Below are 60948 nucleotides of genomic sequence, written 5' to 3' on the forward strand. Positions count from 1 at the left end.
TCATTCCCTGCTCCCCATCAGCAGGCAGGTGTTCAGCCATCTCCAGGAAAGCAGGGATCCATCACGCCTAACGGTTACTTGGGAAAACAAACGGCATCACTCCAAACGTCCCTCCTTTCCTTCTTCTTCCCCCAGCTTTATATTGCTGAGCATGACATCATATGGTATGGAATATCCCTGTGGTCAGTTGGGGTCAGCTGTCCTGGCTGTGTCCCCTCCCAGCTTCTTGTGCACCCCCAGCCTGCTCGCTGGTGGGGTGGGGTGAGGAGCAGACAAGGCCTTGATTCTGTGTAAGCACTGCTCAGCAGGAACAAAACCATCCCTGTGTTATCAACACCGCTCCCAGCATAAATCCAAAACACCCCGTACTAGCTACTATGAAGAAAACTACCTGAGCCAAAACCAGCACATTCTCTTACAGAACTATGTAGCATATACCATTCTTATTGCACAGCAGTGATTCTCCAAGAATCCTCCAGTATGATCCCCATTTTCTGTTCAGTTCTAAGGGTTTCTCAATGAAAAAAGAAGTCAGTCCAAGTATTTTGCACATTAATATAACCATATTTTATCAGGTTTGTATTACCTATATAGATTTTTGTCATTTTTGGCAGCTGAGTCTTGAATAACTTATCCATGTAAGGATATTAGTAAAACTAGTTAAATTTGAATCTAGTTTAAATTCACAAGGTTCCAGGTATAAAAAAATGTATAAGAGTTTGTAATAGGTGAATTGATTACATATAAAATATATTCAGAAGAATATGAGAAGCAGCAATATGATATATTTATGAAGATCATGAAGATATATTTATCATGAAGATTTATTTAAATATATCTTCAGCTGAATGCACTCATAAAGATCTATTTAAAGAAAAAGGTAGTTCTGGCCACAATAATTAATTCAGCACCAGGGAAAAGACTTCAATGAAATTTCTGGGCCTGGCACTGTCTCACAATTACCATCAAAAGTGGTTAAAGCATCTCAAAGAACCAGTTTTGTCTCCTGAACCACAGTGTTCCTTATGTATATAATGAAGGTGAAATATTACATACTAAAAATTGCTAGGTCAGCTCAAATGAGGGTGTGACATATTTCAAACTTCTGTCACCTGGGGTGTATCAGGAATATGGCAATTTGTGGGTATGGAGAGATGAGCAGTGGGCAGTCTGCTCTTGCAGCCCACGCAGGTGATAGCCTACCCAGTGTAGGTGGTCTGCCTTCCCATCCACTAGCCTCCACTGGTGTATTACCAAGCCCTACATGTACCATTAGTATTTATAATAGACTGTCAGGAGAAAAAAAAAAAAAGTCCCACCCTTTTTTGGTGTCATACCTACTGCTACCAATAAATGAGCTAATCCATCTTTGATTCTGCACTTTTAAGAAGTACTAGAATCACCATCTTTTGACTACAAAAAGTAGCTTGAATAACATAACACTCAGAATGTATTGGTCTGTTCTTCAGGTAAGTTTAGTAATGGAGGGTTTTGTTTTTTTAAGAACCTCTGTTCAAATGCAGAAAAATATCCCCCTCTGCTGGACTTTATAAAGATGTGACTGCTAATTTCATGAATACAAATGAGAGGTGAGGTTATAACAGTTATAATAAAACTACAGCTTGTACAGCATCCTCCACAGATATGCTCCACAAAAAGTTATAATCTATTTGCCTTTATGCTTTCCATTATACTCTTACTTTTAATTGCATTTTGTTTCATACATCAGCCCATTGTCATCATTAGTCTCATTTCAGTGATCTTTATTGGGCAAGGATGTACCCATTGGTCTGAAGTGTCACCTGTTTTATAAATAAATGCAAGCAGACAACAACTGCCAATGTCGTCTCCCAAATTCACAACCAGAATTCAATTACAGTTTAAGGAACCCTGTAGATCAATGAAGGCTTTATCTTGGCCCGGGAGATACTGAAGCAGACCTCTTAATGCTTAGTTATGGCATTTCTCAATCGACTCTGTGAGCTGGTTTCTTTAATTCCTTCTAGACGTTATGAAAAGACGACAAAAAGAAAAAAGTGGCAAACCTGGAAAGGAGAGTTTGAAAATCTTGCTGCAAATATTCCTAAACTCACTGACTATTCTGAAGGTAAAAAAAAAGCAAGCTGAACAAATACATAATTGCTCTACAGATGTTTTTGGGTACAACATGGAAGAGTGTACCAGAAAATCATGTGCCATTAACTCTAAATACTCTGGAAATTCAGTCAGGGAAAATGTACTTTGACCAGATCAGTGCAGCCATGCCAGAATTCCAGCTCCAGACGGGGGAAAATTAGTGTATCTAGAGCGACCTCTAGTGCGAGTAAGACCTCTGTGGTGAAGAATGGTAGGGTATAATGTATTTTCATAGAATCGTAGAATCACTCATTTGGGTTGGAAGGGACCTTTAAAGGCCATCTAGTCCAAGCCCCCTGGAATAAGCAGGGACATCTTCAACAAGATCAAGTTGCTCAAAGCCCCATCCAACCTGACCTTGAATGACCCCAGGGATGGGACATCTACCACCTGTCTGGGCAACCTGTTCCAGTGTTTCACCTCCCCCACCATAAAACATTTCTTCCTTATATCTAGTCTGAATCAATCCTCTTTTAGTTTAAAACCATTATCCCTTGTCCTATCACTACAGACCCTACTAATAAGTTTGTCCCCATCTTTCTTAGAAGCCTCCTTTCAGTACTGAAAGGTCCCAACAAGGTCTCCCCAGAGCCTTCTCTTCTCCAGACCCAACTCTCTCAGCCTGTCCTCATAGGAGAGGTGCTCTAACCCTCTGACCATTTTTGTGGCCCACTCTGGACCTGCTCCGAAGGTCCATATCCTTCCTGTGCTGAGGGCTCCAGAGCTGGACGCCGTACTCCAAGTGGGGGGTCTCACTCAAGCAGAGGGGCAGAATAACCTCCCTCAACCTGCTGGCCACAGTTCTTTTGATGCAGCCCAGGATGCGGTTGACTTTCTAGGCTGTAAGTACACATTGCTGGCTCATGCTGAGCTTCTCATCCACCAACACCCCAAGTCCTCCTCAGCAGGGCTGCTCTCAGTCCCTTTATCCCCCAGCCTGTATTGATACTGAGGGTTGCCCTGACCGAGGTGCAGGACCCTGCACTTGGCCTTGTTGAACCTCATGAGGTTCACATGCGCCCACCTCTATAGCTTGTCCAGGTCCCTCTGGATGGCATCCTGTCCTTCAGGCATGCCATGTCAACCACTCCACTCAGCTTGGTGTCATCTGCAAACTTGCTGAGGGTGCACTCAATCCCGCTGTCTATGTCATTGATGAAGACATTAAGCAGTACTTTGTCCCAGTATGTACCCCTGAGGGACACCACTTGTCAGCAATCCCAACCTTGACATTGATGACTACTCTCTGGATGCCAACATCCAACCAATTCTTAATCTATCGAATAGTCCATCCATCAAATACGCATCTCTCCAGTTTAGAGGGGAAGATGTTGTGGGGGACCATGTCAAAGGCTTTACTGAAGTCCAGACAGAAGACATTCATGGCTCTTCCCTTTCCACTGATGTAGTCACTTCTCCATAGGTAGCCACTAGGTTGCTCAGGCAGGACTTGCCTTTGGTGAAGCCATGCTGGCTGTCTCGAATCACCTCCCTGTCCCCATGCACCTTAGCATAGTTTCTAGGAGGATCTGTTCCATGATCTTCCCAGGCAAAGAGGTGAGGCTGACAGGCCAGTAGTTCCCAGGGTCCTCCTTTCTAACCTTTTTAAACATGGGTGCAATGTTTCCCTTGTTCCAGTCTCTGGGGATGTCACCGCACTGCCATGACTTTTCAAATATCATGGAGAGTGACTTGGCAACTACATCAGCCAATTCCCTCAGGACTCTGGGATACATCTCATCAGGTCTCATTTTGCTAGACCGCAGGTTTGTTTGTCTACTCCAGACCTTACTGAAGTCTGGTTTACTTTCTTAATCTGGAGATCAAGAGAGCTGATGACAGTTCAAGAAAAAATACTCCTCAAAGCTCCTAAAACATCATTTTTTTTGCCATTAAACCAAGCCATGGCCAAAAATCGAACCAAAGAATCTTTAAAGAACCTAAGCCAACATAAACTTAGAGGAACTAAGTGGATCTCTAATAAATTTGCAACACCTAGGATTTTTTCCACAGAAGTTCTTAGCTCTACTTTATATAGCTGAAAGCAAGTTTTGTGTGTCACATCTAAGTGCCACAGTCTCTTGTTTAAAGGCAGTGAGACTATTTTTTTTTTTACTGACATGGAAAAAATATGCTTGGCTATATTAACTACACGAGAAAAAAACACCTTCTTCACTCCTTCAAGTTAATCTGTAATTAGGAGATGTCTTCCAAAGTATCAGCTTTAGTCCTCTGTTATTTAGCATCATAAATTTTGCTTTTGTATGTCAAAAAGCAGTACAGGAAAAAAACACAACTGGTATATTGTAACATAAACTGAGTAATCAAAGGATACATTCATAATGCTGTATCTTTAGAAAGGTAGTCTAAAGAACTAAAGTAAAGAAAATGACTTTTGAGGGCAACAGGTGCAATCTAACAAGGAGAAGAAGGGCTCTTTGCCAGGAAGCTTGCAGAGGGATGCCTGTCAACACCTAGCTTTGCCCAGACCCAGGAGGCCAGGATTCACAGAAACCAGCATGAGAAGAAACTGCTCCATTTCCTTGGCAAACCCCTCACCCAGAGAAAAATAGTCGCTGCATGCAGGAGGCCCTATTGTGCTCTGAAGTAGAGACTGGAGATACTTTCTTTCCTTGTGAGAAGTCGACCTTACACATTTTGGCCTCAGTTTTGCATCGGGACACTCCTCCATACGTGACACACTTCACTGCAGTGTTTGTGGACCTGATGTACGTGTTCTTTTTCCATTTCCATGACCACCATATCTGCCCCTGAGTTGGGGGAAAAGTAAGAGCAGAGAGGGTGGCCTATCCAGAAATGTACCTCTTGGACAGTCTGTATCTGCCTCTATTTTGTGGTCACTACATTCTTTTGAACACAGCTCTAGAAAGCAAAAGCATGTGCAGTGAAGTGACTTCTCAGAAGTAATAAAACCACAAACAAACCCCACCTTAAACCCTACACCAGTTTTCTTCTAGGCCTTGTTCTGATGTGATGTTCTCATGATGTCTGCTGCACTAATGGAAAATGCTTTGGAAAAATACATTTCATTCAGTGTATTTCAGAAGTCAGAGTGTAGACCATCAGGTTTCAGCTCACCTTGAAGAGTAAACAGTTCTGGATTGAGCAAACTGTGATAACACAAGCGCAAAACAGGACACTGACAGCATTACCACTATCAGGTGTTACCAAAAAGCATTTTTCTTCATTGTATGTTTGTTCTGAGAGGCCATGGCAAAACACAGACTGCGGGACGAGCTGGGTTGAGCGATGTTCTGTTTCCAGATGTTGCTCCTGGCAGATCACACTGGGAGAAGCCTCATCTTCTGCCGCCATAGAAATGATTTTGTTCTGGTGAACTCCCATCACTGCCATGAACACAGTCTCACTCCTTTCCTAGAGGAAACAGGGCACAGGTCAAGTCTTCATGTCTGAATCTCTCCCTGTCCCTTCCCACTCAACCAAGCCAGGATGTGTCCCCTGCAGAGACTGCTTAAAAGGGGTAAAAAGCCTGTCTTTTGGAAAAACATCCTGTGGGGAAACTGTCCAAGAACTTGTTAGGCTAAAGACAGTGTTTAGATATGGTCAGTACTAACCCATTGCTGACTTTTTTTTTCTGGAAACGCAGAAACCCCTGGAGGTTTCTGATGCTGAGAACAGTTCTTTGAAGGATTTCTGTGAGACCACAAAGATTCATGCAAAAGATCAGATATACTTCTCTTATTCACAGCTCTGAGTTTTCTCCCCTAGAGCTTTATTCCAACAGAAGTGGTCTGGGTGAGACCAGCCCCCAGACACAGCTCCTGACATGTTTAGGCTATGACCTGACCTGCAGGCCACAGCTGTGAGAAGTGTGTGCTGGGAGGAAAACACCCAGATCACTCCTGAAGTCCATGGTACCTTTCCTAAGAATGCTGCTTCTCAGGAGAAGCCCAAGGGACGGGTATTCCCTTGCCAGGCTTGCTAGCCTGATCAGCTGGGACAATGTGTCATCTTCACCATAGCCACCAGAGGATGCCCTTCTGCAGCCAGATCCCAACTGCCCTGGCACATCTGCAGCAGCAGAGGTCTATCACAGTGCAGGTAGCACCTTCCTTCTCGCTGTGGCTTCACCTGCTGCAAATAAAAACAAAAATCAGTTTAGAAAAAAAAAGTGAGTGCAATCCTGCCCTCTCCTGTGTGCCACACAGCCCTAAGCTGTGCAGCAGGAAAAGCAGGGGGCAAACAATTGAAACTGCAGCTGACTCAATGGTGTCTGGGGCTCCTCAAATGGAGTGTGCCATGGCAGAGTATCCCAAATGTCACCCCACCCTGCTGATGCTCTTCTCTGATGTCTTGACAGCATCCCGGGCTGTGTGTGCTCAGAGAAACAAGTTCAGCCACTGCTGCCAAGAAGGTTTCCTTGCTTTTGCAGGAAACGTCCTCACTTAGGGTACCAGACCTCTGTTGCAGCACTCCTGGGAGAAGTAAGCACAGCTCCTTCTGATGAGGAACACGGACCCACCTGGCTCTGAGGCCCAGAGCTGAGGGAGACACCCCTTGTATCTGCCAGCACTGAGAGCAAGGGAGAAAGGTGGTTTGGATGGGAGGGACCCTCTGAGGACTCAGCTCTGTCTCTCTCAGCTGCCAGGACCAGCCACCCTTTCCAGCTTCCCCAGTGGTACCTCAGAACTGAAAGACCCCTCCCGCCCCCCGCCTCTCTACACAAGGACCCACCATTTTGTCCTAGTCACCATTTTATGGCAGGGCGATGCCAGTGCCTCGCCCTGCGATTGGCTGGTTGCCCTTCTACCCACGTGATCCCCTATCTCCCTCTGATTGGCTGCCTGCTGTCTTTGGGCCAGGAAGTGCTGAAGTTGGGGAATGCAGCCTCTCATTTACAGTACTTGTAATGGGGAAGTGGGTGTAAGGGGGTGTACAAACGTGTAGAAGTAGGTATAAAGGCGTGTACTAATGTGTAGAAGCAGATATTTTATTTATTTACACATAGATACACTAGTTTATATAATGCCTACATCTGTATACTTACGCATTGGGGTATGCACGTATGCATGTGCGTTTATAAAGGTACAGAAATTAAATACATATACATCTGTAAAAAACGTAGGCATGAAGTAGACAAAATGACTTTTAGTAGCAGCTAGTGGGGCGAATAATAAAGTTTCCATGGGAATGAAAAGTAATTAAAGAAAAGCATGTGAGGTTCGCCCTCCCCACGCGCACACAGAGCGTGGCTGCAGGGGGAGTGCCATTGCCTCAGGGGACAGCAGGAGAGGGAGCTCGGACCCTGCCAAGGAGCCCTCCAAGGTGGCCCTGGGGATAGGTAGCAGTGCCGGGCTGTTGCAGAGCTTCCCAGGTCAGACCATATAACAGAATCACAGGCTGGCAGGGGTTGGAAGGAGCCTCTGGAGATCATCCAGTCCAACCCCCTCCCAAAGCAGGGTCACCTAGAGAAGGCTGGACAGGACTGCATCCAGGCGGGTTTTGAGTATCTCCAGAGAAGGAGACTCCACAGCTTCTCTGGGCAGCCTGTTCCAGTGCTCTGGCACCCTCAAAGGAAAGAAGTTTTTCCTCACGTTCAGATGGAATTTCCTGTGTTCCAGCTTGTGTCTGTTGTCCCTTGTCCCGTCACCGGACACCACTGAGAAGGGTCTGGCCCCACCATCTTGACACCCACCCTTTAGATATTTATAAGCATTGATGAGGTCCCCTCTCAGTCTTCTCTTCTCCAGGCTAAACAGACCCCGGTCTCTCAGCCTTTCCTCATAAGACAAGTGCTCCATTCCCTTGATCAGCTTTGTAGTCCTCTGCTGGACTCTTTTCAGTAGTTCCCTGTCACTGAAGTGGGGAGAACAGAACTGGACACCATGCTCCAGCTGTGGCCTCACCAGGGCAGAGCAGAGGAGAGGATGACCACCCTCAACCTGCTGGCCATGCTCTTTTTAATGCACCCCAGGAGACCACTGGCCTTCTTGAGCACAAAGGCATGTTGCTGCCTTGTGGTCAACTTGTCCACCAGGACTCCCAGGTCCCTTTCATAGGATCACAGAATCATAGAATGGTTTGGGTTGGAAGGGACCCTAAACATCATCAAGTTCCAACCCACCTGGGCAGGGACACCTCCCACTAGACCAGGTTGCTCAAAGCTCCATCCAGCCTGGCCTTGAACACTTCCAGGGATGGGGCATCTAGAACTTCTCTGGGCAACCTGTTCCAGTGTCTCACCACCCTCACAGTAAGGTAGTTCTTCCTAATACATAGTCTAAATCTCCCTTCTTTCAATTTAAAACTATTACTCCTTGTCCTGTCACTACAGTCCCTCATAAAGAGTCCCCTCCCCGTCTCTCCTGTAGGCCCCTTTTAGGTACTGGAAGGCTGCTATAAGGTCTCCCCCAGCCTTCTCTTCTCCAGGCTGTCTTCAAGGAGAGGTGCTCCATCCCTCTGATCATCTTCGTCGCCCTCCTCTGGATCCATTCCAACAGGTCCGTGTCCTTTCTGTGCTGAGGACTCCAAAGCTGGACACAGTACTCCAGGTGGGGTCTCACCGGGGCAGAGTAGAGGGGCAGAATCACCTCCCTCGACCTGCTGGCCACGCTTCTCTTGATGCATCCCAGGATGTGGTTTGCTTTCTGGGCTCTGAGTGCATATTGCTGGCTCATGCTGAGCTTCTTATCTACCAACAACCCCGAGTCTTCCTCAGCAGGGTTGCTCTCAATCCACTCTCTGCCTAACCTGTATTTATGCCTGGGATTGCCGTGACCCAGGTGCACTTGGCCTTGTTGAACTTCATGAGGTTTGCACAGGCCCACCTCTCAAGCCTGTCCAGGTCCCTCTGGATGGCATCCCTTCCCTCCAGTGTGTCAACTGTGCCATACAGCTTGGAGTCATTGGCAAACTTGCTGAGGGGGTACTCCATCCCACTGTCCATGTCTCCGACAAAGATGTTAAACAGCACCAGTCCCAGTACTGACCCCAGAGGAATGCCACTTGTCACTGGTTTCCACTTGGACATTGAGACGTTGACCGCAACCCTTTGAGTGTGGCCATCCAGCCAGTTCCTGATCCACTGAGTGGTCCATCAGTCAAATCCATGTCTCTCCAGTTTAGAGACCAGGATGTCATGCGGGACAGTGTTAAATGCTTTGCCTAAGTCCAGGTAGATAACGTCTGTTGCTCTCCCCTTATCTGCCAATGCTGTAGCAACATTGTAAAAGGCCACCAAATTTGTCAGGCACGATTTGCCCTTGGTGAAGCCATGTGGGCTGTCACCAATCACCTCCTTATTTTCCATGTGCCTTAGCAGAGATTCCAGGAGGATCTGCTCCATGATCTTGCTGGGCACAGAGTGAGACTGACTGGCCTGTAGTTCCCCAGATCTTCCTTTTTTCCCTTTTTGAAAATGGGGGTTATGTCTCCCCTTTTCCAGTCAGCGGGAACTTCACCGGACTGCAACAATTTTTCAAATATAATGGAAAGTGGCTTAGCAGCTTCATCCGCCAGCTCCCTCGGGACCCCTGGATGGATTTCATCACGTGCCATGGACTTATGTACTTTCAGGTTCTTTAGATGGTCTCGAACCTGGTCTTTTCCTACAGTGGGCGGTTTCTCATTCTTATAGCCCCTGTTTTCGCCTGGTCCTTCAATGCAGGAGGTGTGAGGAGAGGGGTTGGAAGTGAAGACTGAGGCAAAAAAGTTGTTGAGAACCTCAGCCTTCTCCTCGTCTGTTGTTACTGGTTTGCCCGTCTACTCATCATGGGGGGTATGCTTTCTTTAGCCTTCCTTTTCTGGTTGACATACCTGTAGAAGCCCTTCTTGTTATTCTTAGCATCCCTTGCCAGGTTCAGCTCCAGCCGCAGCTTGGCCTTCCTGACCTCATCCCTACATAACCGGGGAGCATCCTCATCCTCTTCCCAGGATACCTGATCCTGCCTGAACTGACTGTGCAGTTCCTTCTTGCCTTTTAGTTTGACCAGCAGGTCCCGACTCAGCCATGCTGATCTCTTCCCTTTCTTGCTTGATTTCTTACAAGATCGAGAGCTCTTGTGCTCTATGGAAAGTGTCCTTAAAGATCTGCCAGCTCTGTTCTGCCCCCTTGTCCCTGAGGACTGTTTCCCAGGGAATCCTATTGACTAACTCCTTGAAGAGCTGGAGGTTTGCTTTCCTAAAATTCCAGGTCCTGACTACTCTCCTTGTCTGACACATATCCCTTAGGACTGTGAACTCCACCTTCAAGAAGAAGGGCACAAATGAGCATCTCCTCTAACTGGCTATCTAGGGCTGCCAGGCTATTTCCCAGGTAAAGACACTGTGTGAGAAGTACTGAGTTCCCTGGACATGCATGGCCTCGTCTTTTGGGTCCTCAACAAATGGGCACCTCAACTATCTGTGGCACAGCAGGGTCCCCAAGCTTCTACTTGCCTTGACACGGAGGCAGCTTGTTGCTTACTCAAGAGCAAATGGCTGAGACTTAAGGTGGAGCAGCCTTAAGTGTCCTATGACTGCAGGACCCCTTTTTCATTTGTGCATAAGTGCTGTGCCCAAACATCGTTGCAGCAAGGACTGTCTCCTCACCCAAGAGACGGTGATCTGGGAGCCAAGATGGATCGCGGCACAGGCAGTGCCCTCACCAATGGGGTACAGCTAGGTACTGGTAACAGGGTCCATCACTAGTTCCAGAGAAGGCAAGTGATAAACCAGGTCCAGAATTCATCTAGGGAGTGCAGTCAGAGGAGATGGGGCTGGAGATGTGACTGGAGACCAGTGACAACATCTGGATGAGGGGTCCATGCAGGAGTCAAGATGCCTACAGCCTAGGTCCCAGCTGCCTCCAGGAGACAGGGCTGGGGAATGGATGCCCACACCTGAGCTGAAATGGGGCTTACACAGGTGGGGTGAGGGACCGGGGAGGGGTGTGTGTGAAGGCCCCAGCTAAGGCTGCTCAGGTCCCTGAGTCCCTTTTTGTGCAAGGGGTGTCATCATACCTTGCAGAACTCTAGGATTAAAGGTGACTTGCTGAGGGTTGTAAGGGGTCACAGATCCTCTAGCCAGGCAAAGTATAGCTGTGTGCTTCAGCTTGCTTCATAAAAAAAAATATCCAATCCCAAAAAATTGAATAATCCAGCCTGCCCTTCATCACAGTTAAACTAACATGCTCATTTAGTGGAGAGACAGCCGCTTGCTGAGAATTTTATTCCATTACAACAGTGCCACCTCTCGTTCATCTGCAGATTCTATTTTGCCCAGCTCCATCCTGTGGTGGATCCAGCACCAGCACAAAGGCCCCACTACTAATGTTGAACTTGGAAGGAATAGCAACTGAGTGGATGCAGCATCATGTGCTTCCATACAAGTTACAAACAGGTAGAAAGCCTGAAAACATCCACAGACACGTTATATTGGTGTTGACTGATACGTAACTGTTTTCTCTGGTAACGCAAAGCATGAGGTACTGAAAGAAAGGCCAGGGTGGGGGTGGGAGAACAACCAACAAACAAAAAACCCCAGAACCCAAGCAGCAGCACCCCAGCAGAAAATGTCATGGGATTTTTCCAGGGAGTGTGAAATATACTGTATCCATGCAATGTTATCTCCAAACTCTGTGACTTCTCCTGATGTGGATCTCAATTGTCCTTTCAGTACTTGCCCTGTCCTCTACCCCAGGCGCTGCGACCCAAAGGCATGCATTTTCCTGATGCTCGTTAATGAAGAGCAGTGCTTGTTCTGCCTCCTTGAGGGGCACTAAGTCTGTGAATTGTGGGGAAACCTCCTGAAGAAGACTTGGCTGCAGAGGAGTAATTCAAGTTGATTGTCTTTGAGTTTCTGACTAGGTGGTTTTTGCGAAGAGGCTCAGTGTGCCATAGAAGACAGTGGACCAGAAGAAGGTGGATCACACGCTGTGCTAGCAGTTAAAACATGGGGAAAGCCCACAGAAGGCAAGAAGAAGAGACAATCATCACAATCCAGCTGGGCCAGTTTGTCCTACTGCTTGCCATTCAACTAGCTCATTTGGTTGGTGTTAGACTAGTGACAGAGATGGGTTTTCTGCGTGAGTTCTTTGGTTTCTAGCACTATATTTCATTTTTATTTCTTTTGGGCAGATTTACAGATCGGTTATAAATAGCACCACCTTGAATTAACACTTTTTTGCTATGCTTTTTCATGATGTCTCTTTGTGTTTCAGTCTTGGTGTGCGCAGTAGTTGAGAAGGGGTGTAATGTGTTTAGACAGACCCAGGAGCCTGGGAGCTGCCCGAAGCCCCAGAAGCTGATGAGGAGCCCAGACACACAGCAGCAATCCCCTGGGCAGTGGGGCCAGCAGAAGCTGCTGGTCAACCCATTGTGCAGAAAGAAGGGACCTGCCAGCCAGTCTGTCAGGAGTAGTTTTCACATCTCTTTCCAGCTGGAAGATCCAATAAAAAGAAAATTATGATCTTGAAATGGAGTTGCCAGCGGGCAAGCAGATTTACCATGGTTGCAATCTTAATGAGCTGACACTTGAGGCAGCTGGGGTTTTTTTACTTCATACTCAATAAAAGCATTATTTCTGAACTGTAGGATTGAGTCAAAATTTCCTTGCAGCCCTCTCTGCTGTCTAAATGCAAGATGAACCCTCAAAAGTTGCAGTGCTTTTTTTGTGTGCTCAGCTAAGTTGTGTGTAGGGCCCCCCTTGGAAGTGTTAGTATATTCCCTGGCCCCCTCACTGATTTTGACTAAAACAGCCTCGCTTGTTCTCATAGGTGCCCCAACCCAGCCACAAGGCTCCATTAGCTTTTCTGTAGACCCTAGAGTCATCAGAGGCATAGAGTAATCTAAGAAGGATTTATTCCTGAGTAGTGTTTCCACAACAGGTCAAAGGCAATAGGCATTTGGTCTCTCCACAAGCTGCTCTGGGAGGCTGTCCCATTCTTGCTGTCTGCAAGTCTCCTCCTGTTTCATCCAGCAGCCTGTTGAGGAATGTGTCCTTGATGTTGATCTCATCACTGACCTTGTACTCTGCATCAATGCCCACAGAGAACTAGGCAGGAGGGGCTGCTCTGCCCTTTCTCTTTCATTTTGGTGGGTAAAAAGGTGATACCTGAAGAACCCAGACAGACCCTATGCAAAGAAGATGTGAAGCTGAGACTGCTGTGAGGCCATGTTAAGTTCCTGTTGAGCTGCATTGTCCCAGCTCTCCTACTTGGGCCAAAGGAGCCTGTCCTGGTGCGTGGGGCTGTTCCTGCCCAGAGGCATTTCCCTGTGTTGAACTGCATGGTTCACTTGGGACCATCATCCAGGTCATTAGTGAGCATGTTAAATGGTGTTGACACCAGTGTTGCCCCTGGGGTACACCACTGCCAGCTGGCCTCCAGCTGTCCATCTCCCTGTGTGTGCATCCTGCAGGGACTGCTGGGGGCTGGGACCATTAGGGGCTGCCCCCAGAGTGGCAGGGCAGAACCTTACAGCCAGACCCACCCCAGCCCACAGAGAGGGAGCAGGGCATGCTGGGGGGCACCAGGCACCTCCCCAGGGACTGGGATGGGGGTGGGCCAAGGCCACGCTGGCACATTAGCCCATGGGGCTCATGGCTGAGCAGGACAGTGCTGTGGGGAGCTGGAGACTGGCACCCTAGGGCATCATTGGGCATGGCTGAGGGCCCTAGGCAGAGCTGAAATGGGGTCCTGGGTGGTGGACAGGGTGGGCAGAGGACCTGGGAGGGGTGGGGCAGAAATGGCCCTTGAGGCCCATGGTTGCCCTTGGGAACTTTACAGCCTCCTGTTGGAAGGACACTGGAGACCACCAGAGGTATAGGCACTCGTCTGCTTCTAGAACACCATGACAGTGTGACCAAACCCCTCAAAATGAAAGGTGAAATCAAGAGATCTTTAAATGAAAAATGGTGTCATGTCACATCATTGATTTTAGAAGTGAAAAATATGCAAATGCCAACTTTATCCTGACTGTTACAGTCCAGGTTTCTCTTCTCACCTGCTTTTTTCAACCTATGCAATAGAAATAACTGCAATGTAATGTAAGCGGTCATGAGCACAATCAACGTGATTGGAGCCCTCAGGCTGGTGCACACAATGTTGCAGACAGCTTTCTCATAATGACAGCATCATGCAAGTGAACCATAAATCCCAGTTTCCTTAAGTTAGGTTTTAGATTTATAATTTTGATCTTTATTTAAATCACTTTTATAATTTGAGCACTACGATCAGGCAAAACAAAAACTATAAATTTAACACACAAGCTGAATCACTCACGATATATTTTAGTCCAGTATTTCATGTTTCAGTCCAATTTTGTGCAAATAAACCTTCAGTAAAAATGTTTCATGTTGAGACAATCTACACGGGACTCCGTTCATTGAGTTGATTGTGGTACCTGGGGCTGGACCCGGTGCTGAGGGGACGACCAAACAGCCAACCTATGTGCCCCATGCCTGAAAGAGTCCAGCACCTAAATGTAAGTCCTTTTTATTGGGGGGGGGGAGAGGGAGAGGGGACCAAACCCAGACGCTACAAAAAATATTTCATTATTCCCCAAGAAATCAAGAGAAAATGCCTCTGCAGTGTCTCTGGGAAATACTGTGAAGACATCCACAAGCACAGTTACCAATTTACAACACGTAACACGCACCTCCAGCCGTGCGAACGCACTGTCACACCTCTCCCCCGCAGGCCAGCACCCACCCACGGGCAGAAAAATTGCAGTCACAGCTGGTCGCCACCTCTGCCTGGAAAATCCCACTGCTCCAATCCCTGCTCACCTCATATCCCTTTCTCTTTGTGAAGCCCTCCCTGAACGGTGCTCCCACCACTTGCACCGTGGCTCCTGCCTGACTTTAACGCTCCCCTCCTGTCCCGCCGCCCCCCCAGCATATGCAGCACCCCAGATCGGTACTACCTTGCACCCCCCCAACCCCATCCGCTTCACCAGCCTTCAACCTCTCTGGATGTTTCCATCTTCTCTTTCTGTGGGCTAAGAAGAGCTCATCCCTGTCCTGGGTAAAAAAAACCAAAAAACAGAACACCCCAAACCAAAGAAACAACAAAAAAACCACCCACAAAACACCATGACAATAGTAATAATAATCATAGTAATAACAATAATAAAACAGTGGCATGTCTCTTTTTGCAGTCAGTTTTTCTGTACCTCTTTCAGCCAGGCTTGCTCATGTGCTCTTACTCCTCAGGAGTTAAGCTTAAGTGCCTTACAGAAATCTCTTTTTCTCACAGGCATCTGGGTTTCTCCACCAAAACTTGTGCTCTATTCAGCACCAAACGCAAAACCTGTTTGGAGGAGTGCTTTTTCCCCATGTCTGCCTTGGCCCATGCAGCCTCTTGTCTCGCAGCTGGTAGAAATAAGCACAGATTCTGACACCCACAGATGAGTTGCGACCCAGGGAGAGGCTATTTCCTTCAGCGGTCCCTCTTTTACAGGAATAAAACACAAAGGAGGCAAGATGTTCCAGCCCACAGTGGCTGCCCCTTCATTGTCCTCCAAGCCCAGTCCCTGCAGCTGGGATAAACACTGCCCTCTCCCAAGGGAAAACCTGTGGTCTGAAGTGTCTGCGCTTGTCACGGTCCCTCTGGGCACCTGTAGGGCAGGGAGCGGCCATCGGCCGAGCCAGTGCCAGAAGGCATGAACTTCAGTTTCCAGCCCTGCCTAGAAGCCTGACTAAAGTACACAGTGATGCAGGGGGTTGCAGTCATTTTGGAGTAACCCTCAGCGTCTCCCTCCAAGTGTGAAGGATTCCCGAGCATGAAATTAAAACTTCTTCCAGAACACTGTCATCAGAACAGTGACTTTATTAACAGAGACAAACAAAGGATTAAAACACGTTATGAGTTTGCTGAAACACAGAGTGTACCTGTGGAGGACAGACATATTTATATACATCAGTTCATTGTAGAAACGTGAGCAATTTGGTCTAGATGACTAGGATATCCCCTGGTAGTTTGCAACGGATCCAGACAGCTTTCTCTCCGTGGTGGCTCCGGTAAGCAACCGATTTCCCCCCGGCCCCACCCCAGCCAGGCTAGTGCCGGTCCCCTGAACGCCACCGGGTTCTCATGCAGGACTTTCTCCTGCGCAGGGTGAGTGCGGTCGGATGTGGCCTGAAACCGCCGGTGCGCGCAAAACCCCGCCGGTGCAGGTCAAACCCCGCCTCTCCCTCCGGGGTGTGTCGAGCGGGACCCTCTCCGCTGCGGGGCAAGAAAAAGGGGGTCAGGGTGGTTTGAAGACATCCCCCCACCCCAGCCACCCAGGGGTTCCCCTCGGCCCGGCCCCTCCGGCCGGCGGCGGGTGGCTGTTCCCCGCCTCGGGGAAGGAACCGAGCACCCCGCTCCCGGGGACGGCGGCTCGTCTCTGCACCGGTACAACACTGCAACCCCCGGTACCGGCACCTCTGCTCGGCAAGGCACGGGCTGGAATTTTTCCTGGACGGACAAAATCAAACGGGGAAGGGAAAGGCAGGGAGAGGAAGAGGGGAAGGAGGAGAGAAAGACGACAGCTCCACGGATGTCGGATGTCACGGACGGCGTTACACGGGCGGCGCGGGTGCTTCTCGCTGCGTTTCTCGGCCAGATGAGCCGCGGGAAGTCTCCGCCGGGGCCCCGGGCCGGTAGGTCGGGGCGGGGAGAGGTGGTGGGTGCCTGCGCTGCCGGCGGCTCGTCCCGGGGCGGCCCCGCTTACAGGCACTTGAGGAGGAAGGAGTTGCACGAAGTGCCCCGGGGACAGTCGCAGAGCTTCCCGATGCGGGCCCCCTTCCTCACGGCGCACTGCTCCCCGGCGTCGCACTGAGGGCAGCGGCAGACGGTGAGGGGGCGGCCCCGTCCCGTCCCGCCTCGCCCCGTCCCGTCCCGCCGCAGCACTCACCATGGGCACCTGCCCGAACTTCTTCTCGTAGTGCGGCACCCGCTTGCTCTTCAGCTTCTCCAGCACCTCCTGCAGCGCCTCGATCTGCCGAGAGACCCACACACAGCCCGGTCAAGCCGTGCCCCCCGACCCCGCCGCCCCCCGCCCCGACCCCGGCCCCCCGCCCCACCAGCTCCTTCTCTCGGGAGGCGCCGCCGCCGCCGCCGGCGGGGACCCCCAAGTCGCGGCCGCGGCGCAGCGGGGTGGGCCCCTGCCCGCGGGCGCCCAGCAGCAGCGCGGCCGCCACGGCGCAGAGCGCCAGCGCCCGGCAGCTCTCCATGGTGCCGCCGCCCGCCGCCGCCCGCCGCCGCCGCCTTTATAGCGCCGCGCCCGCCCCGCCGTGCGTCAGCGCCCTCCGCCGCCGCGCCGCGCCCGGACCGCATCGGTCCGACCCGGCTCAGCCCAGCCCGCCTCGGCTCGGCTCGGCTCGGCTCGGTCCGCCTCGGCTCGGTACGGTCCGGCCCGGCCCGGCTCAGCCTGACTCGGACGCGAATTGTCCCCCGTGGGTCGCCCTGTGGCCAGCCAGGGAGCCAACGTGGGGAAAGCCACCTGCCCACACACCCTCGTGTCTTCTCGGTCCCCGTGTTGTGTGAGAAGAGCGGGAGGCTCTTCCCTCATCTTTGGGGTTGGGGAGGTGGAGGGAGAGGGAGAGGAGAAATGGAGAGGGAAGGTGGAGGAAGGAGGGAGAGGAGAGGGTGTCCACCAGGACTGGAGAAGCGAGTGGAGGTTGGGCCATCAGGGAGACCAGGTGTGGAAGTCAACACAGGGATGTGAGAGGAGGGAGAGTTAGCAGCCCGTGGGCTAAGGGGAAGAACGGCGCAATGGGAGGAAGAGCCAGAGTGGGAGGATTAACCTGAAGGAGTCAGGGAGCAGGGGGAAGATAATGATGGTGGGCAACCAGCTGGTGAGGATGGGATGCTTGAATGAGGGCAGGTGGGACTGCCAACAGGGTGGGAAGGCTCGGGGCCACGGAGAGCAAGGTGAGAAGCAGCACCAAAAGGCCCCAGATAAAAGTAATTGCTGGTACTTGGAGCAGAATGGTGAAAAGGTGTCTGAAGCCAAATACTCTGTTACTGAGGAGGTGCTCAGTGAGCATCATCCATCCTGTGTGTGACATGAGGCTACCCCTTTTTGGGGAGCGAAGAAGGACAGTCACCAAAAAGAGACCTAGCATCAGTGCACTCATCTCCATTCAGACCTTCCTACTGACGCTTGGCTCTGCAAGCTCAGTGGCCTCATGTTCATCAACACTGTGGCCATAAAGTTCCCTGGCAGCCCCAAACCTGCGCAGGCCTCATGGTCAAGGTGGGGGCAGGAGGAAGAGAGGAGCAGCTCCCCCTACTAAGGGAAGCAGTGGTGTGCCAAGGAGAGCGTGCAAGACGTGGGGCAGTGCTCATCCCTCTCCAGTTTCATGCCTCTGGTCCAAGTCTGGGGCAAACAGGGGGGAGCTGAGCAGCAGCTTTGCCACCATGAGATATTTGGGCTCTGGCATGATGTCTGTGAGGACAAGGAGGCAGCGAGCAGGGTTTGCCTGCGGGGAGGCTCTGCTCCCACTCCTAGCTCTGCGGTGGCATAGGGGCGTTCCTCCCCTCCAGCAGGAGCTGGGCTGGATCTCCCTAGGTGGAGGGAGAACCACCTGGAGAAGGAGGAATTTGGGAAAATGCATTAACAAAGCTCTGCTAGCTGGTCGTTTGTAGGGGAGCTAGGAACAGCCTGGAAATGCAAAGCCATCTGAGAAGGAAAAAAAAAAAAAGTTGTTTAAAGAAAATTAAACAGGTCCAGGGATGTATTTTTCCGAAGAGGAAGGTAGTGTTTAAAGGGACCGAGAGGAGTGTGGCTTAACAAGTAATTTTCAACGGCACCATTTTATTTTTTTCAGGCAATAAAAAGACGCCAATCTCTCCAACTATCATTTTTCTTGCCTCCAGAGCTGCCTGTTCACCTCTTGCTGTTACCTCCTCCCACACGCTCCTATTGATCATCGCATCCAGCAAAGGTCTCATTTGTAATTGCTGTTGGGAGTAGAGATCCTCTGCGTGTCTGCACGAATCCTCCAGCCTCATTTTGCCACAGGGAAGGCAAAGATGTCAGACATCAGGCTGGTGGTGAACCACTCACAGCGAATCCCACGTCCCAGGCTGGAGCTGAAACGCAGCTCTGTGACGTACTGGAAATGATGGGTTTGGCGAAGCAAAGTTTCTTGAGCAGAGAAATAACACAGGGTAAGAAAAATGCTACACTTCATATGGAGAGTCAGATATATGGCCTATTCAACTTCAAAGGCAGCGTCTGTGAAGCCTGACCGTATTCAAGCCATATTTTACAGTATGAGGATTACTCATGCAGTGTTGAAAACACCACAGAGATGCTCAGAAAACACCACAGAAATGCCTTTTTCCTTCCAGCTTGCGCTTCCATGTAAAAAAGCTGCATTTGTTACTTCACCCTGTAAAATTATTATTGAACGTGGAGGCAATTACAGATTCCTGTTTCCAAAAGTCGTTGTATCTCTCTGGCTACAGACACCCACAGAACTGTACGTTTCTGTGCTTGTTACTGCCTGTATCACGCTGTCTCTGCAAACGTCACTGTCCCCTGCTCCAGTTCGTGTAGACTTTGTCTCCAGCTCTAGGGGTAAAAAAATGGGATGCAGGACAGCTGAATATTAAATAAGAGTGTCAGAAGGTACCGTGTCAAGGGGCAGAACAGGAAGGTCGCGGTGTGAAAACGCAAAATCACTGTTTGCAGCTACAAAAAGGCAGGTACTTTTTGACAGCAGCATCAGTAGCCCGAGAACTGGCTATGAAATCAGGGGAGCGTGTGGCACTAAGGACCTCAGCTCCACGTAACCTACATGAAGTGCCCTCAGACCTCAGAGGCCAACAGCTCTGTTGTAGCTACCCGTTAACTCAAGCTTCTCAACGTTCACTCACTTTGTCCATAGGAATGTTATTGCAGATGAGGTACAAACAGGACACAGCCAGTATGCATTAACGTCTGTACATCAGATGGATAATTTTTGAAGTTGCACATGGTATATGCTTTTCCTAATCACACTCTTCCAACATGATCAGTTAATTGAATGTAGTTCCGAAAGCGGGGAAAAAAATGGAGGTTTCTATTGACACTGGTATCAAAATAATGGAGCATTGAGCAGTTCTGATGCATTTACATGTTCTAGTTTTGGCTTGACACAGACACAAAGTTGTGCGGATTTTATGACTACTAGACCGTAGAGATTAGTGTGAAGCATTTGTTCAAGTGCTCTACTGAATCAGACCCATGAAAGTGGACATCAGGCTTTAAGTGGGTGCTTTAAGGCTTTGCTGAAAAGCAGCAGGCTTTTATAAGTGCTCTGTTGAATTGCCTTAATTTATAAACCTCAGTTTAAAAAAAAGTTTACATAATATACCATCGTCGGGTTTCTGAATCAAGACATTTCTCCAACTGAAATCTGGAACAGCAAGGAACATCTAAGATAAATTGGGGTTCTGCCACATTTGAAGTAATAATGGAGTCCAGAGGCATACTTGAAAGATAACATCTGTTTCAGAAGGAGAAACCAATTCATCTTGATGAGTAAGAGATGCCATCTCAATAAAAAAAAATGCCATCTCAATAAAAGATGGGTTCTCACAAGAACAGCACATACACAAATGCCAACACAAACACTGAGGCTACGAACTCCCCATTAAACTAACCCAGGCTGGGAACAGGCACCCAGTGGCTTGTCAGATGTTACTTTTATTGCCTCTCCATTTCTGCAGGCAGGGCCATCGCAGAGGCTGCCCCCTGGCCACGTCTCATGGCAGCTGTGGAAGCAGGCATGCAAGCTTCACAATGATTGTGTGCCAGAGGCCACCGATTTTGGTTGGTGACAACATCGCAGCTCCCAGCAGTTCCCAGCACGTTCCTAGGCGCCATGAGAATAAAAAGGAAAATGGCAATGGGTAGGTTTTTGTGATCCTCCCTCAATTTGCGATCTCAGCCTAAGTAATTTGAGAAGCACCCTTGGTTACCGCCACAGTCCCTGGGACATGATGAGCAGCTCAGCCCACCTCATTGACTGCTTTCCACTTCCTTCTGCAGACACCCTCAAGGTCACAGTACTGGCCCTTTTATGCTCTTTGTACTCAGAATGTTGACCTCTATCAAAGAGAGCTGGAACTAGGTAACCTCTTGGCCTTGCCACGGCTCTGAGGCAGGAGGGAGGCACACAGCTGAGAAGAGCAATCCCCAAGGCGAGACCAGATGGGAGCAGAAATGTCCCCTGGAACCCTAGAGCACCGAGTTTGAGGTCCTGGTCCACCACAGCTTGTGTGCTTGATATGACAAAGCCATTTCCTTTGTTCCTCAACTTCTATCTTAAAAATCGGTGTCATCCTCAGTGTCATCATTTCCAGTAAGGAAAGAGACTAATGGCTATGAGCTGCTCCAATACTACAGTGAATAGGTGACACATACTGGAGATGGGTAGGACAAGTCTCAAAATAGTCACCCACACCCCTTACATTGCCTCTGCTGTCAGGAATCTTATGCCCTTGCAGCTACCTTTTTTTAGGTTAGAATCATAGGTTGGAAGGGACTTTAAGATCATCGAGTCCAACCATCAGTCTAACACTACCAAAAACATGACTAAACCATGTCGCTCAGCACCACATCTACACATCTTTCGAATGCCTCCAGGGATGGCGACTCAGCCACTTCCCTGGGAAGCCTGTTCCAATGCTTGACAACCCTTTCGGTGAAGAAATTTTTCCTAATATCCGTTCTAAACCTGCCCTGGCACAACTTGAGGCCGCTTCCTCTCATCCTATCACTTTTCACTTGGGAGAAGAGACTGACCCCCTGCCTCTCTACAACCTCCTTTCAGGTTGTAGAGAGCGATAAGGTCTCCCCTCAGCCTCTTTTTCTCCAGGCTGAACAACCCTAGGTCCCTCAGCTGCTCTTATTTAACTTGTGCTCCAGACCCCTCACCAGCTTTGTTGCCCTTCCCTGGACTCGTGCCAGCACCTTAATTTCTTAAAGGTTTATTTAACCTTTCCTTTCATTAAACATCCACAAGAGATCCTACTGCTAGAGCAACGGCAATGGGAAGTAAGGACGACCGTGTAATGGAGTAATTCCCCAGCATAAATGTATCTACCACACCACCAAACGTGAGATGAGCACGGGGGCCAACTCCTCACTCCTGGTGGGTCCACGGAGAACCAGGTTTTCCAGCAAACCTCTGGGTGGCAAGAGGCCGTCTCTGCCACTGGAGTGCCACCACGCACAAGTTGCCTTGCCTACAACCAGTGCTCCCATATGAAGCACAGCACGTTCACTTGCAAAAGCTTTTCCAAAACAGGCTGCTGGGCAGTGATCATCACTGGTGGCTCCTTGGATTGTTCCTCTGCAGTGAAGGTCCCACTCTGCAACCTCCCCTAACCAGAACATGCTGATAGGATGCTAACCCTGTACTGATGAATTTCATTTGTTAAATAAGTTTCCAAAGAGAAATATTATTAAGGCAGAACACTCTTATTTATTCAGAGACGTGTTTTGACTTGGCTTGCACACGTATTTAGAGGAAGAAATTTTGATATCCGTAAATAACTCTCCTTTCAGACGCATTCAGAGAGATTATTCTCAGAAGCATGAATCCTCCCAAACCTATCTGCTTCCATCATCTGTATCCCATGATTATCTGTTAGTGTCTCCAACTCAGAATGATTTAATTAGCAGTCTCACTGAAAGAATATATTCAAAGCAAAAAATATTGTTCCAAAGTGATTGGTTCTCTTAGCAGAAAAAGGCAGAACTCCTTATGGCTTTGGGAGTAACGGGCTGGGGAAGGTGACCCCCATAATTTAGAGCAGAAAGACAACAGGTGCCTGAACTGGTTCCTCAACCATAGTAGGAGAAAATACGGAGTGTTTCTTTTTATTGGAAGCCATTAATAGCAATCATTTCAGGGTCTGAAACTTTTGATCTCTCCAGCTATATTTGATACATACATATTTAAAAGTATGGTGTTTTTAAAAGCATTTCGGAAGTCCAGCAACCATAAATAATGCCACTGTACTTTCGGGATAAAGATATCCCGGGGCCATGCCCAAGGTGTTTACAAATTCATGTAGCGAGACAAGAACAAGAATGGGTGGCACAGAAGACCAGCTCTGTGCCTCAGTGCCATTTACAGCAGTATTTAACATTACTCCCTGATGAATGTGTATTTCGTATACTAAGAACATGCATGTGAGCACGACAGTGAGATCACATGGGTGCAGACCTACAGGAGTGATCCCTCCAGTGGTGCAGAACACACCAGGATGTGGGTAGCCGCCTTCTCAGTAAAATGAGAGAAAACTGGTCTTTTGGTGCCATGTGGAGGCGCACCAGGGACCCCACAGCTCAACATATGCTGGGCTCTGTATTCTACACTGAAAATCCCCATTCCAAAGAATTCTTTCATTTTCACTTTTCACAGAATCACAGAATGATATGGGGTTGGAAGAGACCTCTGGAGATCATCTAGTCTAACCCCCCTGCCAAAGCAGGTCCACCTGGAGCAGGTTGCACAGGAACATGTCCAGGCGGGTTTTGAATGTCTCCAGAGAAGGAGACTCCACCACCTCTCTGTGCAGCCTAGAAGCACTTTTGCATCTCCCCGAGGCACAACTGAGAGGGCTAGTGGCTAGCAAACTTTCTTCCCCCCTCCTGGCTCCGAGGGGAACTCCTCCTTCCTCACAAGCCTGAGATGACTACAGCTGGTGCATTATCCAGGAAAATTACTACTATTGGCAATCTTTCTTCTCACCACAGGCCAGCACGGGACAGGACCTCCATCCACGCACGTTAAGTCTTCTTGGATTTGATGCTCAGTCAGGAACATTTCTGCCATATAGCAGTCTTCTAATGGTTGTCTGGGCTCCTGTAGGGCAAAGCCACCTTCCTGGTCCCAAGCAGCACAGTGTTAGCCTTCTTACTCTAGGCAGACTACATGCCAAGGATTTAGTTTCTACGAGGTGCAATATTTCTACAGAGAACAAATGAAACAAGAGACACTGAATTATTGAGAAACATTACCTCGCAAAAAACTACAACAAATAAGTAAGAGGATTAACCAAAGCACTCCAGCCCTAGTCAGCGGGATTCAGGCATGAATCTTCTGGGTGAAGCATCGATCACGCACGTGGGGAGAACGCTCCGTCTTCGTGAAACTGAAATTGCCAGAAGGGTCACGCAGCAGGAAGCTGAAACACCTCTGCAGCTGACCCCCACCTTCAGAAGCGCTCTGGGCAACCCACAGCTCCCACAGACATCAGCACACGTTCCCCAGCTCTTCCAGAAAGCACTCTGCATCCCTCAGGTCCTCCTGTTGTTTTGACTTCAGGGAACTATACAGAAGAGCAATGTGTTTTTGGATGAAAGCCAGGAAAAGGCCAAAATGCCAACAACTGTGTGAAATCTATAATTTCATGCTGTGTTGAACTCCCCGGCTGCCCTTACAGCACTTCTCTTCTGCAAAAATTATTTACTAGCAAACGTGGGTTTTTTTTTTTTTTTGGTAGGACTGCAAGAATATTTTGCGTTTACAGGAGACATACAAAGAATTAAAAGAAACAAAGGAACTGATAAGCACCAAATATGTAGCTTATTTTGCAGATTTATTTATATAAGGATACAGTATCAATGGTTTCTGGTCAAACATTAAACATAATGCTAGAAGTTGCGGTTTATTCATGCAATGCAGTGTCATACAAGCACTGTAAGCGACCCATCTCAAATCAGTATCAAAATGCCGAAGCACTGTGTGATGATTACTCAGAGAAAATAAATAATTATGACATTTCCATTTAAAATAGCATTGTATAAATCTTTATTTTTAACCACCTCAACACTGTATTTAGTTTGCTCTCCAGCCCCGATTAAAATATACAGAGGCAATTCTGACGTGTACACTGAAGTTTACATCCGGAAAACCCCAAATTCTGTCTTCTTGGTAGGCGCATTTAGTGCTGCACTGAGACTGAGGCCCAAAACCAGTCTTGTGTCAGCTGGATCAATAATTCCGTCATCCCATAATCTAGAAAAAAAATAAACCAAACAGTAACAGTTAAAGGAAATTAACATACACAGTGGGTAGATTTTAAAGCACATGGAACTGGAAATAGCTACACTAAGGAAAGCGGACTAAAGAGCTAAACTGAAGCCATGGAGTTAATTCGCTTTAGCCATCAATGCAATAGAGCAGTGTGAATTACTCTGTGGAATTTGTCTTCTGGAACAAAGTATAAATTTTGGATAAATGAACAACATCAGGTCTACATACTTTAAATCAGATTCTTCATAATTATTTTTAGTATGAAGTCACCACCTCACAGAAAAGAGACCTTCTGTTTTTAATATTTACATGGAAAATTACCTTTTGTCAATGACTTAGAATGCTAGTATTTTAAGTATTTTAATACCACATCATTATTTACATTAATCAGGCTAGTTCAGCTGTCAGATAAGGATAAGTGTTCATTCTTTCATCATTAAAAGAGCCAGAGTAAGTTTCCAGTATCTCCAGAATTTGTTGTATTCGTTTTTTTCTGAAGTCCATTTCTAAGCAACTGTAAGATAATACGCTCCTTAAACCCAGCCCTGAAGGAAATTAAATTATGAATGAGTGAATACCAAATTCCCAAGTCCCCAAAGTCATAAACACTTGTAAATAGTCCCTTTGACATTATCCCAAAATTAAAGTACTTCTGGCATCAGCTCCATCCTACCCAAAATAAAATCCTTGTGAAAACCTCCAGCAGACCACAAAACTGTAAACATTGTATAACTGCTACCTCCCCAGCAAGATATTTAAACAAGATACCACACTGCTCATTGCAACCCAAATCTCACTTAAATAAGCATGCCTTTTAGTCAGGGTCTGCAAAACATACGCAGTGTCTTTGGTTAAGACAGGGGCTGGCAGGGATAGGGAGGGTGGGGGTGAACCGAATCAAAAAGAATCACCGACTTCACGCAGTACCTTCCAAGCTGCAACGTCATAGTGACTATCACCCTAATAAACACTTCCTAACATGACGTACATTTTAATGACAGATTTGGGTTTTTTTTTTCACAACCACAAAGATTTTGTGTTGCCTGGAAGTCAAGCTGCTTTCATGTGGTCCACCTGGCTTCTGCTTCTCTTTGTTTAAAGAAGACTACGTTCTCTACTGGGATATAGCATTAATAATTAAACTATCTATTAAAACCCCATTGCTGGAACACAAGTCACATCTACACTCATAAAATATTTGTAACAGAGACACTGTGAGTAAAAAAAATGAGGTGCCCAAAAGTAAAACGCTCATATAATTTGTTAAGATGCAGACTGCTGAAATCCTTTTAGAAACCTGTAAGCAGATTAACATAACTCATTAAAAAGAGTACCGCCTAATGACTGCCGTTAATTAAGACTGCTCACTGTGAAAGGTTCTAATCAAATAATTGATTAAAGTTTGATTAGGAAATGCGACTGCGGGGAACAGTATTGACATCCTGTACATATAACAAGTTATAATTTATAAGCAAAATTATACAAGCAGAGTAAACAGGGAAATTTGCTTGTATTTTAAGATCATTAAGGCATTTTCCTTCCCTCTCATTATTACTGCTAAAATCTTGATTCAACGCCTAATGAAGTCAACTGGAAGGGTCACATCAATCTCAGTGGACACTAGGGGTGAGGCAGACTGGTCCCTCTATCCTAGCAGGAGGAGAGTGGGAGGGAGCCTCCAAGCTGGCTGCGCCCGAGCAGCAATACAAACAGCAGTCCTCCTGCCTGTCTATCATTCCTCCCTCTTGGTAATGCAAAGCTGTTTGTTGGAATTTTCTTTTGGTCTGTTTGGTGGAGGGATCTAGTTGGTGTCTGACAAAACTAAGACTGTCCAGATTCAGTTTCAATACAGCACCCTGATATTTGGCTGATGGTCAACTGCTTCCTTTTGCCGTGCTTGGGAGCAGGCAGGAAGCATCCTTTAGAGCCAAGGGAACAGGTTACTTCTTCTCCCTGACCTACGGCAAATGCTTGCCAACAAGCAGCTGCTGATGCTGGCTGACAAATGGGTTGGCTCCAAGGTGCAAGGTGGCTAAATCCCCCCGTCAAGTACACTGCTTGCTGGAAAGACTGTAATCCTACTTCATCTCATTGTTCCTGCTTGGGTAGCCTACCCCACAGTAATTAAAACTTTTGAGCTATCAGTCTGAGATCTTGCTTAGGAATTAGCAATAAATGAAGTAACAAGGCACACGTGATAATATTGGCAGGAAGGCATGAAATCAGGGCAGAAACCATGGGAATATCTAGCAATATACCCAATTATCTCTCCAAGACAGCAGAGAACAATTAAGAGCTCCTAGACAACGCAGACTGTACCTACGAGAGAGAGAAACCAGACTGGACTGTCTTGACCTGAGCCAGTCACACACTGTTCTCGCAAGCACTCCTTGGTGAAGAGGGGCATTTCACTTTCACTGCTTTTAGCTCGATGAACCTCAGCGGGATTTCAGCGCTGACACTTGACTTCACGTCTCAGCTGGGCTTATTAGCTGAAGTGCAGCACCACATGAACCCAGCCACCTGCAACCCAGACTCACACTAGTTCTCAGCCAGCTCACATCTGTGCATGCTGAGTTTCCCTTCCAAGCTATGGGCACGAGAAGAAGTACGTAACCACCCTGCTTTTTAAAACGAGGGACAGGACACCTTGCACTGAGAGCGCTCCCAAATCCCTAGGCTAGGCAAACTTAGGCTATTTACTGAGGTGCCTTCTGGATTTGCAACCTAACTTCATAAAATGGGCAGATATTCTGGAAACATAAACTGGTAAAAGTTGCTCAGTAGTAAATCCTCAAGTTTCATGTCCAAAAATCACTGGATGTTATTAAAAATATAGAATCTGACTTTTTTAATTCTAACCTTAATCTTACATGCGAAACTGCCTTCTTGCAGAATAGTAACTTGATGTTGTAAATACTGACAATGGTCTGTTGGTTTTTGGGAGAAGACAAGTTTTTGTATTGCTAATACTGAATATATTGAGTGTTAAACCCAATTATTGTCAATCACAAGTACACCCATGGAGCCACTAATTATTCTGTTTAATGGGCTTTAGAAAGGTGACCAGATACTGCACTGGAGAGAATGATATAAAACTTACCCAGAACAAAATACATAGAATATAAACTCTATGTTTATATAAATATAAAAATATAAAAATATAAAAATAAACTCTATGCTACTGTAACATTACAGAACAGCAGCATAATTCTGCAAGTGCATGCCTTCCTCTGAAACAGTACATGCTACAAAGTCCCAGCGACAAGACAGAAAAAACATTGATTTGAAGCTTGTTGTGTTGTACTCCTGCACATCAAATGCAATCTTTGCCCCAGACTGCTCTCTTCTGCTGTTCTTCTACACTAAGTTTTAGACGGTAACTGCTGTTAAGTCCTGTGATTACAATTAAGTTGTGGAAAAGTCATTTATATGTTACCTTGCACTGGAATAATATGGGTTTCCTTCCTCCTCGAACCTCCTAATGATTGGCTCCTTCAAAGCTGCTTCATCTGCCTCTGATAACTAAAAAGCAGGCAAATAAATAAACACAGATAAGCTACTCCTTAGTGTTTTCTTCCACAACAGAACCTTATATGCAGCATCAAACTAGAAGAAACTGCCTAAATAACCTCCTCAAAGTTTTTCTCCCTTTTTATACACAAGTATCACTTTAGCATATTTGACAATGAAATTAAAATACCACTTTTCAAAACAGGTGGGTGGGAAAAAGAGAGTAAAAATATAATTAACCTAGTATAATAATAATTAGAGAGTATCATCGGAAAAATTACTGAAGCTACTGTACTGAATAAACCCCATTTTGAGTTGCCTTTGGCAAGATTTTTTAATAAAACAAGCCTGCACTGTTCTAAACACTGGTTTTCCCTATGATCCAGTGTGGTCAACACTCTAATTCAGAAAATGTTCAAGTTTCTAACACATTTTACTGGCATTAACTACAATTATTTTTCCTCAAACTTCTTTCTGTGCATCATCCTCTCCATCTTAGGGATATGGGAAATTAAGACAGGGAGAGATGAGGGTGAATATATTCTATTCATAGAAAGCCCATGTAAAGTGTAGAAAAAAGAACTGTTGAGATAACATGTACATACCACTTCATTATTCTGAGTAACTACCCATGATAAATACAAGCTATTTTAAGACATCACAATTAAATCTCTTCTTATGGGATCAAAGCACCAGTATAAACATAAACCACATAATTAAAAAACACAGCAGAAAAGAGTGTCCAGAGAAATCAGAAAAGGTTATTAAACAAAATACCACTAATTTTCAATTAAAATGTTGAAATGAGTCAAAACCTTTTCCAAACCTTACAGACTTCTGCTGTTATAAGTTTCCTAATTCTCAGTCACTGAATAATTCTCAGATCAGCATTCTATAAAACCGTCTACTTCAAAAATAATTGGAAAGACACTTTGTTCCCACATATTCCTCCTCATACTCCCAAACAGGATCCCTGGCTGCTCCTCTTGGGCAGAACTAATAATCTGGTGCACAAAAGACAAAAAGATGATGATATGAGAAACAGTCCTCTTTTTAACCAGAGACAAGAAATGTCATGAATGATCTCCACAATTAGAAGATGTAAACAATATTTCAGAAATGCTTCATGTTTGTCAATGCCCTAGGTGGCTCTGGGAGAACCATAGTTCATTGGTGTCTCAATCTGTAACATCCTTTCCTAGCTCATAGAGTGAGTAACCAAAGTGGAAGAGTAAATGATAATGACATTACGGCAAACAAAAGAAAAATGTACCTGTTTTCCCTCCCTGGCTTTTTGGTCCTTAGCTATTGTAGCGAGAACAGTTGCAGCTTGTTCTCCTCCCATCACCGATATGCGAGCGTTTGGCCACACATAAAGAAATCTTGGACTGAAAAAATACATATTAAATACTAAAATAAGACATTGCTGTATTTCCTAGTGAAGAAGCAATTCTCACTCAGCTAATAATTCATTTTTATGCATGACAATCTTACAATTCATTGGTTTTTAAAGAATTCAAATTAACGTATTACAATGTTTGCAGCATTATGCTTGAAAATGCAAAAATTCTGCTCATTTCCTATATTCAAGCACCTTAAAAATTTATTTTTCTCTTTCTTGAGTCTTTTCATCTTTCACACACACACCCCCTCCGGAATTTTTCTCTTTAAAAATAACACCAAAAACTTCAATGCTATCAGGGACCTTGAAAAATGAAAAAAAGCACATTTATGTGAGTCATGTCCAAAGGGTCAAAAAAATAAATCCTCATGGGTTCTGCAAATATTACTCACAGAAACAGGCTCATTAAAGTGAATTAGGATTTTTTACACAAGCTGGTACTCTTCATATGAATGTAGAATAAAGGACCAGCCCATACTGTCTAATGATTTTTTAGGATTGTACAATTTCTCCTCCAAGAGTTAAAATGGAAGGAAAGCATGTCAGCACATTTAGATGTTAGAAGATCTCCTCTGTCACCTAATTCTAGGTTAATCATGAGCCTAACAATCTCTATAGGTTTGTCAGGTTGTTATTTACTTGTGGCCATATTCAATTAGAACCGTTTTCCAAATAGCACAATTTCTGAAAAAGTTTAGTTAGTTTTTCAGAATGGTATTTCAAGGTTATGTTCTCTTCACGTAGTCTTATCTCCTGTCATAATCTGAAGGAACACTTACCTATATGCTCTTCCACACATCCCATAGTTTCCAGCTCCGTAAGAACCACCGATAATCACGGTTATTTTAGGTACATTGGCACAAGCTACAGCAGTTACCATCTTGGCACCATCTTTTGCTATCCCTCCAGCTTCGTATTCTCTACCAACCATGAAACCTAAACAATTTCAACATGAAGAAAAGGCTCAATAACTTTCTATTACCATACCGTTCTAATGTCATACTATGTGCTTTATAGCATGTGCAGAAAAAACTGAAGAACAAATCGTAAGGCAAGGCCTTCTCCAGCTGCTGGCAGGATGATTTCAGAACAGGCTGGAGATATCAGTAAAACAAAGCCTACAAGATGCTCTGCAAAAGTCACAGACTCAACAGTTAATAGCAAAGCCTACAACACAGTGAAACTTCAGAATACCGAGCTTACTCACCTGTTATATTCTGCAAAAACACAATTGGAATATTTCTCTGGCAGCACAACTGGATAAAATGTGTACCCTGTGGAGAGGAAAAAAAAAAAAAAACAACCTTAAAGCCATTAAAAGTTGGATCAGTGAAGCTATCACTACCAGCACTCTGAAGTCTGTGACAAGTGTCCTTCCACTGAAGTCCATGGGAGTATTTGCATCATGAATTCCTTTACTACCTCCGCTTCATCCAAAGTCAACTGCAAAATACGCATTCACTCTAGCAGAAGTAAGAAAATGCCAAAAATGTGTGAGTCCAAGGGTAAAGAAGAAATAATATCCTTAAAAAGCACTCCTGCTGGTACTAAAAAGCTCAAATGTTTCAACTCAGCCAATAGGTAGTTAAACCACAGACAGCTTCACAGTGTGGCACTTGACAAGGAATTTTATTAGACTGTGTCACGGAAATCTAGACAGCCAATCAGAAAAAAAAAAAAAAAATCTCCCCATTTCCTGTACAAAAGAACATTACTCTCTGAAACTGAGAAATGTCCACATGCATCATTTGCTCGTGGCCCTGCCAATTGCTTAACAGTCTTTCCTCTTTCTCGTGGCAGATGCCCTCTCCTCATTTTCTAGGGAAAGACCACTTTCCTAGCAAAGATACTAATAGTAGATTCCAAAATTCTGTTTCAACTAGAAATAATCTAAATCAATAAAGCTCCTCAGGTGGAGCTGGTTTCACACACCGTTGGTAAAAAAGGTATGTAGCACAGCAACGGAAAAAATGTCTAACCTCTTCACAATACAAAACAAGCAAAATTTATGAAAACAAAAACCAGAGAAAAATCATAAAGCATAATATGTAGCTAGCTTTTTCAGAGAAGCACTTGAAAAAAAAGCATAGTGATGATCATGGGAAAAAGATGTGCCACAAATCATTACAAAAATGCAGAACAAAACCGAAACAGAACATTGAAGATTATGATGCTTACAGAAGCAGTATCATGGACAAAGGTCTCTCTAGAAGTGAAACCTGTGAAACACGGCCATCTCCTTTTACAGTACTGATATGCCAGCAAAAGTAGAGGAAGTTCCTTACATTTTTTTCATTGGTAGGAAAAAAGTTGCAGCACTAAATTATCAGAAAAATACTGAAAGTATTAGAAATACTGAAAGAGATGTTTTTAATTTGGAAATAAGCAAGTTAAAATAAATGCTGGCTGAAAATGATGTCACTTACTGCAGTACTCCAAGTTGAAAGTATTCCTTCAGTAAATGAAACTCAATTTCGTGTATTATTTTATTACAGCAATAAAGCAAGTAAAATTACTTCCTGTCTCGAAGTGTCTCATCAAGGCTTCCTTTTTCCTATAGATTTTCAATACTGATTTCCTCATCATTAGTTTGAGGAGTCTGCTAGAACAAAACTACCATATATTATTGCCAAAATTCAACTGATAATAGTTTCTTGAAAAAATGAAGAACTGAACCAAACAACATAGAACAAGGTAAGTAACCACTCTGCCATACCCAGAAACTCTTTATCACCACCAATCCCCCCAAACCAATCTTTAAAGCTCTCTTAGCTGTAATGCAATCCTAATATTCCATGAAAGATGCCCTTTAATTCAGAAAACAGGTATTTTAGCTCACAGATATAATTATGAGACTGTACATGTTTTCCCTCATTAGTCTAAGTGAAGAGCTGCTGCAGCAAGGTATGAAAATTAAATTGCTGGTAAACCAATGAACTGAGTACTAGAATCCAGGTTTGACATTTTCCAGTTATTACAAAAACAATGATGTGATTTGTTGCACTACTTCACATTTTAGAGGTTAGGAATTATAACTAATTATTATTTTATGCATTCAGCATGGACTTCTCTTATAATAGCTGAGAGTTTCAGGTTATATTATTTCAACTGTCCAGTAATCACACAATTTCAAATGCTATTTTTCTAACTGTGTTTTTCTATTGACCTATCTACTTTGTATGAAAAAGAAATAATCTATAGAACACCATTTCTAGAATGGGGTCGATTATTTTTACAGCTTATTAAGCTATATCATATTTTTTTACAGGGAGGTGTGGAGTTGCCATCCCTGGAGGTATTTAAGAAACGTGTAGACATGGCACTTCAGGGCATGCTCTAGTGCCTGAAATTGTTGGTTTGTGTCTGTTTGTGGGTGGGGTGGTGTGTGGTTGTGGGCGTTTGGTTTGTGTGGTTTTTGTTTTGGTGGGGGTTTTTTTTGTGGTTTTTCTTTTTTTTTTTTTTTTGTGGTTGGACTTGATGATCTCAAAGGTCCCTTCCAACCAAGAAGGTTCTGTGATTCTGTGATTTACATGAAAAATGTGGAGCCAGTCCACTTTCATTATTTAAAAAAGTTCCTAATTTCAAGAGCAAGTTGTCTACCAGAAGTTCTGTTTCTTAATGAAAAGAAGCTAATAATCTATTTATTTACCTTTTTTGCTGACTCTGAGAAAAGAACTCCATTGTTTCCAATAATTCCTACTGGATAACCAAATATTCTTGCAAATCCTGAAGAAGAAAGATAAATTTGTAAATTTTCACATATATTTATTTTACCATAACATGCAAAGGTAACGCTTTCTCTTGGCAACAGAAACCACTATTCTTTTGTAGAAAAACGTTATTATAAATATCAGTGGGTGAGCCAAACAGACTTAATCCAACTATAAAACCAGTGGGAACATATACAGAATAATTATAATGTATTTCTAAATACCTGTAATTAAAGTATCCCCATACAAGGCTTTGAATTCATCAAATTTACTTCCGTCTACAATTCTAGCAATGACCTGAAGAAAAAAGAGAAAAATAAAATGAAATTCTTAATCCTTCATAGTTTATAATTTGTTTAGAAAGAAAGACCATGATAACATATAACCCAAAATAAATGCTTTCCATTTAGAGAACACCACACCGACCATATAAATAGCCTGAATGGCAGGCAAAGCCCATTTACTTCATAAAGTGTGATTTATCTACATGTTTATAAAAAACAGAGTTTCAATATTAAGAATATTCTAACCAAACAGTTTAAATTATACAGGAACAATGTTTTCCTGATAAGTTAAATATCAAAGAAAAACTGCTACCTCTGGTTATATTAAATATTAATCAATAGACTCACACTTACAAAGAGAAAAACATATACAGCCATGAGCCACTTTCTTAGAGATAAGTTTATTTTCAGCTTTGCTTAAGTTTGTGACATACAAAAATAATGAAGATCTGTTCTGAAGTTTCTCTGAGATGCAAAGGACCCATTTTATATAAATATAGATCCATTGCTAGCAAGACATTTGCCAGAAGATATTTATTTCAACTTTAAAAGAACATAAATCCAAGCTATTACAACTTTTGAGAGTGCAGCATGAGACTCAATAAAAGTATTCATCTCTTTCTCCCCTTAGTGCAAAGCAAACCCAGTAACTTCTGATGAAGTATTTTAAGAGAGTTACGTACTAAGACTCTTCCTAAAATAAATGCTTGGTTGGTAGTGAAAAAGGTTCTGAATATGGGATCTACATAAAATATTAGGAAGGATGTGGTCTGGGATGAAGGTACTGAGGCAAATAATAACACTTGCTCTGCAGCAGAGTACAATAGTCTCCATATCTGGTTGGGAGAGCACTGAACTGTTTAGGCTGCTTATAGTCCATGATCTTTAAATATTGGGTCTTCACTTTCACAGGATTAACAGAAAAAGAAAGCTATCATATCCCTTGGCAAGTCTATAGAACGCTTTACCAACACAAAGTTCCCTATTTCCTGGTAGGTTTTTCAGAATGCTGTCGATCCCCCTCACCCTTGCTCCTCCTTCTTAAACTATTTTTAGTTAGGATAACTAAAAAGCAATGTATTTTCAACGTCATTGCCATTGCAATGGATCTGTTGGACAAAATCATAACAAAATACATTAAAAGATTTTATGAAATTTAAATATTCACTATATACATCAAATCAGATTTCTGTAGACAAACTATGATGATATAAAGAGTGATTTCCTGCAAGAAAACTGAGTGCATGCATGTATGGGCATGCAGATCTCGCATTTATATTCATACCTCTTTAACATCAAAGTTTCTTTTTAGTTGGTCGCCAACTATTCCATATATTTCATCAGCAGGAAATAAAGGCTCTTCTGATGGTTCTACAGTCACCTGTAGCAATTTAACAAAACAATTTACACAACAAAGGAATTAATAGTCCACATAAACAAACAACAACTAATTTGCCAACTGCTTTGAGCACATCAAAATGCCTGTACTGGCTTGTCCTCATTTTGTATAATGATCAAGTTTCTTAAACTGAAGGTTGACAGCACTTTCTCGCTTACTGTTTCTACACTTGTGTATACCTTCATACACGCTCCACTTCTTCCACGTTATCAAAAATCAAGCATGTCCTCCCACTTCCCCCTGTGCCCAATTAGGCAGCTGGTATTCTGAAAAAATGATGAAGCTCTTTGCCATGCAACTGAATACAACATCTTGCCTTCCTTCAGCTGCTGAGCTTTAATCTTCAATTCACCCTCCCATGTCTCCTGCCGAAACAAGTTCAGGCACTTCCTCCCCAATATGCTATCCATCCCATTTTCTACATGGGATTTTTAAATCAATACAATACAACAACCTGACTTAGGTCTATCCCCTCAGTTTTATATCATAGAAAATGTGTATTCAAAAAGATGCTTTAGCAGGTACCTAATTTTAAGTCCATGGGAATGATCACGTGGACTTAAATTAAGCACCTTGCAAGACTGGGTTAATCTTACAGTACAATTCTGTGATTCCGCACAACTGTTCTAGTTGCTTCACTCTTGCATGTAATCCCAGTGATTTTGCCAGGAACAACGCAGCAGGAATGTAATTGCAGAACTCGAACATTAGAGAAATCTTTAAGGACAAGACACATAACTTCCATTTTCAAAGTGTCTAAGTCAGAGACACAAAATGTGTTGCATAAATCCAGCAAAAAAACCCATTCCTAATTTAAACAACGCCATGTTCTCAAATTCTATACACTTACATCTACTTTCTTTCGGATATTTAAACTTCTTACAGCTTTCCTTGCTAGATGAAGTGCATGATTGTCATCCAAAGCATAATGATCTGTTACACCAGATTTTCTGTATATAAATAACAACACGAAGACTTAGAAAAAATAATCTGACAATGAAAATGTAAGATTTTAAAAGCTTTTTAAGATTTGAAAAGTTTTATATTTATCTCTAAAATGTAGATGCAATACAGCTCTCCTTTTTTGTTATGAAATTACTTTCAGAATAAAACCCATGCCTAAGCTTTTCTTTGAAACAGTGCATTCAAATTGTCAGACGACATAAAATAGCAACTCTAGGAAGTTAAAAAGTCTAAATGACAACATAAAAGATGACAAACATTTTTCAAATTGAAATGAAAATTAATCTGAAATTATAAAGAAAACACCTTCAGAAAAATGTTATGAACTGCCCTTAAAAATAATTCTTTATTCAATTCAGTAATTTGAACTAAAACTTAAGCATTTATTGTACAGTAATACCTAGCTTTGTTTACTTATTCTTTGCATTTTAGAACTAGGAAGTGTATAGAAATGTTTCAAAAACAAGTATTCTCTTTCAAAAAAGCTGTTTTAACCTTGTTTGTAGTAAGTTCTAATTGTCAGTAAGAAAGATACAGTCTGCAAAATATATTACTGTTCTCAATGTGTATTATTCTATTAACATTCAGCATCATACAGTATAGAAAAATCCTCCATATTATGCATGATGCCACAGTAGATTAGACGTGCATTTTAAAGTAGTAAATGGAGGAAACAAGATCCTAACTAATGTAACAAAAGATAACTGAGCTTCTCTAACAGTAAAATAATTCCACAGCACCAGATAAGGACACAGAAAATCTTAATTTTCAAAATCTAAATATAGTTTAAAAAATACCTAAATATAAAATAAATTAAGAAAAGGGAAAGGGGGAAAGGAGGAAAAGAGGAATGCGGAGAAAGGATGGGAAAACACATCCTCCTAAAGCCTAAAGGATGGAATACATTAACTCTAGGAAAATATTTCTTTAAACCTGCAGTGAAGATCTGCTCCTCCAAGATCCTCTGCTGATACCTCTTCACCTGTTGCTGCTTTAACCTACCACAAGAAAAGGAAAATTAGCTTTATTCTAGCATTAACATGCATTTTTTACCGAGAAAAATTCTTCATTTACTGTTGTATTTATTGCTGTGTCCATTATTAGTGTGAGTATACTTACACACCCTTTAGATTTATGAACATATATATTCATACACATTTTTTAGCAGGTTAGAAGCAATTTCAAACATGATACTTTCCTGCAGCTTCAAACAACACCTCAGCTGAAACTTAGAATTCTTCCACTTTGCTTTCTTTAAACAAACTCTTCTTCTGAGACTTTCAGCTTACTTCTTAAAATATTAACCACAAAACAACCATTAGCAGTTTTTATTTTCTAAATCTTCATTAAATAGACAACAATTTACTAAGAATAATTTTCTTTAAAAAAACATATTATTAGCATAAAACTGTTTGGATCAAGTATGATGTCTTCAAAAAAATACCTGGAATGCACAATCTAAAACTAAGATCTGTCAAATCTTAGACCTGACAGGTTAATTCAAGAGTGAGTGAACTCCTTCTTAAAACAAAGCTGCATTTACTGCATGGTAAAAAAAAGCATTCTTGTGTATTTCCACTCTACCATAACTGTTTTGATAAGGAATCCTTGCAAGCTAGTGAAACCATTATTTATGGTGCACGGAGAGTACAAAGGTAGCATTAGAGACAAGGGAAGAGAAACTTATCATAAAACAGATTTTGGTTTCCAAATTTCAGGCCTAAAACTGAAGCATGCTAAATATATAAACATATATATACACACACACTTCCAAACTGTCAAGTTTGTAAAAGTAGTAGGATCACTAGTAGCATTTTTGCTTTTAATTTTGAATGGCTACCGATGAAATACGGATGTGTAGCATTCTGATAGTAATCAATGAAATGTTTCTGTCAAAGACACAATAAACCTGAGCCTTCATTAAATAACAAACATAAGAACATACTTTTAAGAGAAGTTAGGAAAAATTTATTCACCGAAAGGGTTGTCAAGCACTGGAACAGGCTGCCCAGGGAATTGGTTAAGTCACCACCCCTGGCGACAAGCAGATGTAGCACTTGGGGGCGTGGCTTAGTGGTGGACTTGGCAGTGTTTATAGTCGGACTTGGTGATCTTAAGGGTATATTCCAACCTAAATGATTCTATAATTCTGTGAAATAATTCTATACATCTCTCTTCATGCATCTGACACAGTATGCAGTTATAACGTATTGTGATTTTGTGACTACTGCAGAACTTTGAACAAATGTTCAAAGATGTTCAACATCTTTGTCGGAGACGTGGACAGTGGGATAGAGGGCACCCTCAGCAAGTTTGCCGACGACACCAAGCTCGGTGGCGCGGTTGACACGCTGGAGGGAAGGGATGCCATCCAGGGGGACCTGGACGGGCTTGAGAGATGGGCTCATGCAAATCGCATGAAGTTCAGCCAGGCCAAGCACAGGGACGTGGCAATCGCAGGCACGACTGCGTGCCAAATACAGGTTGGGCGGAGAATGGCTGGAGAGCAGCCCTGAGGAGAAGGACTTGGGGGTGTTGGTGGATGAGAAACTCAACATGAGCCGGCAGTGCGCACTGGCAGCCCAGAAAGCCAACCGCATCCTGGGCTGCATCAAAAGAAGTGTGGCCAGCAGGTCATGGGAAGTGATTCTGCCCCTCTACTCTGTGCTCGTGAGACCCCACCTGGAATACTGTGTCCAGCTTTGGAGTCCTCAACACAGGAATCACATGGACCTGTTGGAACGGGTCCAGCGGAGGGCCATGAAGATGATCAGAGGGATGGAGCACCTCTCCTATGAAGACAGGCTGAGAGGGCTGGGGTTGTTCAGCCTGGAGAAGAGAAGGCTCCGGGGAGACCTCATAGCAGCCTTCCAATATCTGAAGGGAGCCTACAGGAGAGCCGGAGAGGGACTCTTTGTCAGGAAATGTAGTGACAGGACAAGGGGTAATGGTTTTAAATTGGAAGAGGGGAGATTTAGATGAGATACCAGAAAGGAATTCTTTACTGTGAGGGTGGTGAGGCACTGGAACAGGTTGCCCAGGGAAGCTGTGGCTGCCCCATCCCTGGAAGTGTTTAAGGCCAGGCTGGATGGGGCTTTGAGCAACCTGCTCTAGTGGGAGGTGTCCCTGCCCATGGCAGGGGGGTTGGAACTTGATGATCTTTAAGGTTCCTTCCAACTCTAACCATTCTATGATTCTACGATTCTATAAATCTTAATAGAGCACTGATTTCTCTCAGCGCAGAAACAGAGACGCTAATTTTAATAAACTTTACAAAAATGGCTTTTTTCCTCTTCCACAGAAGTGAACTCTTCCTTCTCCAAATCACAGAATCAGAGTTCTGGAGTCTGTCAGCCACCCTGTCAGCCACCACCTAGTTTAAGTCCCCTGCTCACAGCAGGGTCCACCAGAAAGGAGGACTGGTTTCTAAACTAGTCAAGTTTAGAATATCTCCAAGGATGGAGACTCCATAACCTCTCTGGACAACTTGGTTTAGCATGACCACCCTTGCAGTAAAAAAGTGTTTTCTTACATCCAAATAGAATTTTCTGTATTTCAGTTAGTGCCCTGTAGCCTCCTGACCGGTCACTGGGCACCAATGAGAAGTCTGGCTCTACTATCTTCACTCCCCCCTGTTGATGTCCCTCTGAAAAGCAGCACAATCATCTGCTCTATTAACCACTTCTCACAGGTTTTTACCATCTGCAAGTTATCCAATGGTGAACTCTGGACCACTGTCCAGGTCATCAATGAAGATGTTAAACAGTATTGGTCCCACCAACCTCTGAGTGACTACTGACCACTTAGCGACAGACCTCCAGCTTGAGCCCACCAGTTCAGCCAGTTCTTAGACTGCCTCACAGCCCATTTATCCAGTCTGTATTTCGTCAGTTTGTTGAGGAAGTTATGGAAGCCAGTGTCAAAAGACTTGTCAAAGTCAACATAAACAACATTCACTGCTCGCTGTGTCTACTGAGCCAGCCATCTCAGCATAGAGGGCTATTGGTTTGGTCAGGCCCGATTTCCCCATCGTAAATCCATGCTGACTACTCGTGGTCACCTTCTGGTCTGTAGTATATTTGGAAATAGCTTTCAGGATTACTTGCTTCATCACCTTCCCAGGTACTGTGGTGCAATAGAGCATTCTACAAACTGTAGTTCAAATCGGACTTTCTTAAACTTCATTTATTTCTAATGGACTGCAAATACAGCCTTGACAAGATACGTAGGCATTTTCAAAGAAACCCTTGTTCAAGCTACCTCAGCTAGCAATCATCAAGGAAAAAGAACATAAACTTCAGATACATAGAAGAGTCCCCACCACATAAATATATGTGAATTTGACAAACTTATCCCTTTACACCAGACTCTCCTTCACCTCTGAGCACAGAAAGTAGAATATTTTCCCCAGGGAAGGAAGAATCAGAGGTTTCTGGAATGGGATGGAGAAGCTACAGGTCAACACAACATCCTGAGACACCAAGCAGCATTGCCAAACATGAGGATATAGATTCCTCAGCTTGGGGGAATGCAGAAGAACGGGCCTAGATGTTACTACTGCTGTGACACTTCTCCTCTTACTACTGAGATCCATCTGTTCATGAAGTCATTACTCCTCACCTTTCTAAAAAAAAGGCCAAGGAAACTTACACTTTAGACTTCAGACTGTACCTGCAATTCACTTTTTTTTAGCATACACATCCCAAGACTAATTACAACTAACATCAGTGATTTTCTTTCACTTCCTTAAGATGTTTGTTTTAGGCAGCTAAGTGATAAAATCCAATCCAATTTTCTTCATATAGGAAAGACATTTTGGGGAACAGAGCATATACAATAATGGCTACAATATCTGCTAAGACACGGAATGGAAGTTTCTATGGGAGTTTGAAGTAATTTTGATGCTTAGAGAAAGGCAAGCAAAATGTTTTCAGTGAGAATATGAAAAGCTCTACCAAACTGAAAAGCTGACAGGTAGCGATATTAAAGTTTGATCTATACGCACAAAGATAAGGATCATTACATCTGCAGGTTGCTAAGGAACAAATTAAACTGAAGGCTAGTTGTGAAATCTTTCCTCTGGAAGTGGTAAAAACTTTTCCTCCTTTCTAACTTAAGAACATCCTTGCAGTCACTGACTTGCTGTGCCAAGTCTTTCCTTTGAGACTTGACTCAGGTCACCTTTTTTCAGCTGCTCTCCTGGCAAAAGTCTCCTGTGCTACATCTCAGTGATACACATGTATGACCTAAATTCCCTTTTGATGTTAAATACTTACCACCCTCTTAGAACAAAAGAGTCTGGTTCCTTTTTTTTTTCAGTTTCCTAACCAGTTTCCTGGGTAGTACTAAGTATTAGATGTCTTATTTTTACCTGCCCGATGCTGGAGCTTGAAAGAAACTGTCTTTGCGTAAGCTCTCTCAGGGAACTCAAGGGGTTTCCCAAGGTCTGATGAACCTTTCCAGCTCTAATTTAGCTCCAAGCAGAATCACTCAAGGTGCAGAGCATTCCCTAGCACTCTTACCAATGGAAATGCCATGGCAGAAGAGCTGTTTGCTCAGGTCTTTCAGATTTACTAGCAGAGCTTCTGCAACAAATCACCCTGAACTTGAGCAAGCCCCAGAGGTGGTACTGCCACTTTATATGCCACTGGCTCTAAGCTAAGAACTGTGCTGGACCCAGAAAGGGTCTGTACTTGGGACGGCTCAGGTGCTCCTGCAACCAGGGCAGTTATTTGTACCACAATAACCAAGTTAATAACAGCCTGATGTAAAAGTTAATTTCTTTCATTGCACTAATTTCCTTATCTCAGTAAAAAGATGTATGAATCACCCAATGTTACTCACTCAACTGGTATTATTTTCAACTAATATCTTCATTCATATTCATGCCACTTTTCACCAAGAAACTCCTAATACCTAAATCACAGCGATAAATTTCCAGAAAACTGCTTAATTTTGAGGGAGGATTTGTCTTTGTTTACCTGTACACAAGCTGAAAAAGACTAATACAAGATAAAAGGAACAGAGACCTAGGTAAGACATTTGAAACAATTACTGCCAAAGAAGTTTCAACAGACAAAGAACTTCTAGAATTCTAAATTCTAATACGCAGTAAATAAATGAGCGTTAAATGACATAGTTGCTATTAATTACTTCATCTACTTTTGGTGATTACTTGTCATCTCGGAAAGCCTCCACTGAAATAATAAAATACTTCAAGCTAAATGCATTATTTTATTATGGTAGACAACAAAGTATCCTTGTACTTATAGGCGTGTGTCCTCCGCCGCTGCTTTCCATATGCCAGTTATGTTCTGAATGTTCTGGAACAGGAATTACCATTTACAAGCCCTAGAAAAGTATGTCTGCATAAATGATAAGACTTTTTTGTTTTTTTAAGCTACTCAAGAATTTAAAATCCATCTATACATTGAGCTTTGGAAGAAAAAAAAAAAGGGTATAAAGTGCTAAATCCACTTTTAGCATCAAGATGACACAGTGGGGAAAAAAACACCCTAAAGCAAAAGAATGAAATGCAAGAACATACTGCGGAAATGAGAGCATGGCTATACAAGTAAACACTAAATGACATCACAGGGTAAGTTATTCATGCTTTTAAAGAAATAAACACACTCATGCCTTAGGAACTGGTCAACCAAAAAAAAAAAAAACTGCCAGAGGTTGTCTTCCCATTGTTTCTAGGACCTGCTACATTTTCTCAGTATCTTGAGCAGAGGAAAGAAGTGATTTCCAGCAGACTTCGCCTCCTCTGTTACCACAAGAATTGAATGGAACAGTATCTTCATTAACAATGCTGTTACAAATTGATTTCTCCATCTAAGCCTGATCGAGTTGGAAGGATTTTTCAGAGGCATTTGATTTACACTTGGCTTTGTCGCAGGAACCATGCTTAAAAGTTCCCAAAAACTATAACCAAAACAGAGCCAACATGCTGCCTCAGAACAGTGCGTTCAACAAGACAAATACTTGATTATTTCAAAAAAGCAAGTTTATCCAGTCAGAATTCATTGAGACTAGAATAGTTATGCTGGGTGCTGCCCCACCTGTTACCTCTAGCACTAACGCAACATTTACTACTGGAAATTCCTTTCTTCTCATAAAGCTTGTGTTAAAACAAATAATCTTTGTCAAAGTAAAAATCATCAAACTGAGCTTATACTAGAACATACAGTGGTATAGCTGTTTTCAAAAAAATAAACCCCACTCAAGCACTCCTTTTCCTGTTGGAGCCAAGTTACTGTGATTTTTAAAGCTGTCTTATGCTACAATATTTTGCACAATCACAAATTCCGCTGTGAGTTCCACAATATAGCAAGTTTTAATTCACCAGAGTTCTTCAGGTCAGTTTCCTTAGAAACAATTTCCTTATGAAGAAAGTAAGAAAATGATGACAAACTCCATCATAAATGCATCTCTGTTGTCTGCAGAGTGACATAAAATATAGCAGATCAGCCCTACTTCTGAAGTTCTCTGATCTTGACTCTGAGATATAGTATACATTCTTGTAATTTTCATTTCAGATCACACCTAGAGACTACATAATTGAATCTATAAAGCATTGTACAAAATAGAACCAACTTTCTGTTCAGTAATTTTACTTCTTAGCTAGGCCTCTTCTAACTCTCTGAAATCAACAGCATATTGTGGAGAACCCTGTTCATTCTCAGAGTGATAAGTCCAATGTTTGTACTTCATGCCAAGGGATGGTATGCAGAGAGGCTCTTGCTTATACTTATTGCTATAATAAGCAAGGTGAGCTCACTTCGTTATTTGCCCCATTGGAGGGTCAGAAATGGAAAAGTGTAGAGGGGTCCCACCTGCAGGGAGGAGCGGACAGGGCAGGTGACCCAAAACTGACCAACAGGGTATTCCATCCCATCTGCCCCATGCTCAGTATAAAAGCTGAGGGATCAAAGGGCCAGCCTCTTTCTTCAATGGCCGATGTCCAAAGAGGACTCTGTCTGTTCAGCTGCCTTCGATCCCAATCCATGTGTTCCTGAATCCAGATTTGGAATTCAGTTCCCATCCATCGCTGAGTCCAGTCTGGGACTTCCCCAGTGCCTGCTGGTGACCTCATCCTGGGAGCTTGATACAGTTTTGTATATATGTTATCTATTTCATTATTTCCTTTTAATTTTATTATTAATATTTCATGAAAGTATTTTAGTTCCTTCCAAACTCATAAATCTCTTTATCTCTGCTCCTCTTCTCCCGGCAGCGGGAAGTGGGGTGAGAGCATCTATTGCTCGTAGTGGGCCAATTTGGCCTAAACCACAACAAGCATTTTTATCATTTAAAATGTGCATGGCAATCTAAAAGCAGTACTATAAAAACACCTTAAGAAATTCTGACATATATACACCTCTAACAGACAGAAAAGATTTAATTTAGGATACAAACATTCAGATACACTTAAAAAATGAAAACTAATCTACAGAATATCTGGAAATACCTCATCAAAAAAGTTCTCAATTGTTTAAGCTGTTCAATTGTCAGCAGCCCAACTTTTCTGGGGGCTATGTTACTAGAAACCTCTATATCCTTACCAGTGGTGGCCCTCCCAAGAATATTGTTCCCTGTTTGCCAACAATAATACTTTCATCAGCCATTGCAGGTACGTACGCTCCTCCTGCTGTACAGGATCCCATTACTACTGCTATCTATAGGGAAAACAAAAAAAAAGACAAGTTAATGTATTGCCCAACCCCTAAAAACAGCAAATGCACACGCTACTATTGTATATTGTATTGATTTTAACATGGGTTCTGGGACAGCGCTGCAGATTATTTCTGCCTGACAGAGCAAATTTTTTATTTATGTTTCAGTTTTTCTTCAAAAAATAGCGATTCTCTCTAGTTTTCAACAGTCTCTTAAACTATTTTCCACCCTGGAGGAAAATTCATATACAAAGTACTATGAGCTACATACGTGAAATGTTTGAAGAGGTGCATGTTCTGCCATTAAATTTATTTTTACCCATGAATGGTAAAAGGTTGAAACCTAGAGGTTGCTCCTGGTATTTACCCTTAAATCAGAGTTGTTGCTTATTGGCATAATTTCACCAATCTTAACATCCTTTGAAGAAAATTCCTCACATCTACTAGTCATACTAGCTTCAGTTCTTCAATGGATGAACTAATTAACTCTGCCCTTCAGGATGTGTTGAGTATCTCGTTAGAGGCTTTAGCATGAATCATTTCTGCTTCACCCTTTTGCCTAATTTTGAGATGAACCCAATGAACATATTCTACCAGTAAGATTTTGGTGACACTTTTACAAAACCGACTTGACCCCAGGTATGACGAATACTGTAGCAGTGTATGATCCTGGAAGTGAGGTTTCTCACTTCACTTCTCCTTCAGGGGAGCTCCTCCAAAGACCCTTGAAAAACAGTTTGTAAAGCAGAAGAAATGGAATACTCATATGGAAAAGGCAGACAATAATATCTTTCACAACTACAAAAAAAAAAAAAAAAGAAAAGACACAAAATAATGTTACTTTGTGTTATATTTGTTTGGAAATTTTCCAAAGTGACATTAAGTAGTGTTCTGTGTTAAATGATGATTGCGTGTTTGCTCTTAAAAGAAAACAGCACACAGAAATAAAACTCTCAAATCACATTACCTGCATCTAAAGCAGCAGTAGATGAACTATGTCATCCTGCTATCATCAAATCAAACAGCTTTTTCAGCAAATGGTTTGCAGTATCTTAAACTATATTCAGAGTCACATGATTAATCTGCAGTATTTCGGTTGTGCATTTAATAAGCACCTCCTGGTAAATACAAAGATAACATAAGCCTCTAGAAATGGGAGAAACTTGGGAGAAAAGTTAATTTGATTTTTTTCCCCAGAATTTGTGGGGTTTTCCTACTCTTAATTTTACCAGGCTCATTCTGAAAAATGTGCCCATGTTTAAACTTTAACAGAGGTGCTACTTTTTCCAATATATAAATTGGAATATGTATATATTGGAAAAACCAAAATCTACCTGTCAAATAGCACAACCTAAAATTCCTAACTAATGTGCTACTTCCTGACTTGATTCTTTTAATTACTGCATAGGAAATTACTGAAGAGCACAATAAAAATCAGCAGTTCTGAATGCACATAGTGTATTTCATATCCACTGATGAGCTCTCCATTGTATCCACGCAGCATATGAGTGTGAGAGAGCTTAGGAAACGACTAATGAAAAGCTAATCACAGCTTTCTGATTCACAGCCATACAGGCATCAATGCAATTTAAAGCTGCAGTAGGAGTATAATAAATTAGTCACAGGTAAAAGTGGAGGGGGAAATTAAAAGCACCATAAGCAACTGCTAAAAAAATCAAATAATAAAAAAAGCAACTATTTTAAGAGCAAAATTGAGAAGGGCTGATGCACTGATGAAACTGACCTTCAAGGAGGCTACAACACAGAACAGTAGGTAGAAAACTAACAACATCCAGACTCCCATGTCAGAAGAATTAACCAGAACAGAAACCAGTGGAAGCATAATTTCCTAACACTATTTCCTAATGAGACACCCTCTCAGACAGGGAAGACGATTCTAGCTACCATAGTTTGTTAGCAGATGTTTACAAATGTTAACAGTGCCTTTTTGAAATGAAACAAAGGATTGAAACATCTCCCAAACAAAATACAACTATGTTACATCCTTTAAATGAAGGAAGAACTTCAGTAAAACATTTCTCCCAGGCTTCCATAAATATTTTAAGAAAGCTAAACTTTAATCAGTGTCATACTAAGAAAATTAAACTTTCATCAGTGTTATACCAAACAAAAAAGTGTTTTGTTAAAAGGAAAATCTTCCCTACACTTAGTTTTTATTGTATAGGAGTACAATGCTCCTCTTAATACAACACTATATGGTAATTGAAATAAAAACAAATTCAACTTTATAAGGAATGTCACAAATAAGTTGAAGTTGTTTCAAGATATTCAGGAAAACACCAACATGACTTTAGAGCCAGGCGTTTCTACAAAGGTCCTGCCTAACGACAGTAATTTCAGCCTTGCAGACTGGGTTTACATATTCATCTTTTATGTAACATCTAAAAATCACTACTCCCATACCAAATAATGACTAGAGTCTCTAGCAAAAATAAGGTTTACCAAAACTTCTCCTAAAAAGATAATTCAGCAAAACAGCCCTGTGACAGTCTTCTTTGACACTTGCTGTTCCACAAAAATGCTGGGACCAATTTTATTCACATGTATAAATTTAAAGTACAACTTAGACTTACCAGTGACTCCGCTGGATGGCCAGCTTGTAAACTGATACTTTTCCTGAACTTTTTTGTTTTAACTGAACAGTGCTTTTCCTCTGGAGATCCAGCTAATCACTATAATTTCTTCACTTTTATTGTCAGAAAGGAAAGAACCGCAGAAGTTAAAGTATGTCAGACTTTCTGAAGAGATTTTGTTGGAATCTTCAGCCTTGGATTTTTCTAGAGGCCACGGTTTTCAGGATTCTTTGGTAAAGGAAAAGATGGCTGAAGATTTGAAGTCTGACTTCCTTCCAACAGATGCCAAAAAGGTATTGAGGTAGCAAACGTAGTTTCCTCAGAAATCATGCAAAACCAATGTCTGCCGGTGTCAGATGGAATACCATATTCTTGACTGGTGCATCTGCTGCACAGTGGAAGTATTAGCTTATACTTCCTCCTTTTGGACCAGGAGATTCAAACAAGCACAGCTTCTCACAGAGAATAAATAAAAATAGCTTCAACCCAAGCATGCCTCTCAACGACAGATGTTGGTAAGAATGAAGAAAATAAAATCCTATTTCCACTTTACATTAGTGACTCGTTCAACAGTCAAGTATGTCAAAACAATATGGTGGTGAAATACTTCCATGACAGTGCTCAGATGAAACAGCAAGTTAGCCAAACATTTTCTCTGCTTAAGGCTCCAATACCTACTTCTCAGCCTAATGTTCTAAACCAATGTTTCTTCTCAGGTGGAATATCCTGAAAATTTCCTTCACCTTCTTGCATCCAGCCAATATAAAGTGATAGGCACTGAACTGACAACTACACCTAGGAGCAGGCTCTTGAAATTAAGACAACTCAGTGAAAACAACAGCTGACTGCTCAGAAGTCAAAAAAAATCAAAGATGTTAGGAACTACTGGCAAAGTAACAGAAAAGTGAATAGTGTGTATCATTATGCTATTATACACACTATTATACATACTATATTATTATAATATTGCTATTATATATATCCATCACTAGTTGATGTATCGAGTAGTGCAGTCTGCCTCCTTCATCTCAAAAAAGACACAACAAGACCTGGGAAAAGGTTTGCAGAAGACAAACTAGGACCAAAGGTATGGAACACTTCCTGTAGGAAGAACAGCTGAGTAAGCTTGAATTCTCTGGCCTGCAAAGGGGAGTAACAGGCAGGTATATGAGAGGGCTACGCAACCACATGAAGAGGCTGGGAGCTAACTGACTAGACAGCAGCTCTGTAGGAATGACCTGGTTGTCTGCTTTCCTGGAACATTCCTTTATTTGGAGGTTATCTTCATAGACCACGGACTCCTCTGCCCCCCCTAACAAGCCTCTCGAGTCCTTGCTGTTCCCCTAACAAGCCCAAGACTACTCTCCTGAAGACCGGGGTCTTTATGCCGCTATCTGCCTTCCTCACCTCCAGAGAGACATTATACTCTGCCTTCCACTTCCAATGCAGGCAAGGCTGCCACTAGCAACCACATCCTCAAACAGTTCTACATTCTTCATGAGTAACAGATCCAGAAGTGCACCTCCCCTAGCACGCCACCTGCGTCAAAAAACTGACCCCGACGCACTCCGGAAACATCCACGACACAAAACACTTCTAAATCCAGGAACTGTGACTAACAGTAATTCTATGCATCATTAATACATTAGAAAATAACCTCACTGTCAGAGCACTTTTATCATACGGTACATCAACGTATAAAACGGATATATAAATATAAGCATACACCTGTTAGCAGAAAGCATGTCTCATCGACTAGCCATCGTTAAAGGGGTCCTCACCTTTACAGCACTGATGCAGAATAATAGACCATTCCAAGACACTTCCTAGTGCTTCCTCACAGGGCCCTACATACTATGTTGTCAAGTCCCTTTTTATCCCACTCCAAGACAGGAGCAGGTAGGTCATGTCCTTAATACTAGGGCCAAGAAAGAAGACAGCTTCTTCAAAACTATAATGACTTTTTCTGGACTGTTGCTGTGTTTGCAGTGCCTCCAATCCCCAGACTGAGACAACAGGTCAGCACAACAGTGCTGTCAAAAGCAAAGCATAGGTACAAGCCTTGAAACAAGGTAAAGGCAGCAAACATAAAAACTAATTAGTACATTTCATTCTTGAGTAAAAGCAAATTACCTGTGGAATTCCTCGTGAGGACATGATTGCTTGATTATAGAAAATACGGCCAAAATGATCTCGATCTGGAAATACTTCTGCTTGCCGAGGTAAATTTGCTCCTCCTGAATCAACTAGAGTGAATGAAAATACATTACCACGTCTTTGAACAGTGTTATATACTTAAGTTGTGGGTAAAGTATCTGCACGTTACTAAAAATCTACAGCAACTACCATCACTAACTCTGTATGTATTTCCATGACTTTAGGTACATTAGGATATTCTTCTGGAAAAAAAAAAAAAACAAAAATAGTAAACGCCCTCCCTCCCCCTGAAAATAACATCCATCCCAATCATTCTAATGGAAAATAAAGTCAAACGTGCTTAGAGATGCAATTGTACCCCCCAATAGAAACTTCTAAACTCATCTTACTGCAAAATATTTACACTAAGAACACTTCCAATTTACAATTTTAACTCAATTATTCTACTGCAGTTCTGTCACAAGTTCCAGAAAAGGGTGAGACTAACCACCACCGAGTTCAAGAGGGATAGCATGTGTTGATTATACAGATATACCAAAGACCTTATACTATCTTTACGGACTTTAATTTATTATGTGTCCTTGCCTCATGATGTGCCCTCCAGCTTACAGGTCTCCAACTGTAGCTACCTCTCCACTCACAAATAATGAAAATATATCATAAGACTCCAAAGAAGGACAGAAGACTAGAAGGAAATGCAAAGGAGGCCAAGCATCTCTGAGAACTCTGGCTCCCGGTAATTAATTTGTACCTACAAGCAACAATCCACATGCACATTCTCATGTTGCTCTACTGTGAAGCAGGGTTTTGTTTCCATCCCCAGCCCTTGCAGAACTGCTCTCCCAAACCAGCATCAACTCCAGCAACTAGACAAACTCCAATCTGGTCAACACACCAGTGTCGTGAACTAGGCCACCCCTGGACACAAAAGAAAATGCCAGTCACACCAGTGACTGACTCGGTGACAAACTGCACCATGTACCCACATCAGAATTAACACCCAGGCAGCTACCACTGAGGGAAAAGGCAGTTCAAATGGCATGAAAATTACGTTGTCAGCAAAGTGCTGAATGACTGCAAAGCACTCCCTCTTGATCGCATAACTGAAATGAACTGAAACAAGCCCAGGCACAGAAATTGCAAAGGTAAAATAACTCACAGGTTTGAGTGATGAGCAGTATGTATACAAGCACTATATATCTCGAAGGTGGAGTAAAAAAATGGAACTTTTGTTTCAAAGGCCTATGTCCCACAGTTCCTCATTCCATTCCGTAATATCTTAAAACAGTAGAATCACACAAAATTGCTGACAACTCACTAGAAAAATAAGTTGTCTGAACAATTTGCTGATAATTCAGACAAAAAATCGTACAGCTGTTTTGCAAACAGCAAAGCTAAGTTTCTTCTGTTTTTTATGACAAAGATAAAACTTAGCCCTCCGTTCACCTCCAAGACTCATTCCACCACAGTCTCACAATCCCATAAAGTCCCCACCCACATCCTCCCTGTATCTACCCCACCAATACTTTCAAGTTCACATTTCTCCTAATCCTTCTCTTGGTATTCTTTGCACGTTTGGCCTGCCAGCAGGGCAAGAAGTTACAAACAGTTATGCCGGCCAGGACCTACAATTATATTGACTATTTAACTAACACAAGCATTCCAACTGGCAAACCAATTAATGCCTCTCTGCTGCTACGTAAGCTGCTAAGTCAAGCAGAACAGATGAGGACTAACCGACCCTATTTTTTAAATGGAGACCATAGAAGGGTCTTTCTCCTTTGATCCTGACTTACACAAAATCCACAGGAATACACACGGTCTTGAATCTCTCTGTCAAAACTGTCTGAAAACGGCTAAAGGGGTTCAAAAGTTATTAGATTGGGAGTTGAGGCTGAAAGACAGACCCTGGCAGAAAGCTCTTCTATTTTGTACAAAACCAGGCTAAGAAAATACTACCTGTAATATACTAAAGACATTTGGTGCACTGATCTTAATCTTTTAATAAAAGTATACATAAGTAAAATTTACATGAAGGTCTGATTTAATACTGATTCAACAGACTACACTCAAAATGCAAAATTATATATATATACAATGAATATATACAGATAATATATACAAATATATATTATATATACAATGAAATTTCCACTTCAGTAAAATTCATCCCAAATGGTAAAAATCTGTTGATCCAAACTATCATTGACGCTTGTGGCACTGAGACTTTTTTTATTTCTGTGGTATGGTCTCTCATACAGCTACATGCTCGACCAAAAGGCAAAGTAACTTTTTTTTTTTTTAAAACTGTAATTTGAATTAAGACTGGATGAAACTATAGGATGGATTGCTCAATCATGACAGAAGGGAAAGGAATAATAAAGAAGTGATAGAGTGGCACAGTTGTTTCTGTGTCTTACAAACTGAGCCCTACAGCAGTGCTGAAGATGGTGCTGGGAAGCTACAGGTACCCTCCAGTTAAGAATTGCCACCAGGCTGTAGAGGTAACACAGTATTAATGAAAATTCATTTGAATATGCTTGTCTAAAATACATACCTAGTTAATCAAATCTAGGGACACATCAGTCTCAAAAACATTTATTTAAAAAAGCAGCGTCTTATCTAGAGATCCTAAACTGCCTTTAACAAAGGACATTTGCCATTTCTGCAGTGGGACTTACCCAAATATAGGCAAGGGAGATGATTTTGCATTGCAATTTCTTGAGCACGTAAATGTTTCTTAACGGTGATGGGATAATAGGTACCACCTTTGACAGTCGCATCATTAGCAACAATCAAGCACTCCACCCTGAAAATAAAGCAAGTTTATAAGAGAGATGTATTTCTAATGAGTAAGTATGTTTGTCGGTTAAGAACTCAACATGCAAAGGACTCTTGAAGCCCTGATGCTCAAGAAGAGCCATCCTCACCGGCACCCCCTCCAATGCACACTGTAACAGCAGTCTCAGTACTATGATGTCCAGTTTCACCATCCCATAACTCCCTAAAATCATGCCGTATAGCATATTTAATTCCAACAACAGTCTTGGAGGTACTTTTAGCAAGCAAAACTAATTCTTAGCCTACAATACTGTCCTATTTTTTTTGTAAATTGCCTTACAGATGCACTAGTCTCTTTCCTTCGTCGGTCACTAGAAACCCTATGTGTGTTCTGCTTTAATATGGGATAAACTAACTAAAAAATATATAAAATCACCTCCTTTTCGTTGACTGAACAAATTAAGATACGAACTTTGCTGATTTTTTGGGTGTCAGAAATGAAACACTAAAAACGCTAATAGCTTAGCACTAGAAAGGGAAAAAAATTATACCTTCTTTTTTTTCATATTATAAATAACGTAGATCACTGGTAACTCTCACCCAGATACTCGTCCAATGCCTGTGATAATGCCTCCTGCTGGTACCTCTTCATTACCATACAACTGGTAACCTGCAAACTGGGAGAACTCCAAGAATGGAGACCTGAATAATGACAAATATAACACAATTTTTAAAAGGAACTGGCCATATTTGCTATTGAATCTCACTTAAAATGTTAATTGTTAAAAAATGAAGTTTTTTTTTTTTAAAGAGATGAGTATTTCAAAGAACACTTCTTTAAAATTTCAACTGTGTTAATTGCCAATGTTTATGGAAACTAAAGAAAAAACAAGACTACTGCAGTACTTACCTGCAAAAAAGAACCTGAAGTGTTTTTTAAAAACAGAAGTACCTACCCGGGATCAATAAGCCTGTCAATTCTCTCTCTGGGCAACAGCTTTCCTCTTGATGTGTGAAGCTTGCGAGCTTTTTCTCCACCTCCTGTGATACAATAGTAAATTGCTAGATTTACTAAGGACAGAGATAGATAAATCACCACTTATATTAAAACTTAGAGTGGAAGCACTGATGAGTTCCCGGTTTTTGAAGTATGGACCTTAATTTAATAAATAATGGTTTGCACGTCAAACAGATTTAAGATATTGATAAAAATCCTTGCTTTTCAGAATCTATTACATTTCCCCCTTCATTTTTTATAGTTAGTCTTGAGGTAAAGATTTTAATAAACATAGTTGTCTGAAACTTTCCTCCACTGCTTGACAATGAACAGAAGGGCTGAAAACACAAACACACAAATAAAAGCACAGCAGTAAGAACTACAAAAAATACCATTCCTCAAAATTGTTTCAAAATAGCTATGCTGAATCCCATCTTGAAAGACCCAAGAGTCAGAATTCATTTCCTTAGACCACTCCAAAACTGTAAGCAGAGTTCAGACACACAGCATTTAATATCAAGTTTATCTTTGCTTCATTTCAATCCTTTACTTGGGATCATCCTAAAACATGTCTTTTCCTCTCTAGAGCTTTGTGTCATTCAATACGTAAGATTTGTTGACACAGCTCAGCCTCTATATAACAACAGCTTATACAAACATTGTCTCTCTATGTAGACAGATCACTGATCCGCCTCATCACTCTAAAATTGTCTCCCCTGTCCAAAATAAAGAAGGTGCTATTTTCCTAACATTTCTCCCGAGACTTCAAGATTTGTCAGTTAAGCATCACTGAAACAGAGCTTTTAAGCCTACCTTTCAAGCCCTTTCCCTCACCTCCTTCCCTGATCACTATGCACATCATTTCCTACCTGTTTGGCATGCCAGAAAGCCCACAATTTATTTCTGATTCAGCCTGTTCATTAGGTCTCTATATCCAGCCTATGTCTAAATCTTGTAAATTCCTTCTGTACAAGTTTCTTAAGATACAACCTCCTATATCCACCCACAGAGCTAATACTCTCATCCAAGTTCTCAACATCGCACATCATGGTAACTGCGACATTTTCTCTGACCTCCATCTTGCCTTTCTCATTTACACCCAGACTGATGCTGCAAAAATAATTTTCCATCCTGTGACTTTTGTCATCTCTGTGCACTCCCCCTCTTCACACAATGATCACAAATGCTTGCCCTCCAGGCCCTGTTGCCGTTCTCCTGAACATCTCTCTTCCAAGATCCAAGATGTTTGCCCTATCCTACACTTGCCTCCATCCTGTAGACTGTGAGAAGCAGCATCCCTGAAAACGAAACAAACTTGAAGACATTTAATTTGAAATCCCTTCTTAATTTCTCCTTTACAGTAATGTCTATACAAACTTCACTGTGACTGCTGGTGTGCTATGATTGCTGCCAGTCACAGAGACTAAAAGTACCTCCATTGCTTCTTGTGCTTGCTATCAGAAATCCGTCTGTTGTAATTTATCACAGCCTGTACATTCTTTGGGGCAGGGACCACCTTCCCGTTTCACAGCTGGGGGTTACTCAGTGGAATGGGATATGGGTTCACAAAAGCCCTGCCCACTGAAATAACAGAAAAAGAATGGAGCATTCATTACAAAGACCTCAAGCAAGAGCTCATCCTCTGAAAGACAGCTCTTACAACGAAAAAGATGTTGCACTTATCCTTCAAAAGTATTCAACATGAGTACCTAATTCTTCTCATATACTTAAATGATAGGCAAAGCAATCTCAAAACAATATATTAACATCCTGGCAGAGCTCCCTGAGATGGAGGAAAGATGAGGGCCGTGTTCTTGTCCTGTTATCATGTAATGGGCAAAAACAGGAAAACGTGCAGCAGTGAAGAAGGCCACGATCAGTAGTTCATGAGTCACACGGGGAACTGCTGAACAGTCTCTACACCCATAAAAGACACAGGGTCCATGGGTTTCAGCAGCTCCTCAAGAAATCTGGGAGCTTTGTTACACAGCAAGCAAGGAAAACCACTAAGCACAAAATGTTAGCTGTGTTCCATTCCAAAGCTGTAAAAGAAACTGCATTAGGTAAGAAAGAGTATAGGAAGATACAAACAGTATCATGACAGACACAACAAGGGGAGAGTTAAAGCTGCATGCTTAACTTCTGCCAGCACAGTTAAGCGTTCATAAACCATTTTCATTTTATCGTCCCCATTAATTACAGTCAACTGTAATTAATTCAGGCAGTCTTACAAGTCAAGAAGATGAAACACAGATTTCAACCATTTAAACTATTACAGACTTGCTTTTGTTTGCCAGCACAACTGCAGCTAGGGTCTCTGAAAATCTTCTCTGCACATGAAGAGACTAACATGCAACTCGAACAGAAGCAGATTTGCCAAACCAGTTCGTTATAGAAGCAGGCAGCGGTGGATGAAGCAAGAAAGCAGGTGAAGTGGAAAGTGTATCAGTAAAAGCCTTTTGTTAATAATCCTATCTACTTTAAAAAATATTGCCATTAGAAACATACATTCCATTGATTACTAAGATCTTAAATGATTAAAAATTAACTGACTCTGAAAGATAGTTTTTCCTATCTACTTGCTTACTTTTTGTCTCTCTGGCAATAAAATTAATCTTCTGATTGACTAATCAGCCTTGCTTTCATTTATATCTGCTTCCCGTAATTTATGGATTTGCTTGCATTAGGATATTGCTCTGATATTCAACCGGCAAACAGAAAAATATGTTAACACACTACATCCTGTGGTAAACAAAGAAGTGCTAATGGTATGGACATTTTTTTTTAGCTAGCCTGAGTCACTTAAAAAAAACCCTAAATTTTGAACCAGTAGCTTGGATGTAAACCTTTTAAGATCTTCAGCTGACAGAAGATGCTAAATCTAGATTTGAAAAGATAAGCTAAAGTTTCAGTGTGTATACTATAATCCAGCAAATGTATTGTATCTGAACGAACTGGTTAAAGGGGAAAAAAGTCCAAAGAACAAAACTGGGTTCTGGACCAAATTTAAAAAGTGTTTGAAAATCTAGACTACTATACTTACCTAATCTGATTTTTTCTGCTTGCTCTTGGAGTTCAGTTACCAGTGCTTTCATTCGTTCATAGTTTTCCTAAGTGGGGAACAAAACAGCATTTTAAGTTTAACCAAGAGTGACAGTATTATTTTTTAATGAACAAACACAGAAAGTAAAAGATTTATTTCCCTTCTGAATTTCATTTTACCTTGTTAAATACTGTCTCTGTATTGCCCTTAAATATAATAATATTTAAGGATAAAATAAATAATAACGTTTCTAACTATGTATTGGCTTTCCTCAAGCATCCCAAAGTATTTCATAAACAAGCTTCAGAAAAACTCTGACTGCATTAGGATTGTGAGAGACTGGTTCCAAATTTAATAAACAAAAATAGAATTAGTCATTACAGAGTTGAAGTGCTATTTTTCAGGTTTTGTTAATTTTTATTACAGGTTTGTTTGCTCTTTAAATCTAATTTTGTAAAAAAACATGATGCAGATTCAAATTAAGTGCTGCTATGTCTCTTGTACCAGAAGATGGATCACCTAGACTAAATAGAATTTCTTAACACTTTTACATTCTTGTTGTTTATGCAGAACTTAAGGTTAAAACAAAGCTTTTAAGAAACAGAAGTCTGGTTTTCTTGCCAATAGCCCTCTTAGAAATACAAAGACTCTTAGCTTTGAAGATGAGTGATCCAGTACTGAGCTCATCATTTCTATCAGATTTATCCAAAACTCAGTGGGTTTTAAACAGTTTTTTACTATTTCTTAGGAATTAAAAGGTATTAGTCAAGTTTAACTTTTTTCAGACATACTAAGAACTATGTTACCTCTTTGAAAAGTGTAACTGCAATAGAAGAACATGATAACTGCCGCATAAAAAATCAGTAATATAATAATCAATAATAAAAAAAAAAATCACACTGCCTTGTTTAATTCGCATTTAGAAGATGTTAAGAGTCAACTCTGACAGAAAAGAATGAACTTCTATGAACTTTAAAGCAAAATCAAGGGGCAAAACCTACAGACAAATCCTGCAGTTATTGCGCGAGCTAACTGAATTACTGCCACACAAGCAAAGCGGCTGTAAGAGCTAATCCTTGGAAGCTTTACACTGATTTTCCTTTATTTTCCAGAACTTTAAAATTACTTTTACACCTGTCTGGTTTGAAAGACAGTTTACATTATGAAGGCCAGCCTGTCTAGCTGAATTCACAGCCAGAAAGGCAAACATTAGATAAAGAAGGCAAGACCTTCATCATGTACCATTATGCCTTCTTGTGTTTGCACTGTTACTCCCTGTATTACTCTTATTTCAGATGGTTAAGTGCCTCACAGCAGGGACTTCACCTCTTTGTTTCTGTAAAGCACTACACGCATTTACAGTGCTCCATAAATTATTCCTACCAAATACTAACACTATTAGGTGTTTTACTAAGCCTTGGGTTTTTTTGAGATCAAGAGGTACATACACACAAATGTAAATCTAGTAACAGCTTTGCTGAATAAATACATTTATTAAAATATTACTCTTTGGGTTTTCTGGTATGCAAAATATGAGTATGTACACACACACATATATATGTACTTCATTTACAGAAGCTTTGTATGTGTGTATATACGTACATATACTGAAATTTTAAAGATTTTCAGTCCCCTAACTTCTGTCCCAAAATTTTGTTCCTGCAAAACCAAACACACAATCAAAGGAACTATTTCAGTAACAATACATGCTGTCGCTTCACTTGCTGTTTGGTATTTTACTCGGAACAAATCTGGAATCAAATGCATGCCCTCCGACCAGTATTGATCCACGCCCCAAAATCTGTTTCTCTGCCTAACTGTAAAAACAATTTTTATCTTGAATACGATGACATGAATAGTGGCCCTTTAAAAGATAAAACAATTTACACCAGATACAACTACTGTTCCCTTTGTAAAGGCAACTGGAATTCCACCTATTCCTCCTCAAAAGATGATTCTTTCTGGTGGTATCCTGTTCTCTGCAGGCATGCCCGTGACTTTCTAAAACTATTCCACCTGTCTTCAACTCAGGAATCAATCTGCAAATACAATAAAATTTCCAACTTTGAAATCATCAGACACCACCTTCAACCGCCCACAAACTCCCTGCCTCTGCTTCATTAGTGCAATATCGATCAGCTTCTCAACACTGAAAAGGCAGTAAGAGATGACGTTCTGGCTTAAAAAAAAAGAAAGGTGTAGAAAAAATAAAATCCATAATGAAGCGGACGATGGTACAAACCCACGTTCTTTTTACACGGTACCTCAATGAAATAAACAGAACTTGGCATTTAGGAAGTGTGACGGGAGGGAGCAGCGCTGTGAGACTTGGCCTGAGCGCAGGGAGGCCGCGGGCCGGTTCAGAGCGGCACTTTTACCACATATCCGTGTATTAAATGCCCACTGTCACAGCAGTGTATTAAATGCCCACTGTAATAAATGTAACACCAGTCTAGTAAATGGCCACTGCTGGACTTTCACTCAGAGCCCACCTCCCCTTGGTGCGTGTTCTCCCCCACCCGGCCCAGGGCCCACCGCTACGCCGGGACCTCCCCTCATCGACCGGCGGCTCTCCCTCAGCTGAGGCCTAGAAGGCGAGGGCGGCAAAGGACCCGCCCAGCCCCTGACTCCCGCAGATCCCGCTGCCCGCCCCCAGGCTCCGCCCGCCGGATCCTCCCTCCCCTGAGCGGCCTTGCGGCCCGTCGGGCGGAGGGAGCCGGGCCCGCCCGGTCCGGCCTACCTGGTAGAGCGCGGAGCCCGCGTCGGGAGGCGAGCCCACCGCCGCCACCGCCTCGCCATGGTAGGGGCGGGCGGGCGCGCCGGCGGCGGGGCGGCGCAGCAGCCGCCAGCGGCCCAGCAGCCGCCGCGGGCCCAGCAGCAGCATGGCGGCCCCGCCGAGCCCAGCCAAGCCGTCCTAGGCCCGCCGCCCCCCGCCGCCACTCCCCACGCCGCAGCCAATGGGCAGAGCGGGGCCCGGGCGGCGGGGCCGGGCAGGGCCAGGCCGTAGCGTCCTTGCCGGGCCCCGCCCTGCCTGTTACTTCGGGGATTAATCTCGTAAAACGAGAAAAAAAAAAAAAAAACAAAAAACCAAAGAAACCCAACCCTTTCCAGTTACAGATCGGCGCCGCAACTGCGTGGTCCATTGGTCCCCACGGCCCTCGGTGCAAGGTAATTCTAAAGAACTCCTTTTGGAAAAAAAAAAAATACCACTTTTCGGGCAGAGTTACCCACTTGTGCAACCCAGAAAAGCCCTTGCCCTTCTTAGAAATGTTTTGTCATTAAATGCAGAGATGCTACGGGTGCAGATTTTTTTTTTTTAAAAGTCTTGTCGGAAAGCTTTGCTGTTTTCCAGCGTCCCAGTTTTCTTCCAAGTAAAGCTACAGTATTTACAGAGGTAACACTGGGAGGTCAGATACCAAATAAATTAAGCCCAAATCCCACCCCGAGACAGCAGCAGAGCCTCTGTGAAAGCAGGGCTGCCCGTGCGCATCCCAGTGCCGCAGCCACCACCCTCAGCCCTTCATCCAGCCCATGCTCCCATTAGCTTACTACACCTGTGAGCAGTCAGAAACGGCAACTGATATTCCAGCAAACAGAAAGGCAGGTAATATAAAATAATTTATTCACATAATTTACATATCAAATACAACTACTTTCTTTGAAACAGAAAGCTTATATGCGATGATACAGGGTGCCAGACAACTCTTAAGCAAAGCAGTCTTATGCCACATCTTTGTAAAAATGCTAAACTAACAGGCTTTGAGTTTTCACCAATCCTTCACCATTATAAAACTTTCATACACAAAACAGAACACAAATTTGTCTTATCTCTACTCAAATTAAATTTGCTCTTTAAAAAAAAAAGTTCTCTAACAAAGTGCATGTGATTTACTGCAGGGAAAAAATGTGTAGCCCCAATTAACAAGGTAGATAAGGCACCTTAAATCTTAGTAATGAAATAGTTGGGTGTTTTTTTTTACTTGTAATATGAATGCAAGCTAAAATGTATGCAACTAATTGTACAATGGTTATTGCCTCAGAAAGTACTTAGGACAATTATTTTATAGCCACTCCCCACAAATCTATTTTTAGGCTCTATCAGTGCAAGTGATTTAAACATGCCACATGTATCAGGAACTAAACACTTGCATACATAAAATAGTATCTACAATATAAACAATACATGGAGCTTTATGTATAGATTAATCTATTTCATAAGGTTTACCGTAAGACAATATTTAGATAAACATTTCAAGTTAATGGATTAGGCAAAGCACTAATCAGAAACACTGTTGTTGGTGATGG

General features: G+C 42.6%; 2 protein-coding genes across 2 annotated transcripts; both read right to left on the bottom strand.

Moving 5' to 3' along the window:
• Window positions 1-16807: 16807 nt before the first annotated feature.
• Window positions 16808-17313, bottom strand: CARTPT (CART prepropeptide). Its single transcript, XM_074166701.1, has 3 exons — window positions 17164-17313; window positions 16995-17078; window positions 16808-16915 (listed from the first exon to the last, which is right to left on the bottom strand). The coding sequence occupies exons 1-3, from the start codon at window positions 17311-17313 to the stop codon at window positions 16808-16810; spliced, it is 342 nt and encodes a 113-aa protein (XP_074022802.1).
• A 7352-nt stretch (window positions 17314-24665) lies between these two features.
• On the bottom strand, window positions 24666-59584 carry MCCC2 (methylcrotonyl-CoA carboxylase subunit 2). Its single transcript, XM_074165800.1, has 17 exons — window positions 59384-59584; window positions 56644-56710; window positions 53560-53644; window positions 53204-53305; window positions 52504-52631; window positions 49799-49911; window positions 44961-45074; window positions 37327-37391; window positions 36281-36380; window positions 35317-35412; window positions 33972-34044; window positions 33687-33763; window positions 31245-31311; window positions 30817-30973; window positions 29909-30023; window positions 28562-28647; window positions 24666-25104 (listed from the first exon to the last, which is right to left on the bottom strand). Exons 1-17 carry the CDS (start codon window positions 59525-59527, stop codon window positions 24987-24989), a joined length of 1707 nt encoding a protein of 568 aa, XP_074021901.1. The 5' UTR covers window positions 59528-59584; the 3' UTR covers window positions 24666-24986.
• Between the last annotated feature and the right edge of the window lie 1364 nt (window positions 59585-60948).

The sequence above is a fragment of the Numenius arquata genome, chromosome Z (genome assembly GCF_964106895.1).
Source record: "Numenius arquata chromosome Z, bNumArq3.hap1.1, whole genome shotgun sequence".
Taxonomy (NCBI): domain Eukaryota; kingdom Metazoa; phylum Chordata; class Aves; order Charadriiformes; family Scolopacidae; genus Numenius; species Numenius arquata.

Coding starts and splice junctions, on each gene's coding strand:
- CARTPT (XM_074166701.1), bottom strand. CDS start 17,313: ATGGAGAGCTGCCGGGCGCTGGCGCTCTGCGCCGTGGCGGCCGCGCTG. Junction 17,079..17,163: donor CCTCCCGAGAGAAGGAGCTG/GTGGGGCGGGGG, acceptor GTCTCTCGGCAG/ATCGAGGCGCTGCAGGAGGT. Junction 16,916..16,994: donor AGTTCGGGCAGGTGCCCATG/GTGAGTGCTGCG, acceptor CGCTGCCCTCAG/TGCGACGCCGGGGAGCAGTG.
- MCCC2 (XM_074165800.1), bottom strand. CDS start 59,527: ATGCTGCTGCTGGGCCCGCGGCGGCTGCTGGGCCGCTGGCGGCTGCTG. Junction 53,306..53,559: donor GACAGGCTTATTGATCCCGG/GTAGGTACTTCT, acceptor GTCATTATTCAG/GTCTCCATTCTTGGAGTTCT. Junction 25,105..28,561: donor CCATATTATTCCAGTGCAAG/GTAACATATAAA, acceptor TTTTTTTTCTAG/ATTATGGGATGACGGAATTA.